General features: G+C 43.5%; 1 protein-coding gene across 1 annotated transcript; it reads right to left on the minus strand.

The window, feature by feature from the left end:
* Nucleotides 1-22,640: 22,640 nt before the first annotated feature.
* Nucleotides 22,641-45,135, minus strand: setd3 (SET domain containing 3, actin histidine methyltransferase). Its single transcript, XM_085257224.1, has 13 exons — nt 44,994-45,135; nt 41,816-41,939; nt 41,128-41,220; nt 40,852-41,000; nt 39,129-39,201; nt 37,907-38,163; nt 32,074-32,132; nt 30,489-30,603; nt 27,177-27,251; nt 25,754-25,920; nt 23,605-23,690; nt 23,325-23,485; nt 22,641-23,214 (listed from the first exon to the last, which is right to left on the minus strand). The coding sequence occupies exons 2-13, from the start codon at nt 41,916-41,918 to the stop codon at nt 22,750-22,752; spliced, it is 1,803 nt and encodes a 600-aa protein (XP_085113350.1). The 5' UTR covers nt 41,919-41,939; nt 44,994-45,135; the 3' UTR covers nt 22,641-22,749.
* Between the last annotated feature and the right edge of the window lie 12,001 nt (nt 45,136-57,136).

Genomic DNA, 57,136 nt, shown 5'->3' on the forward strand with positions numbered 1-57,136 from the left:
GTGATCATTCTTTGCCTTCATATGGACCAACCCTACTAATCTCTTAGCGTCTCTGTGTACTGTATCCTGCTGCTGAGCCTCTCTCAGGTCATTCGGCTGGTTTTTCAGTGTATTTTTCTCTTTATTACCTGTTTGCATTTTTTTCTTTGGTTTTGCATGAACCTCGTAAAATCAGAGTGTGGTAAAAAGAGGCCGAGGTGCACAGTGTGCAGAGGTCGACAGTTACTACAGACCTCCAAACTTCATGGCCTTCAGATGAGCTCAACAACAGTGTGCAGAGATAATAGAATGGGTTTCCATGGTCAGCAGCCAAGCGTTGGATGCAGTGGTGTAAAGTACGCCACACGGACTCTAGAGCCGTGGAGACCGGCTCTCTCACGCTTCTCTGTCTGGAAATCTGTCGTACGAGTCTGGGCTTGGAAGTTGCCCGGACAGCGGTGCTTGTCTGACTGCGCTGTGCAGTCAAGTGTAACATTTGACGAAGGGGGAATTATGGTGTGGGGTTGGTTTTCAGGAGTTGGACTCGGCCACATCAAGGTCCATAATGACATGGATGAGCGAATTTGATGTGGAAGAATCTGACTGGCCTGCACAGTGCTGACCTCTAGCCCACAGAGCACCTTACAGAGATTACAAGCCCAACCTTCTCATCAGTGTCTGAGCACACAAACGCTCTCCTGGAATGGTCAGAAATTCCCATAAACACTACAAATCTTTGTAGAAATTTTCCCGGAACAGTTGAATCCACCTCCAAAGGGAGGGTGACAGTATATTAAACCCTTTGGATTAACAAAGAGAAGTCAGTCGAGTTCAAATGCACGTGAAGACAGATGAGCAAATACTTTTACTTTTAGTTCATAAATATTGTACCTTTTTTAAAATTAATTATCATCAACACAATCTGCAGCATTAAAGCAATTTATACAATGATGAATCAATAATTATCGTACAATCACATCAGCTGTGATTCTACATAAGTACATTTTTATTTAATTTATGTATATTTTGATATAAAAATGCTTTGTTACATAGAAATAGACTCCTGTGTAAAGGGTCTATACATACACACATATAGATATATAGTATTAAGCATTGAAATAATTATATAATGATAGATACACTTACTTCGAGTCTTTCTGTGGCCCAGCTTGTGTGCCACTCGGCTAAATCGGTTTGTTTTTTCTGTAATTGTTGCAGATGTTTTATTAGGATTAAACTCTGACTAAATAGACAATATTGCCCACAGAGCTCTATTGTAACGGTGCATCTGTTAAAGCTTTGCTGAAAAAAGATGCCTGGTGAATATGATGTTTCTTTATGTCCTTGCCGGTCTCTCTGTTGGAGCTCGGCTTGGTTTGCTGTCCTCCACTGCCCTCTCCTGTTCTGTCCTCTCATTGGACGCGTGCCGTCTCCAGGCTCTTCAGCTCGTCTGCTTTTCAGCTTCTGTTTCTTAACCTTCAGGATAAAATGGTCAATTTTGTTTGTTTTGTTTTTTCACCAGTTGTTTGATAAACTCTGGATTAAATGTATGAATACTGAGTTCATTTACCTCCTTTTACTTTCTTGTCCTTACTTCTGTTTTCCTCCCTGTCCCATCCTTCTCTTCTCCTCTTCAGATACTTGGGCAGAAGAGCCCACAGTGCCAAAAACCATCATGTCACACCCCCTCCGTCCACCTGAGCAACCGAGGCCACAGCTGCAGTGATCATTGACGTGGTCAGAGGAAGCACGCATGCACACACACACACACACACACACACACACACACACACACACACACACACACACACACACACACACACAGGCAAAGGGAGCTGGAGTGGCAGGTCTGGAGGATTCTGGGTCAGACCTGGGAGGTCTGATGAAGATAAGGTGGGACACCAATACTGGGCCTCTTCACCGCTCACTGGTCAGCACACTGCTGTGCCTGGCCGTGTGTGCATGTGAGGGGATCAGGTCTGATCTGTGCTGATTTTGTCGACTCTCTGTCCCCTCAGCAGCATCTCCTGACAGGCCGTCACACCATAACCAGGACAAAGACCAGAGAGGGGGAAAGAGCAGAACAAAGGAAGAGAGAAATCACTGCGAGCACCTGTGTGGCCTGCTAATAAACTCATAGCAGAAATACTACATTTTCTTATGCATAGCATCATTTAAAATGTAGTCAGTTATAGTCAATGTAACATTTTCATTCATATTCTAAATTCTGCCTTTAAGGATGCCATTTATATCCTGAAGAAAACTCTATTTTTCCCATTAGTATTTTCTAGACAGTATAGACATATTGGAGTTCTAAACCCTTAATGTCAAAGCTTTGGGATAAAACTGGAGATGGCACGATACCACCTTTTTATGTCCAACAGCATAAATTTGGATATCTGCCAATACCGATATAAATCTGATAGAATCTATTTTTATAATCAATAAAGCTGTTTTTTTAACATCTTGCTGCTTTTTGTAAAAGTTCGTACTCAAATTAAAAAAGACAAAACACCAAAACTATTCTGTTACACTTGTATGCAAAAAATATACAGCACCCAAAATATGTCACAGTTCAGCAATACTGATGTTTTTATTGAAACTTTTAGCAGAACTTTAAATCCAAGTATTTAAAGTAATATTCAAAAGTAATTTAAAATGCAATTTTATGCAGATTTAATTGGTTCTGAAAAAGAAGTGCAATATCAGTGTTGGGGAGATAGCTTGTACTGGAAGGACTGTAAGGTGCTAGTTCAGGTTTGCAGCTACCACTCCCTGGAGTGTCAGCCAGAACACTGCTCAAGGCCCGGATGAATGTTCAGAAGGGAGACAATGAAGACACCGAGGATAGTGCAGACTCTTGTATTGACTTCACACAGTTGAAGGTAACAGGGATTGTCAGAGGAGCAGGTATTGCATACAGGTTTTGGTGCGTGGGCATGGGTGTGTGTGTGTGTGTGTGTGTGTGTGTGGTCTCTGAAAGGAACAGAAAGAAAATACTACATTACTAAAGTGTTCACAACAATATCTCCAGAGTACATCAACATAAACACAGGCGGGAAATAAACTAACATCCCCTTTAATACCATAGGCCATATATTACCCACGACTCACGCATAGACCCACTGAGAGAGCTAACCAGGTACACAGCCATACCCAACCACACGGCAGGAAAGTTAGCTTAGCTTAGCTTAGCTTAGCACCCGCTAGCGGCACAGACAGAAACATAGTCATTTCCCCCCTAACCTTGGTTACAGTCCCAAACACATCTTATTATCACATCCTCACACATCACCAACTTACGTTGCTCATTAACGCACACTTCTCAAGGAATAACCAATTCTCTGCCGGTAATCTGGAGCAGAAAAGCTCAGGTGCTTTGCCCACGTTTCTCCCTGGACATAGTCTCTCATACAAAGCGGTGGGGTGACCTCTACTGGCCACTCTAAAAACTACAGGTGAACTAACAACTGAACAGAATAAAACCATAACTACGGGGCCTTTTGTACAGCCGCCCCCAAATGTATGAAGTACATTTGCTCACAACAAAAGGCACGGTGATTGTCCTTTGTCTTCGTCCGGGAGGGCAGGCAGCACCACCAGCCTCGCCACAGGTCAGGTGAAGGTCCGGTCCTTCACCTTGATGTCAGCAGACCTGATGTGCCCGTCGGGACTGGGGTGGACTTTGGAGATGCAGCCCACGAGCCAGGAAGCACGAGGCAGCTGAGGATCTACGGTCATCACCACCAAACCTTCTGTGACATCTGCGGGGGATGACCGCCATTTCTGCTGAAGCTGCAGGCTTGGAAGGTACAGCCGGACGAATCGAGACCAGAAGTGGTCAGCCAGCACCTGGGAGTGCTTCCACCTCCGGCGACTCAGGAGCTCTTCTCTGGGATAAGCCACTTGAGGAAGTGCTCCGTCAGGCCGCCCCATCAGAAAGCAGTTGGGGGTCACTGGATCAGGATCACTGATGTCAGACAGGACATAACCTAGTGGTTTGGAGTTCAAGATGCCCTCCACCTCCACAAGGACCGTGTGGAGGACCTCTTCTTGAAGGGGTTGGGATCCTACTGTAGTGTAGAGTGCCGTCTTGACAGACCTAATCTCCCGCTCCCACACTCCCCCGAAATGAGGAGCCGCTGGTGGATTGAAGTGGAAGACGATCTTATGGGGAGCCAGGAGCTTCTGCAGGTCAGAGGTCATGGCTGCAAAAGCTGCTTGGAGTTCCCTTTCTCCCCCACGGAAGTTGGTCCCTTGGTCTGAGTACAGCTCAGCTGGAGTTCCTCTCCTGGCAATGAAACGTCGAAGTGCCATTAGGAAGGCATCTGTATCGATGGAGGTTAGGACATCAAGGTGGACCGCTCTGATAGTTAGGCACTTAAAGATGATGCCCCACCTCTTCTCCACACGGCGCCCGATTTTGACCACAAAGGGTCCAAAACAGTCCACGCCTGTCGAATAAAAGGCAGGTTTGTAAAGGCGGAGGCGCGCAACTGGCAGGTCCGCCATCTTGGGAACAGTTGGTCGGGCTCTCCATCTGCGGAACTCAAAACAGGTCCTTTGAAAACGCCTAACTGCTTCCCGGCCTCTCAGGATCCAATGAGTGCGCCGAATCTCCGCGAAGACCCTCTCTGGCCCTGGATGGCGCAGGCGACTGTCGACGTCCTGGATGAACAGGCGGGTGACTGGATGTGTCGGATCCAAAACTAAAGGATGGGAGCTGGTAAATACGAGATCTTCAGAGCGGCGAAGACGTCCACCTACACGGATGACCTCATTCTCGTGGTCGAACTCAGGGGATAGTGCGAGGAGACGACTGCTGCGACTGATGGATTTCCCCTGCTTAAGAAGTCGATACTCCTCAGGGAAGCTCTCCTGTTGAGCTTCTCTCAGGACGTTCATCTCTGCTCGAACATAGTCATAAGCCGATGAAGTTCCACCGCCTTTGGCCGCCCCATGCAACTGCGTAATAGCAGCTTCCAGCAGCTGTGTCCAGGTGTCATATTTGCTGAAGTTCGAGGTGGCGGGGTCGAAGGTGGTAGAAAATCCACAAAAGGTCTCTTTACGGAGCTCAGATGGGCCTGGAGGCTCAGCCAGGGTGCCACTTGGCTCTGGAGGCCACTGTTCTGGACCTAGGAGCAGGAAAGGAGGCCCTTGACTCCATCTATTGGGTCTGGTCAGCTCAGGAAGGGACTTCCCACAGGTTATATCATCTGCGGGGTTCTGGGCTGAATCCACATAGCGCCAGGTGTGCGAGTGAGTTAATTCCTGGATCTCAGCCACGCGGGTGCCGACGAAGACCTTGAAGTGGCATGACTGGGACCTCAACCAGGTGAGTACAGTTGTGGAGTCAGACCACAGCACTATCCTCTTTATGTCCAGAGTGAGCTCATTTCTAAGGAGACGGGAAAGATGAGCTCCGGAGAGGGCACCACACAGCTCAAGTCTAGGCATGGAGAGAATGCGTTTAGGGGCAACACGGGAGCGAGCCATCAGGAAGGCTAGATGTGAGCTGCCATCACCTGTCACTGTTCTCATGTAGGCCACTGCGCCATAAGCCTGCTCTGACGCATCACAGAATATGTGAATCTCTCTCTCACTAACTGACTCCGTGATGTGCTTTGGGAGATACGGGCGAGGAAGCAGGACTTGTGCAAGGAACGGCAATTCCTCTTCCCAGGTTTTCCACTGCTGGAGTAGTTCTGGCGGAAGCTGCGGGTCATCCCATCCCCTCTGTTGATCCCAAAGGCGCCTCACCAGCATCTTGGCTCGGGTGGTGTACGGTAGGATAAAGCCAAGTGGGTCGTATTGGCTTGCGAGAACCTTATAAATATTCCGCATAGTGGGGGCGCCATAACTGATTTTGCGGTGTCTGTAACCCAAGGTGTCCGTGGGGAAGTGCCAGCTAAGGCCCAGAGTTGGCTCAGAGGTGTCTGATTTGTCTTGAGTGAGCCAAAGTTCTGCACTTGTGGATCTGAGGTCTTCAGGTAGGTGGCCAATGGTGCTGGGTTCATTACTGGCCCACTGGCGAAGGACAAATCCAGCAGAAGACAGGAGGGCTCTTAGCCTGTCCACTAGGTCCCGGGCTTCTTCAGGGGTCGGCACGCTCTGGAGAAGGTTATCAACATAGAAGCACTGTCCCACAGAGTGACGTAGCGGATCATCTCCTTCTGTGTGGTCCCTGGCGTGGCGCTGCAGAGCAAAGGTTGCACAGCATGGGCTGCAGGTTGTACCGAAGGGGAGGACCTGCCATTCATAAATGGCCACCGGTTCCTCGGGGTGCAGATCCCGCCACACAAACCGCAGGAGGGAACGATCCTCGGGAAGAAGGCAAATCTGGTGGAACATACCTTTAATGTCACCACTAATGGCTACGGCATGCTCTCGAAAGCGAAGGAGGACACCAAGGAGCGATGCGCTCAGGGTAGGCCCAGGTAGAAGATGTTCGTTGAGGTCTTGGCCTTGGAACTGGAACGAACAGTTAAACACAAGGCGATCTTTGCCATTGTGGCTCACAAGGTGGTGAGGGATGTACCATGACTCATCTGCTTGAGCAACCTCAGAGGGGGACACCTTAACCACCGAACCGGCCTGGACCAACTTCTCTATCTCCGCCCGTTAGATCTTAGCTCGTTCTGGATCTTTCTGGAGCCTTCTCTCCACACTTCTCAAACTGGGAACGACAGCGTTAGGGCTAGCTTTAAGGTGTGGCATGTTCTCGCGGCGAAGGAGGGGGGTGGCATAGCGTTGGATGCCCTCGACATCTACACGAACTGTCTTCTGCTCTAGCAGGCTAACTGCATAGTTATCTTCTCTTGAACGGGTAACCACCTTGCCTTCTGGCACCGGGACAACATCTACCTGCCATAACTTCTCTACATGTTTGAGTAGCTCACTCACCTGGGGAGGAAGGGCGGTCGTGAAGAGGCACTTGTGTGGCAACGAAGAGGAACCTATAAGGCTGGAGGGACCCTGTAGTGTCCACCCTAACCTGGTGCGCATAGCAGCAGGACCACCCGGTGGACCAAGACGGACAGCTTCAGTTGGAGTGATGAGCTGTGGGTGGTCACTGCCAATAAGAAGGAGAGGTTTGACCTTCTTGAAGGACTGGAGAGGCAGGCCTCGGAGGTGTCTGTACTTCCGCTGCAAGGACTCCACTGGGTAGCTGTGCTCGGCTAGGTCAATACGGGTGGCGGTGAAGGCGTTGCGGACTTTGTACTTCAGCTTAGGTTTGCCACCAGGGGAGATCTCAAATGAGACACATGATCCATGCAGAGTTTGCACATCTTGCCTGATAGTGCGCAATGGAAGTGTCTCTGGGATGCCTTGAAGGTCAAGCTTCTGGGCAGCGGTGGGTAGCAGCATAGTCCTCTCTGACCCATCATCCAAAACTGCGTGAGTGCTCAAAGTCTTGCCATTATGGTGAAGGATGACTGGGACAACCTTTAACAGGACTTGGCCGCTCTCTGTAGGACGATCGAGGTACAGGACGCCCGTAGGATTCTCACCTTCTCGTGGGGGAGCAGACACTGGGCCATGTGGCTTCAAGGACTTCGAATTCACGTCGTGAAGGACCTGCAGATGACGACCCTGACACAGGCTGCAGGGTTTCTTGAGGGTACACTGTGCTGCCTGATGGGAGCGTGCGCAACGCCAGCACCTCTTGTTAGTCTTTATCCAGTCTGTGAGCTGTTCGCGACTCAGCTTGATGACCTCCTGACACTGATTCAGGTGATGGGCACGGTTATCGCAAAAGGCGCAGTAGGGTTGCTGCCTAGCTTTGTTTGGAGTGGTACCTAGTGACCTGGGTGAGCTCTCTGCACTGTGAAGAACCGCAACAGAGCGTCTGCTTGGTCTGACATCAGGCTTCTCTCTGGTGATCGCTGGAGTGGGCAAGCCGTCATAGTCCTGACACCAGGATTCGTACTTTAACCAGGTAGCCAGGTCATCCAGGGTGTAAGCCTGACCAGAATGGTTGTACATGCACCGACGGAAATCAGCTCTTTGCTCTGAAGGAAGGAGTCGAGCCACATGGGAGCCACACTGGAGTTCGACCTCCCCATCAGGGCCTAAAGTCTTCAGCATGCCCACGAGCGACTGGATGTGGAGAGAGAATCGCTCAAATGCGGCTGCATCTCCTCGGCGGATGTCAGGTGAGTCCATGACAGTAGCAATTCTTCTCAGGGCAAGCTGGTGGGGCTGCCCAAGCCTGTCGTTAAGAGCGTTCATAGTGTCACTGAAGGGCGTGGCAGAATGGAGGTAAGCGTCCGCTATCAACTTTGCTTCCTCCAGGTGTAGGTGATCTAACAAGACTTGGTACCTGAAGAGCTCTGAACTCTCCGGGGGCAATAAGTTCTCTAGCGCCATCTTTAGACGAGCAAATTCCCCAGGATCACAGCATGAGAGCTTGGGAATGCTTGGACGAGGCCCCCTGTAGGTCAAGAAAGGAGTAGATGAGGACGGGGGTGGAGCTGGCAGTGGTTGCAATGGAGGGGGGTGTGCTCTCGGAGGCGGCGCTGGAGGGTAGGTGATCCTTGGCTGAGGAGAAGTGAACCCTGGCCTAGATTCATGTGGGGGGATGATCTGACTCTCCTGTGCAACAATAGACTCCCTCTTCAGATCCTGGAGCTCTTTCATCATCGTATCGATGCGGTCCGCCACTGGACCCTGGCTGGAGACAGACTCCTCCTTGAACAGGAGGAGGTGGTGGAGGCCAGTCCTCTTCCTCTTCAGCAGGGGGTGGCTGGAGATGAACAGCAGGGGCTCTGGGCGGTGGACTGAGCTGCAGACTCTCTGCACAGTCCAGCAGCTGCAGCAAACTAGCATGAAGGGCCTGGAAATTAGCCAGCCCGGCTCTCATCTCGTCATGCGACTGCTGGAACAGGAACCTTTCACGCTGTATATCTTCTAACTCTGCTCTCAATGGTGTGACATGGCCATGTGAGCCGTCATCAGAGGGATCAGATGGAGGATGGTGGAAAGAACGGTTGTCGCCTCCTGTCTCACTTTCCTCCTGGTAACCTGCACCAAGCCCGGGGAAGTCAGTCTCATAAGCTTCATTGCGGAGGGGACGACGTACATTAAGCCGTGAGTGCGCACCAAGAGCTGAGAAGTTCTGAATATCATCCATCTTGTTAGGGTAGAAGCAGCTTACATCTGGCTCGAAGGACCATTAATGTTGGGGAGATAGCTTGTACTGGAAGGACTGTAAGGTGCTTGTTCAGGTTTGCAGCTACCACTCCCTGGAGTGTCGGCCAGAACACTGCTCAAGGCCCGGATGAATGTTCAGAAGGGAGACAATGAAGACACCGAGGATAGTGCAGACTCTTGTATTGACTTCCCACAGTTGAAGGTAACAGGGATTGTCAGAGGAGCAGGTATTGCATACAGGTTTTGGTGCGTGGGCATGGGTGTGTGTGTGTGTGTGTGTGTGTGTGTGTGTGTGTGTGTGTGTGTGTGTGTGTGTGTGTGGTCTGTTGCTCATCAACGCACACTTCTCACGGAATAACCAATTCTCTGCCGGTAATCTGGAGCAGAAAAGCTCAGGTGCTTTGCCCACGTTTCTCCCTGGACATAGTCTCTCATACAAAGCGGTGGGGTGACCTCTACTGGCCACTCTAAAAACTACAGATGAACTAACAACTGAACAGAATAAAACCATAACTACGGGGCCTTTTGTACACCAAGGCAAGCATGCTTTCAGTGACAATGGCCAATTGTGCTACAAGATGGCAGCATTGGATTTATGATGGTTGAAAACAAGCAAGAAGCTTAATGACACGGTGCCTTAAACGGAGAGAGATCACTTTGACTTTGTTGTTTTAATTGTCTATTTTTAGATTTTACTGGGCAAGCGCTGCTTGCCTTGCTTGTCCTGAAGGGAACAAAACTGTGACAGAGGTACTGTGAGACCACAATTTTAAGAGTTTTGATTTGAAAATGATCTGTTCAGGGTTTTTTAAATCAACAATTCACAGTAACAGTTGTCTCAATGTGCTTTATGTATTATAAGGTAAACAACACAGAGAGCATAAAAGATGGCTGTAACTTATGGGTCTTATGGGTGCCTTAAACTTGGATTCTTTGTAACAGCCATGACCAGGCAAACCTGGCAGCCGCAAAATGACTTTCGGTTGTATCAAAGTGTATGAAAAACTTCCCTTAGCTTCTTTTCGCTGTCACTTCTGCAAACACTTTATTGATAAGCTTATAGGTTCTGTTGTTACATTCAGGTGATATAGAATTTATTTTAAAAATTATAGTAATTCTACGTGGAATAAATTGGGATTATTAGCCAATGAATGTGCAGTTTCTCTTATCACAGATGGTTTCTTTATACTGTCTATGATTAAGATCTGACAATAGTAGAAAGAGGAACCAATCAGATGATCCCTCTGAGGAAGCACTTGGCTCTGATGGGAAGACTGAAGATGCTTGTGGTCAAAATGTAACCTAATGCTCACCCTACCTCTAAGGGGTGATATAGCATGGAGGTGGGTGTGTGGTGCTGTGAAATGTTTTGCTATTTTGGGGAAACTAATAATAGTAGAAGAAAACGATTTCTACTCGACCCAGAGGTAGAGCAAAGCGGAGAGAGTCTAAGGAGCTTGGAAAGAAAAGCGTCTGGATTTCTTTAGGTTGCTTGGAGACGTTTCACCTCTCATCCGAGAAGCTTCTTCAGTTCTAGGGTCAAATGGTGGAAAGTCCCAGATTCAAACCCAGTGGGAGTTTCCCCCCAAAGACCCCCTTGCGTGGGTTCCCTCCGGGTACTCTGGCTTCTTCCCACCGTCCAAAGACATGCAGCTTGTGGGGATAGGTTAATTGGATAATCCAAATTGTCACTAGGTGTGAATGTGCGAATGAATGTGAGTGCGAATGGTTGTCTGTCCCTGTGTGTTGGCCCTGCGACAGACTGGCGACCTGTCCAGGGTGTACCCTGCCTCTTGCCCTATGACAGCTGGGATGGGCTCCAGCGGCCCCCGCGACCCTGAAAAGGATAAGCGGAAGCGAATGGATGGATGGATGGACCCCCTGATGATCCTCCACCTAATCACATGAGCCAAGGTGTGGAAACGGGTGTAGGTCACAATCAGCCAGGGTTTCGGGTGAGCTCATTGTGAAATCCTGGCCCCACCCTATCATGTGATTTCCCGAGGTCAGATGGCCCAGGATGTGAGTGGGCATTAAGGCATCTGGGAAGGATCTCAAAACTGGATTATAGATGGCAGACAGACACTTACAGGAGCCAGTTAGTGTGGGCAGAGCACAGGGACAGTTCAGGGGTTGACCCAGAAGAGGAGGAGAAGCTGAGATGAGAAATCCTCCAGGCTCAGCATCAGCTGTTAAGTTAGGTGCTGGAGGTTGACATAGCTTGGGTACTTGGATGCTGAGTTGCTGGTTTGCAAACCAGATAATCACGATGAGATTTGACTGCTTGGTTGTAAGTTTGTGGACCAGGCAGCCATGACAAGGCTTGGTTACTGGTCCTTAGTGTAGCCTCATGAAGCATGGAATTATTACCCAATGGAGGACTCTGAAACACGCTGGTGTTAACACAAGATGCACCTTTTGCTAGGTTTACCGAAACACCATGAAATGCAAAACTCCACAAAGCAAGAGGAAAAACAGAATCCAGAGTTTAAGGTCGATGCTGAGACAAACACTGAGTGGAAGACTGTATGCATACAAGAGGGCAGTTATGAGAAGTGAAAGCACCTAGGAAACAAGAACAGCTGAAACCAATCAAGAATAGTGAGACAACGGATGGAAAACAAATACAAGGCGCAACAGACAACAGTGTATAAAAAGCAAAGAAACAAAAAGGCACTGCAGACGCTATATTAAACTGACACAATAGACTTGGGGTAGAAACAGAACCCAGATTACAAAAGTAATCAGAACGAAAGATTAAAAAGCCAATAAATAACCTAAAATACAAACATTACAAAAATGAGAACCTTGGGAACCATTTCCAGACACAGTGACAAAAATATTTACAATTTTTCATTAATGGTATTCTACTGAATGCTCGAGTAAATGCTGGCAGTTTCCATTATTTAAATATTTTTTGTGTATTACTGAATCAAATAGAGAATAAAAACAATTGATTGTAGTCTATGGATGTCACATGCATGTATGCTTCCTATTGCATACATACAGTCAGCATGTATGTTTATGTACACATACATGCAAACAGAGTACATGAAGCAGAGTGGAGTGCTCCTGGCTGTGATCATCAGCAGGACAGCAGATCTTTCGATCTCTCAATGTAAGCATTAACTACACAGACAAAACAATGTCTGGATGTCCTCCACTACAAACTTACCTTGTTAAAGCTATTGGGGGGTCAAGTAAGTGACCAATCTACACATCAGGTGACTAAGTAGAGCATCTATCCACACCTTAGGTCAGTTAAGACATCTTTATCCATGTGTGTGTTGGGGAAGCGGACAATGGCAGAGCTGAATAAGATATAAGAGAAGAACGACAACAGCAGGCAGGCCGTAGCCCACAGACAGACAAGGAGAAGAGCTGATGGTAACTGACAGAAATGTAAATTTTATACACACACACACACACACACACACACACACACACACACACACACACACACACACACACACACACACACACACACACAGTGACGGTGACTCCACTCCTGAATATACAGGGTGGGCCATTCATATGGATACACAGCAGTAAAGTCCTGTTTGTGGCACATTAGTATATGTGAGGGGGCAAACTCCTCAAGATGGGTGGTGACCATGGTGGCCATTTAGAAGTCGGCCATCTTGGATACAACTTTGGTTTTTTCAATAGGAAGAGGGCCATGTGGCACATCAAACTTATTGGTAATGTCACAAGAAAAACAATGGTGTGCTTGGTTTCAACGTAACTTTATTCTTTCATGAGTTATTTACAAGTTTCTGACCACTTATAAAATGTGTTTGTGCTGCCCATTGTGTTGGACTGTCAATGCAACCCTCTTCTCCCACTCTTCACACACTGATAGCAACACTGCAGGAGAAATGCCAGCACAGGCATCCAGTATCCGTAGTTTCAGGTGCTGCACATCTCGTATCTTCACACCATAGACAATTGCCTTCAGATGACCCCAAAGATAAAAGTCTAAGGGGGTCAGATCGGGAGACCTTGGGGGCCATTCAACTGGCCCACGACGACCAATCCACTTTCCAGGAAACTGATCATCTAGGAATGCTCGGACCTGCACCCATAATGTGGTGGTGCACCATCTTGCTGGAAAAACTCAGGGAACGTGCCAGCTTCAGTGCACAAAGAAGGAAACACATCATCATGTAGCAATTTCAAATATGCAGTGGCCTTGAGGTTTCCATTGATGAAGAATGGACCCACTATCGTTGTACCCCATATACCACACCAAACCATCACTTTTGTTGTTCCAACAGTCTTGGAGGGATCCATCCAATGTGGGTTAGTGTCAGACCAATAGTGGTGGTTTTGTTTGTTAACTTCACCGTTCATATAAAAGTTTGCCTCATCACTGAACAAAATCTTCTGCATGAACTGAGGGTCCTGTTCCAAGTTTTGTTTTGCCCATTCTGCAAATTCTGTGCGCCGATCTGGGTCATCCTCGTTGAGATGCTGCAGTAGCTGGAGTTTGTAAGGGTTCCATTTGTGAGTAGCTAATATCCGCCGAAGGGATGTTAACCTCTTCGACATGTCAATGGCTGTGAACAAGGAGAAACTTGTAAATAACTCACGAAAGAATAAAGTTACGTTGAAACCAAGCACACCATTGTTTTTCTTGTGACATTACCACTAAGTTTGATGTGTCACATGGCCCTCTTCCTATTGAAAAAACAAAAGTTGAGTCCAAGATGGCCGACTTCTAAATGGCCACCATGGTCACCACCAGAGATGGGCAGTAACGCGTTACTTGTAACGCGCTACTGTAATCTGATTACTTTTTTCGAGTAACGAGTAAAGTAAAGGATTACTATTGCAAAAACGGTAATTAGATTACCGTTACTTTCCCGTAGGAACGCTGCGTTACTGCGTTACTAAAACCGTGATTTTTTGCGAGAATGTCTCACGACAGTGACGTAAGCGAGTGCGACGTTAGTGACAACAGCTGTGTGCAGATCAACAATGGATCACATATCGATTGTGGGAGAGAGTATGAGCGTGCAGCGTTTAAAGCGTGGAAGTACTGACCTTACTTTGAGTTTGATTCTATAAAAAGTGACAAAAACATTAGCGTCCATCGTGCGTGGGAAGAAAACTTCTTTTTACAGCAAAAAACCCCTAAACTCCCAAGCAAACACCGAGTGCGCAACGACGTAATGGGAAACTCACAGAGACACTGCCATATCCTTCCACTGACCGCTGCACACCTGCACCAGGGTAAACCTCCGCCTACCGCAGTCCTGCTTTACAGGTGAAAATAGGGCAACAGGACCGCTGAGTCTTTGACTTTATTTATGTTCTGCTGTGTTTTACTTGCATCTATTTGAAAGACTGAGTGTAAACAAAAAAAAATATTTTATTTTATGTGCTGGAATGTGCAGAAAATAGGTTTAAATGTTAAACTAATTTCTTCCAGTCAGAGAATGTTGCATATAATTAAATTTTTACTTGATGCATAAAGTTAAAAGATTAAAACTAATAAAACAAGTTTTAAAAAGAGACTTTTCCATTTGATTACATTTTGTATGATGGATTATGTAGAAAAAGTAGAATTGGGCTGAAAGATATATCGCTTTATCACCTGTTCAGGTTGTAAATCGTGTTTTTAAAAAGTAACTAAGTAACTAAGTAATTAATTACTTTTGAAAATAAGTAATCAGCAAAGTAACGGGATTACTTTTTTGGGGAAATAATCAGTAATTAGTTACTGATTAGTTTTTTCAAGTAACTTGACCAACACTGGTCACCACCCATCTTGAGGAGTTTGCCCCCTCACATGCCACAAACAGGACTTTAATATCACCAACCATTCCCATGTTATTACGGTGTATCCATATAAATGGCCCACCCTGTACACTTTTAAGACATTCCTGCAGTTTAACTCATTGGTGTGTGTTATCTGGCTTCATGGACAGATAGAGCTGGGTGTCATCTGCATAGCAGTGTAAATGTATGCTATGTCTTCTAATGATGCTGCCTAAGGGAAGCATGTATAATGTAAACAGAATTGGTCCTAGCACTGAACCCTGTGGAACTCCATAATTAACCTCAGTGTGTGAAGAGGACTCTCCATTTACATGCACAAACTGGAGTCTATTAGATAGATATGATACAAACCACTGCAGCACAGTACCTGTAATACCTACAGCATGTTCTAATCGCTCTAATAGGATATTATGGTCGACAGTATCGAACGCTGCACTGAGGTCTAGCAGGACAAGCACAGAGATGAGTCCACTGTCAGAGGCCATAAGAAGATCATTTGTAACCTTCACTAAAGCTGTTTCTGTGCTCAACAGAGCTCTGACTGTTTGTCAGCCTGGCTACAGAGCTGAAGAGAAACCTGGGGTTGTTCTTATTTTCTTCAATCAGTGACGAATAGTAAGATGTTCTGGCTTTGCGGAGGGCTTTCTTATAAAGCAGCAAACTATTTCTCCAGGCTATTAAAAAAACAAAAATCAAGTCTTTCATTTTTGTAATCTTCGTGATATTGAACATATTTAAGTAACAGGGAAGTTCTTCTTCCTATTATTTTTGGTGTATATGAGGCCTGCAATGGGTTCATCCTAACTTTAACCCTTTCAACATAATCAACATAATTCATAGTCAACATCATTTGCTATGAAAGCAGAAGCAATCTAAAAGGGGGAATAATCCAAAGTCTTCTTGTTTATTGCTTAAAATTCTACATTTCAAAATGAACAGCAGTGTTGATGTTAAAACACATCTGTCATCATTTATGATTGACTGAGTTGAGCCCTGGTGCTGACCTCACTGCTGCACGAGGCTGTTGGTCAGCACAGTGATGTGATGATGCTACCACGCTAACTAGCCTGCACTGTGTTCCCCAGGGCAGCACGCTGTCTGGAAGCCTCCATCGCCCCTAACAAATGAGCCTCTCTGCTGGGCAGGTGGCTCGCCTCCCTCCTTCCACTGGTGAGAAATGATCCTGGAAGGGTTAACCCCCCTCAGCACCATCACCTCTCCTTCTCTTGCCCCTGACTTTATTCACTTCCATCCACCACCAAACACTCCTACCCCATCCATCCTCCATCTGCCCGCATCCATTTGCAAATTATCTAGCTTGTCTGCATATTGTCAGTTGCAGCCAGCTCAGCCATTCATCACCTGTCACTGACTCCCAGTGCCCTCCACACTTAATTGTTCCCTCTCTGACCTGAAGAATAGAGAATGATGTTCCCCTCTTCATGAGAGGAGAAATGGATAAAGCAAGAAAAACGAAAGCTAATCTTGGTTTGTGCAGTAATATTTTCTGTTTCTAGGTCACATGAGAGGAGGACAAAAGCAGAAAGGAAAAGGAGGCAAGGAGAGAAGAATAGGAAAGATAAGCAGTCCAGGCTGTAAATGCCTATCCACTGCAGTAAATGTATTTTAAAGGCCTGCTTACTTAAAACGACCACAAACACGAATCATGAGCCTTTACTACTGGTGTTGGCCAGAGGGGCCGATGGCGCGAAATGGCAGCCTCGCTTCTGTCAGTCTGCCCCAGTGCAGCTGTGGCTACAACTGTAGCTGCCTCCACCAGTGTGTGAATGTGAAAGTGAATGAATAGTGGAATTGGAAAGCGCTTTGGGTGCCTTGAAAAGCGCTATATAAATCCAATCCATTATTATTATTATTATTATTAAAAGAATTCCATCTCTACCCTTTTACCCTCCTTCAGTCTTCTTTTGTTTCCAGCCTCACGTCTGTTCACACATCCCTGCTTTGTCTCTGCATCATTTAGTCTCTCTTACTATCCTGCTTTAAGATGTGATCACGGTTCCTGAATGGCAGTATTTATTTAGGAGTACTTCTAAAACCAGTACTCCTCCTGGTTTTCAGGGTTTTTATCAGTTTTTATTGGTATTTTTTTTATCGTTTGGATCGTTTACTCGGTTTCCCTGGGTCTTTTCCTGTGTGTTATGAGTAAATCTTCTTTTTTTGGGTACCAGTACTGGTTTTATTTTGTTGTATTTATCCACGACACCTTAAAGGCCGTTCCGTTAAAATATTGTCGGACCGTAGTGGAAAAATGGTTGGGGACCTCTGCTTTAGAGTGCCTTCGATTTGGCCTGTGTACTGGCCTATACTGAACACGATCCAAACTACCCGAGCTGCAGGAGAGACACGTCCAGTCGTCATCTGGTAGCTCAGGTCTAGTAAGACTGCACTGCAGTGCTTACACTGTGCAGGCGGTTCTTTCATAAGCTGGTGCATTCAAATTTCATTAGGTCAACAGAGGGCTGCAAGTGTGAGTATGTTTTTATGAAAATTAAATATGATGTAAGTCTATATGTTACTGCATGTTGTGTACATGTTGTCTTTTTTATAGTGTAGTGTGGTCAGACTGAAGAAGGGCCACAAACACAGTGAATCCACTTCCTTCAACAGCAGACAGTTCACAGCCAGTGTTACACTGTAACTGATTGTAATCATGATCATTGTACCAGTTGCTATTCTTCCCTTTCCCAGGCTGCCATAAAAAACTATGTTATGTTTCTATGAATGGTCCAAAGAGACACACTGACAAAGACATGATGTATATGGAAATGTCCCTCTAAAGGTGTAGGGTTCAGTCGTTTGGTTTAAAAAGACAAGAAAAAGAAAGAAAACAGCCTCTTTTTCTTGTCTATATATTCTCTCCAGACCACCTCATCCAAATCCTGTGCTAGTTTAAACAAAGCCTTGCTCGCAGTCATTTTAAACTACCTGTCCTTGCAGTTAATCATTTCAGGCTAAGTTCCTTTTTCCTCTTCAGCGAGTGCCATTCGAATGTAACCAGCACCCACATGAGGAGTTTGTTCAGAAAGCTCACCTCATGTGCTTTTACTTTTCAAGCAGGACACAAACTTCCCCTCTCATCCACTCGCCTCATCATATGGAGACAAACAGACAGCCTATATACAGACAACCATTTAAACTCTTGTGATTGAGATTTCACAAAGTTCGTGAAAACATTAGACGAGTAAATTTGGACCTCTAAGAAAAGGCCCTGCCAACCGAAAGGCTTAATATGACCAAAACTCTCAGACACGGTGAGGAAAAACTCATTTAGAATAGTTATATTCAGCACTGGCCATCAACTAAGGTCTCAACCACAGAGTAAATATGAAGTTCATGCTCACATTTTCTATTTGCGGACAGCTGTTTCAAAGAGGCTCAGCGTACAACCACAAAATGTGAGCACATTGTAGTGTGTACAGTAGCGTGGCTACATTTAGGAGCACACTCGATGCCCTGGTCTTTCCAGGAGGTTGAGATAAGCTCGATGTACGAATATATTTGACTCACTTGTTACCACAACTGTCTTCCTGAGGGTTGAAAAGACAGAGCCTTGGTCAGTGGCTCAGCGAGTTAAATAGCCCACGAGGCTGAGAAAATTAAAATGCTGTTTATATCAGAGGGGTGCCTTTGCATGTTCAAATTGCACTTCTGACTTGTATTAAAGTGAACTTACAATCAAAAACCCACAGCCTATGGATTTCTGGTCATTTTGAGGGGTTTATTTCCAATATGTTTGCTTTTTTCCCTCATTAGTAGTGAAATAATCAGAAAGCAGTTTAAGCAGCAGCTCCCTGACAGCAGTTAATCCAACCACCACAAATCCACAGCAAACCACTTCTAATAACTTTACAGTTTCTGTACTTTGTGATCACAGGACGTGGACAGGCTCTGTCTGAAGGATAAAGGAAGTGAAGCAGTCAAAGAACTCGTAAACACTTGCACTGAGAATTAATAGGCACGGTATTACATAGTTTACAGGTCCAGATTAGTTGGGAGTGCTGTTCCCAGGTCAGCTCCCAGCATTTACACAGTACCAACCAAACCAGTGCCCATAATAATACTAAATCCAGTGATTAAAGCAGCGGTCTCCAACCTTTTTTGCGCCACGGACCGGTTTATGCCCGACAATATTTTCACGGACCGGCCTTTAAGGTGTCGCGGATAAATACAACAAAATAGAACTAGTACCGGTACCAAAAAAAGAAGATTTATTCATAACACACGTGAAAAGACCCAGGAAAACCGAGTAAACGATAAAAACGATAACAAAATAACGCTGAAAACCGATAAAACCCTGAAAGCCATACATTTCACACCTGAGCCTCAACTCTCACGGCCCGGTACCGGTCCGAGGCCCGGGGGTTGGGGACCGCTGCATTAAAGAGTTTTTATCTTAGACAGACATGAATTATGAAGGAAGCACATCAGAATGTAGTTGCCTTAAATTTAATGATTGAAGATAATGCTACTTTTATGAATTCCTGATATATCCAGGGGCAAGGAAAGAGAGACAACACAAGCAAACTGAGGAGTTGCTGACCGTGTGTCTGTGGATTGAAAACAACATACCCAGGCAGGAGACGAATAGTTGAGCCTATGGTTAAAGCCGGGACTGTGCTCTCCCACCTTCAATCAGCCACAACAGATCATTACAATGGCAGACAGTACATATTAATAGCTGTAAATATGATAAATAAATCTGCTTAAAAATAAAATCCCTCCCGTTCTGTTCATTTTATATATTAGCTAACAAATTCAGTCAAGCTCAAAAACCTCTGGTCCTCTGCTGACTCCACAAGCTTGTATCCTTATAGACTCCAGTGTTAAAACCACCCACCGTTACTGAAGACATGTGACAACCACTGGTCTCTGGACTCATTGTTAGCATTTTATAAGCTGTGCTTTCTGTAGCAAACCAAATTCATACGCTGTACAAGTGCAATGCATATACACACATAAATGCAATCAGTGCTAAAAAGCACACCAATAAAATACAAACTGCACCAATTGCAAAAGTGTCTTGGACACTCTGCACCTCACAGCAGTTGATATTATTGGTCAGTTCCATTAAATGTAGCTCAACACAACAGCTGACACACAGGTCCAGTAACGTGAGCGGAGTTTTTGGCATGAACACGTTGGCTTCATTTTTCATTCCAGTGTATTTATCCTGTTATTCATAAAAATCAATGTATTCACCAACCACACAGTTGCTTTGAAGAGGCAAACTCTCCACGGAGGCCAAAATCAGTTTTTGTACCATGAATATGATTTTTATTTTATTGCAAAGTTGGCCATTTAGACAGGATTAGGAACTGTTGTGGAAGCTCAATGTTGAAGGTTGGTGCTTGCATCAAATATTTAGCTACAGCGAAGAAAATGATGTGTTTATAGCCCGAAACAGCTGTTTTATAGCTAATTTCACTCTTCATAACTGTTACAGTTCATTAGATCAACTTCTGGACACTTGCAGCTGCTCCAAAGGTTAGTATTCAACAAGTTAGGAGCATGGTCAGTTTGACTGATAGAATCAGGCTGGCAGGTCACCTACTAATTGGAAGGTTGGTGGTTCGATCCCTGGCTGCTCCAGTCTGCATGCCAAATATCCTTGGGCGAAATCCCAACCCTAAGCTGCTCTATGATGCATCCATTGGAGCGTGAGGCAAGTTGTGTCCATTTACCAATTGCTTCACCTCGACTGATATCAGTCACTGAAGCCTCTCCACAGTGTTTCTGCTGATGGAGCAGTTTTTTTTAATCCAAAAGGTTTATTTCAGTTTCTGTTAAATTCTAGATTTTGATCTGTTTGGCACTGATTAGCAGACATTTGTGTCTTGCACCTGTACAATTAGTGACTGCAGGAGACTAAACAAACTAAAAACGATAACTCAGCACCCCACCCTACAAATGTAAAGCTAAAGAACTCCAAAGGCAGAGTTCCCCAACCAGTGGGCAACATCATGACGGCTACACCCGTCCTTTAAATCCAGACTTCTGTTGAGCTGACATGATTAGTGACTCAAAAAAAAAGCTGGAAATGCCCAATCAACACATTTCAAAGGGGTCTGGTGCTCATTTTTTCGCAGGCTCACAACATACCAACTGTAGTGCATGTACACAGTGGTATGTATGGAGAGGCTGTGGTCAGCAGGTTACATATATCCATCATGGGCGTGAGTGTCACGGTTATCTTTGAGCTGGTTTTGTTCAGGGCTGGAATGACCATATAAAGAACATCTTTAATGATTTTGAGGTTTGAATTTATTTAGGCTTTAATGGCACAAAGCCTCCCAGGATGACGGCGGCACACATCATCTGCTCCCTTAACTGTGTTTGCTTGCTAAATATAAACTTGGGTGGGATCCCCGAGCATATGAATGTATATTTTGCAGGGTTACTTTAGCTTTCAGAAAGAATGGTGCTTTTGCTTTTTGAAATTTGCCACTAACCAACCAGCTCATCGGTCTGTTTCTCCAGTGTCAGGCTGATCCTCTCTTTAGCTCTGCTGACTGTAACAGCAGAACCTGAGGCTGATCTGGATCAGGGAGGAGCCAATATTGTTCCAAAACTCTTTGCAGTAGCATGTATTTCTTTAACAAAGTGGGCGTGTCCTGTTGGTGTCTCCATCACAGGTATAACTTCAATCCAATTCTGTGGTAAACACTGACAAGCTATGTTTAGTCTGCAACTATAATAGCGCTGTTAACTCTAACAGCATTTTATCTGTTTCCACTTCCAAAGAAATGACTGAGAAAAACTGTATGTGCTTTCATTTTTAATAGGAACCAAGAAATGTACCGAGGAAGACATGTTGAAAATAAGATACAACTGCCAGAGCTTGATGCAAAGAAGTTGCTAGGTAACGTCCAACATCTTTGTGCAGCGTTTATCCAGAACGGATTCATCCAAACAGGTTCTGAGGCCTCGGTCTGCATCCCTGTAAGATCTACAGAGCTGCCACATTCAGTCAGCTTGAAATCACCAGTGGGGTAAGCCCCGACGTCCACAGTGTTACACTGCAGGCCTGTCAGACTTTCAGTCGTGACCAGCGCAGACACAGTTACTGAGGCCACTCCTTCAATCAATGGCGACCTAGAGAACGACACACTCTTCTTCGTTTCCACCTGTCACATGTCAGTGATTGGACGAGCACATTTTTAAGGCGGGTGAAGAAAAAGCTTCCAAAGGCGTTCCCTGCGTCTCACCGAGTCGCTGCTGCTGTACGCCTTCATCATGTAGTTCTCACTGCAGCCACAACTACTCCTAATCAGTGCAGCTTACACTACAGGTTACTTAGTTACTCCTTAAAATGCTAAATAATATTCCAATGCAAAACTTCCAGATCAGCGTGTCATTTTGAACACCTGACTCAGCTACAGAGCATTCTGCGTTCTGCCATTAACCAGACAGAGTGGTGCACACACACACCAACACATTCACATCACAGGCAGAGTTTGGCTTTGTAGAGATGTTCAGCTAAAACCTTTTCCTCCTTTTTCTAGAACCTGTTCAATTTTAAACGGTGCCAAATCAACAGTCGCCTCGAGGTGCTGTTGTCCCTTTGGTTTCTTCCCACATGCACTTTCAGTTTACACCTGTGTTTCAAAGGGAACTAAAACTCCAGTGTAATAAAAATATCTTCTGCATAGAAGCCTGGAAGGCAACCAAGCACTAACAAAAGCCACACTAGATGAACACACACAGAAGTTCCATGACTTTTAATTCAATTTCTTTTTTCAGCTATTTTTCTGAGTCCTTGGAGAGACACAAAAATAAATAAACAGCATGGAGTGTGGCAGTTACTGGAATTATTTAAACAGTGTTCTCTTTGGGTTCGTCTTCAGTTCGACTGGCACTTGGGTTAGCTTCCTCCCTTTGGCTCGAACCTCCCATCGAGGCCAAAGCAGAGTTAACATCTGTGCTGACGTTATCGTCCTGATCTCGTTCTCCATTAGCCTCTGCATTAGTCCCGTACACCACCTTCATCCCATTCAGGAGAGGGCTGTCCTCATCCACCTGGATCTCCTGGCCTTCCTCCACCTTACGCAGGATAACTGGAAGTTTTGCATCCGCTTCAGTATTCTCCAGCAAAGCGATATCGCTTTCCTCATAACAAGGCAGCGACGCCCCCTCCTCCAGATTTTTCTGGAAATACAGACGTTTGGCTCGGCCACAAGCCAGCGCCTTCTCTAGGATCTGCTTCTCAGCCAGGCGGAGTTGGATAGCCATGCGGGAATGAAGAGACAGATCAGGCTTCTCCAGCATGGAGCGGTCCTCCTGAAAAACAGGAGAGATAAAAGCACGTCTGCTATTCAGAAGGCTACACAGGAAATATTTTTGCCTTTGAAATACGGAGAAGCTTTAGCCTAAACCTCCGCCACACTGACCTCTGATGTGGTCTTGTATGTCTTGAGTAGAAGAGCAGCCCGAGTCTCGAGGAATGTCCACAACTTGATCTCGTTCTCCCAGCTCACAGGGAACTCGCTGTTGCCCAGGGTGAAGATCTTATTGATGGCACGCTCTCCGAGCAGGTAGTACTTCAGTTCATCTGAAATTACGCACATGTTAGTATATGCAGGGCCACAGAAGACAAGTAGTAAGAGGCAGGCTCCAAAGGTCAAAGGATGTCTGGGTTCATCTCACTTTGGGAATGTGTCGGCGCCTTACCCTCCGTCATGCAGAAGACTCTTAGGAAGGCGAGGAGCTGGGCTGAAATTGGGGGTTCATTGCAGTGAAGGGCAAAAACATAGGAGCTGAAAGACAGCAGAATAAAGAGTTATTAAACCATAGCAACACCACAGCTCTGCACACAAGTTCTTAAAGCAACAGTTGTACCATTTGCTTCCCAGAATACGGGACAGCTTCCACAGTACAAAATACCATTTCATGCAGTGGCAGGTGATGAAAAAACAAGAATCCTGATTCTTATTTTCCACAATTTAACCGGAAAATTAATTAAGAGTGTTTTTAATTATATGTTAAAAACCTCAACTACAAGAAGAGAGCACATGACCTGGATGGTGTAGTGAGAGAGGTACTGAGCTATACATCCTGTAACTTCACTGCAATGAGTAACTAGTAAAGATAACTATATCGATCTCATCCAAATCAATGTCATTAACAAGACAGTGAATGAAGCAGCATCGTGTTGGGCTGAAAAACATAAAACCAACACAGAAGTGCCAAAAGCTGTTCACCCAACAACACCGTGGGACGACAGAGCTACCCCTGAGCCTTCCAGCAGGTTCACCGCTGCTTTTAACATCCCTCTCACTCACAAGACATTCAGGAAACTTAGACACACTTATGGTATCAATTTGAAAACCATAAGTCGTGTGTTTCATGTTCACATATGATCAGAATTAACCTTGGCTAACCATTTCCTGATGCTTTGTATTTGACACTTCAGACAAATATCCATCTGAACATCTGAAGCTGTCCTAACAATAGTGCAAACCACAGAGCCAGCCTGTATAATGTGAGAAATATGTTCTGCATGCCTGTCCACGAACGCCTTGTTGAAAGTGAGTGCTCTGCAGACACAGCTGGTGAGGCAGCTTACGTAAAAATGACCAGCAGTGGCTCGTTCAGGCTCCGGAGTGCACAGCTAAAGACTAGAATCTCATCCCCAGCACTGATGCAGCCTGTAATTCATCCACTGTCTGTTAGCTCCCCTCCCTTTGAGAGAAATGTAAACCAAAGGTTTCCACCAACAGGTGGGCTGGGCTACCTGTTGTTGAGCACCTGAGGGGACCACATCAGGGATAAACTGAGTATTTACAGCACTCTGAACCTGAACTCTTGGTGGCTTCACACTGACCTCACTCTTTGAATCTGCAGCCATGTTTAACACAGACCACCGTTAGTTTGACAGAAAGGGAAAAGTAGAACAGGCTCCTTTAAAAACTAATGGATGTCCACATGTGAGCCTTCACAAAATCCCTGCAAGCCTGACATCTGCCTGCAGTTCACCTCGTACTCGCAGATCTGATTTTTCCATTGGCCTCTGAACAATAATGTTAATAACTGCAATTTCCAGTATTCCTGTGGATTGTGAAAGTCAGCAGGAGGCCAGAAAACACGGCTATATTAGACCTTAAGTGACAATATTTCCCTGCCTCAGCAAAGTGATCGATGTGGCGATCAGAGCAGCACAGGGTCAGCATTATTACAACCAACAAATGCATTACAGCTGCCTCCCTACTCTTCCTATTAAATTATCCCTTTGTCCAACGTTGCAGAAGCAGGAGTGCAGCCAGCTAAGGAAGCCTCAGTCTGCGCCCTGCAGCGTGTTTAAAGGTTGTTATTGCCACTTAAAATATCTGCTCAGACTGATCTTCATGTTGTAGGAAAAGAGTGATGACAGCAGCGACTCCACATGTCACCGAGGTCCGACACAAAGTCTGTGACTCGTCCCTTTGAAAACCATCTACGAGCATATCACCCCAGCAACAACGTGGATTGTTTCACTTAATTTCCACTTTTGAGATTTAGGCTGCCATCAATAAGAGATTAAAGGCGTCTGATTAAAAATGCTGCACTGAGAATGCTGCATAAAATTAAGAAGCTAATGATAAACTGATTAAGCTTCTTGGTGATGAAAGTGTTGGGGTGGATAGTAAATTGAAACTTGGTGGGGGGGGGGCTGCAACATTTACATTATGTGCTTTAATTATAGCAAAGAGGAGCCTAATTGGTGGAAATATCTACTGCTGGAAGACAGAAGTGCATCTACATGAGTTTATAGTGAGCCCGGAGCTCTTCTTGACCCATATTAAAGCGTGCAGAGATCTGCTGATCGAGCGGTTGAACCTACGCTGGGATGCCGGCTCTCGCCAGAACTTCAGCCTTCATGGCGTAAAGGCGTTCACTTTTACTAACACCAAGCTTGATCTTCACCCGGTCGTGGGCGTTGTCTTGGAAGAAGAAGCCATTGTGGATCACAAACTCGGCATTGGATCTCGTGCCATAAAAGATGTAGATCTGTGGAAAGAGCATGTGGTCAGATTCTACAAAGTCCTGCCCGTAGTGAGCAGGATCTATACATGCTAGCAGTATGAACGCAGTATATCCAACTTGGCATATATCTTAAGGAATTCAACAGTTAGAAATATGTTTGCTTTAGTCAGCTTATTTCTAAGCTACTTGTTTGCTTGTAATTCTTAAAATTTAAGTCAGTTTCACTTGTATTGCCCCAAATCACAACAGCAGCCGCGTCAAGATGCTTCATATGAATGCTACAATGAAAAAACAAACACTGATGCACCTGTGTTATGTCAAAATCCTCCGTGTATTCAGAAAACTGCCATTTTGAGTTCAAGGCCACCGAGATTCAAACTCGCCCGAGACTTTTGGTAGACGGCATGAATGTCAGATGACTATGTCACCTCGTTTTTGCATTCACACTATTGGGTGTCCACGCTGCCTGCCCGCCTCTTTGCTCGCCCCTCAGCCATAAAAATGGCAAAAACCATCCATCTTCTTATCCTCACCAGGGTCGCCGGGGCTGGAGCCCATTCCAGCTACCACAGGGCGAAAGGCCGAGCACACGGGTGTGTCGCAGGGCTAACACACAGACAGGCATTGGCTGAAGACTAAGACTGAAGCATGGCACTTGATCTGATCTTAAATATGATCAATCTCTGTTATTGAGTGACAGCTCAGTTATTCGGGCTGGTGGTAATTAAGCCATCACTTGACCTGTCTTAGCTAATTACAGGTTCATTTCCAACTTTCCTTTTAAGGATTCATGAAAGAGTAGCTGTAAAACTGCTAACTGCTCATGTGCAGAGCAGAGCGCGTGCTCCTATGGGCTCATCCATTTGTTGGAGTGTTCTCTGGTCATTAACTTACATTAGAACGAAGCAAGTGTTGTTGTCATTTGGTGCTGAACTGAATTTAATAACATAAAATATACTGTTAACATACTATTTTCAGAATACTGAAACAATGTGCACACAGGATTGTGGCTGCATCACTGACAATCATCATCAGACGCCTTCTTGGCGACAACTCTCAGTCACATGTTGTTAGCGTTCATTTCCAGACTTCAGGTGCTGTCACTACACAACAACAACTAAAATATTATACAAATTTCTGCTGATGGAAGATAAAATGGCAGCACAGCGATATAAAAAAGGCACATAGAGTTTGTACTGAGTCTAACTGAACTTCTATATCTGAGGATTTCTTGTGTACATAGACATGAGACACAAAGACCAAAGTGATGATCTCGTCACCTGTTCGTTCTCCTTATAGTCCTGCAGTGCCACACATTCACAGCGATCGTCCTCTAGGTTGTATCCGGTGGTGATCTGCAAGTTTAAAAGTAATGTCATCAACGCAGCCCTCACCAAATGGATTTGCAGCAGGACGTATCCAGTCAGAGCTTTTGCTGTGGCTCCAAATGTCAGCAAGCTGCAACATATTTGACTTAATAATCTCAGTTTAGAGAGAAAGTCTGACATGTGAGGGCCCACAGTCCACACTCTTCCCAAGCAGTAATGTTACACTGCCACCACACACTGTAATGCTAATCTATAGGTCATAGACAAATGCAGGAAAGGGGACTAAAACTGAAGTTTGCCAATTTGCATTTAAAGGTAAATATAAAGAAAAACCTTCAGTTTGATGTAAAAAAACTTCAGTAAAATATGATAACATCATGCTATTGGGTTGCTTCCCATGAGCTAGATGGATGTAACCAGAGGTCCTTCAAGGAAAAGCTCACTTAGAAATAAAAATTAAGAGACAATACCCCAATAAACTGCCATCCAAGACTGAATATGCAGTGAAATGAGAAAGTATTTTCCACAACAGTCGGGTGTGGGAGGAGTTCAGTGGAACTACGGAACAAGACTTCAGCTGGCCTCAAAGTGATTCTTCAGACAAGTCGAGAGGGGGAGGCGGTATTTTACACACCGTTTACAGTAGCAGTGGGACGCTCCACTGATGATATAGTCGGGCCGTGGAAGGAACACTTTGAGGATCTCCTCGAAGTCTGAGGAGTGGACTTGCCTGTCACAGAGCTGAAATCACTAACGTACTGAGCCACCCCGGGGGCCCTGCCACTGTGCAACTGTTTGAGATTCACCCCTGAAGCCTTTGGATGTTGCAGGCCTACCCTGGCTGGCACTGCTCTGCAACACTACATGTGTTTGTCCTTTAGGACTGGCAGACGGGGGTGGTGGTTACCCTACTTAAGAAGGGTGTGTGCTCCAACTGTAGGGGGGAAAAAGAAAAGAAAAACGCTTTCACACTTCTCAGCCAACCAGGGCAAGTCTATGCCAGAGTGCGTACTTATTCAGGTCCTGTACGAACAAAGCTTCATATTGTCGGCAGTAAGTCAGACTCATTTGCGGAGGGTGGTGGACGTTCTGTTCATAGTTTTTAATGGACAGAATATATAGGCGGGGCCAGGTGGTGCATCGTCTTTACTTTGGCGGTCTACTTGCGGACCTGGACGACTTGCTGTAATTGATGGAACCATGAATTCTGCTCAATACCAGATGATGCTGAAGGAGAACGGCTGGCCATCGGTTTGTGCCCTGCTGATGTCCAGTCAGACAAAGACTGAACAAATTTAAGGTTTTGGAGTGGTGGAGTAAAAGGCTTGTTTCAAATCACATTGAGATGCTTTGGCATGATCCGAAAAAGGTTATTCATCCTCAAAACCCTTCCACAGTTTGTCTGAATTTGAACGATTCTGCAAAGAAAAGTGGGTCAAAATTACTTCCCAGCGATGCGAGAGACCCGTTGCTCGTTTTCGCAAATACTTGTTTACAGTTTTTGCAGCCAAGGGCGGCACCAGCAATTACTATGTTTAAGGTGCAATTACTTTTTCATATAAAGCCAGGTAGGTCTAGATAACATTTCCTTCAATAAAATTATTTAAATCTCCAGTTTTTACTGTAAACTATTTATTTGGGTTATCTTTTGCAATATTACTCATCAAACAAATATTAGAAATATTTGTTTGATGACCTTAAATGTAAAAATAAAAGAAAAAAAAGAAAAAAAAAGAAATGCTTAAAACACTGCATCTCTAGTTTTTCATTTCAGCAGAATGTTTTCCAACTTGCTGAAAATGAAACCACATACTGCTTATAATTTTTATCACATGAGGGAAGAGCACAGAGTGTTTCGTGTCAGAATATTTACCCTGTGCTAAACAATCAGGTTACAACACAAGTGTGTTGATGTATCCTCAATCATCCAGGTAAGAAATCCCAGAAAGTTGATTCTGTTTATCTGGATGTGTTTTCAGTAACTCTTCAGTCTCAGCTGACTGCAGCTGTCCCCAACCTTATCCACGGTACATTTGCATGATGACAAAAATAGCACCACTGACTGAGGTCAACTTCATAATCATTAATATGCAGATTATTCAATTTGATTCCATGTATATAAAATCAAATTGCCGAGAGATGCTACATATTTTAAGGTAAAGACCCTTCAATCCGGTCATTCAGTCTGACGTCACTAGCCGTATCTGGGTCTAAACTCCGCTGCAGGTCCATATATCAAACGATCACTATGGCATTACTGAGAGTTGAAAAACTGTCTAAAGTCTTTCATCTTTAATAAAATGATCAGCGTTCTGCTCTACCAGGTGTAACAATTGAGTTTAACATCCAGGCATCCATGAAAACGGAATTTATGACATTTAACGGAGTTAGAAGTTAGCAGGGAGTTAGCTCGCTAGCTTCTATCTAAATACAATATAGCATGTCCTGACTGCGGGGTTTTGGAAACAAATTAAAACGTACAGCTCTGCTATCACTTCCAACATAAATGAAGACAGAAAACTAAACAGCAGTGACGTTTGTAGGGTTACTGAAGTTGGGCTAGCTGGTATATAATGACGTGCTACGTGACCGCTAGCGACACAGCTATGTTAGCATAATATAAACAAGCTAACTTTTTTTCCACTCGATAAAAGTTAACGTGAGTGTTCTCGGTGGTCAGGAACAAATGTAATCGCATGGCAGGATGCTGTAAAAGGACCAAACTTCAGCCAGGAGAACAACTGAGATAATCCATCCACAATACGAGGTTAGTCATTCATATACTGCTGCATGGGCTGGGCTGTAGTTACATCCTAAGGTTTTAAAAACTGAGCTTAAATAAATGATTAGTGGTAATAAAAGCCGAGGGAGGTCAACAGTGATCACTGACTGTTTTAGGAGCTGTGAGATTAAATAGAAGAAAATACAAAACATTAAACATGTTAACAACACAAAAGCCATATTAAACGCAGACTACTTTAGACCCGGAAGTAGGATTCGTCACGTCATCACTTAACGACCAGATAAAACTTAAATGCAGAGTGGTACTCGTAGCCACTGATCAATGGCTATGAGCACCATTCACACAGAATTGGGGAATAGCTGCACCTAAAGCATCGTACGATGGTGACAGACACTCTGCAATTCAGAGATGGCATCTCCCTTTTCACATGAATGGTAACATCCAATGGACAGAATCAATTTCCTGGAAAGTATACGTGTGTGCGTGTGTGTGTGTGTGTGTGTGTGTGCGCGCGCGCTCACCAGTCCATTTGTGTGGTTGCACATGTCCCAGAGAGGAATGAGGGCCAGGGTGACCCGGCTGCCATCCTCAGTAGGGATTTGATTCTGACGGGTCATCACAGAGGATACGGCCCACCTGTTAATCAAACAAACATGTTTCTCGTTCTAATACGGAGATCAGTCAGACTGTCAGTTACACAGTGCTTTACTACTCCACTAGAACAATTCAAGAGATTTACATACAACACGCCTCATCCCCCATTTATACAAACACGGTTTTCTACACCTAATCTAACATTCACATACATCCACACTCCAATTCAGGGTCTTTCCCAAGGAAACTTGAGCATGCAGGAGTAACCTGGGATCTAACCACCAACCTTCCAATTAGTAACTGGCCTGATCTACATCCTTAGTGACAGACGTCCTATTTGCCACAAAGTACTTTGATCATTGGCAGAAGAGAATCTTAAAACAAGTTATATGACATTAAATTAAGCCCAGGATGGATTTGATTTTGATTTTTAGTTTATTTATATGAAGCCAAGTCTCAACAACAGTCACCTCAAGGCGCTTTGTATTGTAAGGTAAAGACCCTACAACAATACAGAAAACCAAAGACTATGGTTAGAGTGGGAAGGAAAAACTCCCTTTTAACAGGAAGAAACCTTTGACAGAAGAAGAAACACCCAATGCATCATGGGAATCCCCGGCAGCCTACGTCTATTGCAGCATAACTAAGGGAGGATTCAGGGTCACCTGGTCCAGCCCTAACTATATGCTTTAGCAAAAAGGAAAGTTTGAAGCCTAATCTTGAAAGTAGAGATAGTGTCTGTCTCCTGAATCCAAACTGGAAGCTGGTTCCACAGAAGAGGGGCCTGAAAACTGAAGGCTCTGCCTTTTAAATATCCTAGGCTCCAGACGTAAGTCAGCATTCAGTGCTCTACTGGGCTGATATGGTACTATGAGCTCTTTACGACGGGGGCCTGACTATTCAAGAACCTGTATGTGAGGAGCAGGACTTTAAATTTGGATTTAACAGGGAGCCAATGAACACAGAAGCCAACAACAAGCTCTCTCTTTCTCCCTGTCAGTACTCTCACTGCAGCATTTTGAATCAACCTCATAATAATTCATTACAATTGTCCAGAAGTAGTGTTTAGGGTTACAAGTGGTTAGGACTGTGGCTTCACAGCAAGGAGATCACTGGTTCAAAATACAGTTGGCTGGGTCCTCTCTGTGTGACGTTTCCATCCCTTTGCATACATAGGTGCTCTCTGGGTGCTCTGCCTCCCTCCCATGGCCCAAAGAAATGCATACGAGGTTAATGATTGTAATAATAAATTTAATGTGAGCTAGGTCAAGCAATTCAAATGGTCAGTAAGATTATAAAAGCACTATATACAGCCCATTACTATAAACATGTCCACCTTGACTGTGAGTGTAGTTATGTTACAACCCTGCCTGTGGATCTCATAGTGATTCTCTACCACCAAAATGAAGGTTAGTACATAAAAGTCACAACAGAGCTGTAATAAAGCTTGCTATTCACAGGCTAGAGTCTGGAGAAGGTAAACAAACATGTAAACCGCTGCTACGCACTGACCTGTAGTCATCAAATGTGAAGCAGTCCTTCAAGGGCAGCTTGCTGGCAGTGGGATGAGTCTGGGGAAGGTGGACACGATGGGAATAAGAACAAAATAATCACAAAACTGTGTGTGTGTGTGTGTGTGTGTGTGTGTGTGTGTGTGTGTGTGTGTGTGTGTGTGTGGTTTCGCCTGAGAGGCCTGTCAAACAATACATGGCTACAACAGGGGTGTGTGTCAGTGTCTCTTAGTGGACACTTGACCCCACACATATATCTCTGTCGGCCTAATTTGGTGTGGCCAGCAGCCGTCGTAAGTCTGTCTCATCAATTTGGGTAATTTGAATCAGTGCCTGTCTAAGTGTCTGTGTCCATGGATGCCACAGATTCCTCCACCAAAGCCACAGGCACCACCTGCACAGCTGCAAACCGTTCAATTCAGTGGAGTTCGTGACGAAAATGAAGGAATACGAACGAAAGGCCAAAGAGTAAGAACAACTCGAAGACCAAACAGCTGCTCAGTGAGGGGTGGCTCTGCCGGTGTAACAGCTCTGATGTTTTACCAACAGTGTGGCTTACAGTCCAAAGAAACACAGCTTGAGGTTACAAAGTAACACATTCTCATCATTACCAGTTTACAGTGCTGCTGAAGAACGGACCAAGCACACGACTCAGCACCCTGCGGTCTGTTGTCCAACGTGATCAATAAAATATCCATTTGAATACTGAAAACACTACGTCGACACTTTCGGGGCATTTTTAACACCATTTTTTATTTATTATTTTAAAACAGGAAAGTGTGGTGGGACGGTGAGACAGTGAGACAGTGAGGGGAGACAGCAAAGGTCTCTGGGTCAAACTGAACCCAGGCCACGGCACTGAGGCCTTGTGACATACAGTCACCTGCTCCACCAGGAAGCTAAGTGACACCAACATACAGTATACTTTTTTGTAATATTAAACAACAGATAACATCAAACTAAAAGTGAGGCTGGCTCCAAAAACAGAGCCAGTTGCTACAGACTCACATGTTAAAAAGGTCCAAAGTAGCATTAAAAAGCATGTTCACGTCCTCTTTGATGATGACCTTTTCATAACGAGTTGGTGCATTTGGATCTTGTTAAAGTGGACATGAAACACTACAGGCATTAAGGCCATTGTAAAGCATGGAGCATGGCTTTAAAACTGTCATAGACTTCATGCTGTCTGAAGTCAAATAAAGGAAGTTTTTACAGGATGTGTACTGCAGTACAGACGGTACCACACCACAGTTCTCTGACCAGTAACAGAACCGATGACTTGGTGGAAAATTAGGACCTGAAGATCCGTCTAACAGGGATCACTTTGGAACGTCCCGGCCTGCAGCAATGACTTACAAGAAGAACAAACCCCAAAACACAGTATACTGTCCACTCTATTAAGCAGTCAGTAGTTTTGCTGTCGTTGGCTACCTGCACTGATACAGAAGAATCCACCGGTTAGGGTTAACGTTGTTTCTTGAAAATATTTTTACTTATTAAAACAGTTTAAATCCTGGACAATAATGAAGCTGCTGTGTATCTTTGTTCGTTTTCATTCCTGGTCACATAAATATTTGTTCCATTTCCGTTTTGAACCACATTCCCATTTTCCACGATGATCAACATTCACGTGAACTCAACATCAACCGTCATGAGTCCATCACTGCAGACAACATTACATCGTTTCACTCTTTTTCTGACAGCTACCCTCAATACTAGGCCCAGTTCTTTAAACCTCAGCCTAACTATAGTTTAATCCAAGGCCAGTTTTAATAATTAGGGCCTTAAATTTCTTTGGAAACAAAGTCCCTGCGATGTAGCGGTGCAAACAGATTAGCATCTCTGCAGCATAACTAAAAGAGCAACAGCTCTGGTTCCTTTTGGCTTGACGATTGAGCCAGGATGGCTCATGGAGGTGCGTCCTCTCATCTGATCCATCCTAGCACACCATGCACCACACACACACTCCCTCCTCCTCCTCAGATGACCGGGCTGGAAAATTAGCTTGTCACATCGGATTTGAACTGACCTGAATGTACCTTCCTCAATCCCAAACCCCCATCCCCCACAACACATACACCGCCCACATTCACCCCCACCGTCCCTCTGCCCCGCGTGTTGGATATATGCATGCGCATATGTACTAATGTCAGAGACGCTCTGCTAACATATCACCAAATACAGCATTGGGCCTTGTCGAGGGTATCCCTGAGCAGGCCTAGGACATGGGAAACATGGGAAATATCAGATACTGGTGTCACCCTCTTAGTAGATACACCTACACAGGCGATCGTGGCTCAAGAGTTGGAAGGTTGCTGGTTCGAGCCCCGGCTTGGACAGTCTCGGTCGTTGTGTCCTTGGGCAAGACACTTCACCCGTTGCCTACTGGTGGTGGTCAGAGGGCCCGGTGGCGCCAGTGTCCGGCAGCCTCGCCTCTGTCAGTGCGCCCCAGGGTGGCTGTGGCTACAATGTAGCTGCCATTTACATCTGGTATCAATTTCAAAATCCTATGTTGTTCTGCAGTTATTGCATTCATGAGATTTTCAGAAAACTTGACCTCTGACCTTGACCTCGAGGTCACTGAGATTCAAACTCGTCTGACATTTTCAGTAGATACACCTGTAGTATCAATTTAAAGCTTCTATGCCACTTTGTTGTCGAGTTATCACGAACCCAGGTGAGCACTGCAGGGTAATGACAACACTCCACGGCTGATATGAAAAGCAGTTTTCATTAGAGATGCGCTGGAATGATCCTAAAACTTGGAAAGTGTGTGTTTACTATTATACATACAGACACATATCCAAGCATGTATACACGCAGGCACACTAATGTAGAGTGTGCATGTGTGTGAGGACCAACAGCAAAGATGGTGATAGACATAAATTTCCCATTTAAAAAGATGATTTTGTTTGCAATCTTAATTTAACTCAACACTTACTTACAACTGTGATTCTACATATGTAGTACTTCCTTGCTGTGACCACTAAAAATAAAGGTGGTGATGCTTCAACACAACCACCAACAGCTGGGCAGCACTTCACAATGGCGGCTAAAGACTTGTTTGTAGAGGGACACTGGCTGTTTCAGGTGAACTCTACAGACAAACTGTGATACTAACAGCATTTATGAGCTCTACGCTCAGACTGATGTATATGCAAATGGATAACACTGGTCAATTCATCAAGCTGGCTGATTTATGAGGAGCGGCTGGGAAGAACTTTCTTTAACTTGACAAGTACGGCTCTGTGAATTCATCTGTAGGGATGAATCAGTGTCACTGCATGCAGGGTAAAACGGTGTGACCACACACACCATTTTACCCTGAGGCAGGCGTGCGTGCACAACCTCTCCTCCTGATAAAGTCAAGTTCAGAGTAGCTCCAGCATTTCCCCGCTTTTCTTTTTTAATACAGACCCTGCAGTTGTACACTGTTGCTCTGACCTTACAGTGCACAGAAAACCATACCATACATTTTCTTTCATTTAGCACCAAATCAACACAACTAAAAACCCTAAAACATAAGAGGAAGAACCCCAACAATTAGACCAGCCCCTGTGACCGAGCACCTGGTGACAGGAAAGCCTCCCTTTGCACAGGAAGAAACCAGGATCAGAGAGGGGCAGCCATCTGCCTGTGACTGTTGGGTATGAGGAGAGGAGAACGAGGGGGGACATCCTGCCCCTTTCATGATTTCTCAGTTTGTTGCATGTTTGTCACACGTTTTAGTCAAATAAAGAAACAATTAAGTAAATATGAAATGCTGTTTTCAAATGATGATTTCATTTATTAAATGGAAAAAGGCTGTCCAAGCCTACCTGGTCCCGTGTAAAGGACCTGCTGATCTTTTCCTGGCAAGTAAAAAGATCAGCAGGTCCTTACCAGAGTCTACAGTTAGGTAGATACAACCTCAGATCAACCACACATGACATTGGACCTCATAGTTTCATGCCATTATTTAACAGAAACCAAAGTAAAACACAGAAGCAGTGTGTGACAAACCAAGTTCACCCTAAACTCAACAACTTAAACGATAACCTTTAGTTCCTCTGAAGTTTCTTAATGACTTGAATCAGTCCCTCTCGTCAGTGTGGAGGAGTTTTCATCTCTCCATCACTGTGCTCAACAATAAAGATATACAGTCATTCTAACAGGGACACGCCATTATATGTGCATCTGAAACAAATGATTCAGCCACATATAGCTCTCATTCATACCTGCTGTCGTTATGCAAAATGAACTGTATTTCCTGTATGTCATCCAATTTAACACACACCTCAAAGAAACGTTTGAAAAAGCGGTCTTTTGTTGCCTTAAGAAGAAGAGGCCGACTTCAGAGAGAACCGTGGAAAGTCCTGATCAAAGCTGAGCTGGCATTTCACCATGATTGAGATTAATAATGGAACATTAGCATATTTTCAGATTAGCATCCCACTATCTGTTGTCTGAGGCTGTTAAGCAACATTTCATCATATAATCACTCTCTACATCTCACTCAATTTGTTGGCACATTAAACTGGACAGAAAAAGCCAGTGTGTGATCTTCACACGTTCACAAACCGAATCTTTCTCCTTACTGTAAAAAAAGATTGTGCTGGTTTTGATTTATAAAATAAAAAAATCCTCCTCCACCCATCACAGTCTGATTAGAAGCTCATAAGCCAATTGAATTCCAAAGAAGGGAAAATATCAGATCATAATCCGTAGTTCGTCTGTGACGACAGGAGCCCATCTGTGGTTCGGCCCCATCTGGAACTCCTTTGCTAATTTTAGATGTTTGGGTTTGTTCTCCATGTCAATCCTGACACAATGCCTCCCTCTCCTGGTCGCGGTGGGGACAGCAACATGACAAGCCTGCTACACTCAACTGGCACTTTGCTGGGACACCTTGGTCCAACTGGGCCCCCTCCCCAAACTGAGCAGGTGAACATTTCTTTTTGGCTCTTGCTAGAGGAGACGCCGCCCATCCCACTTTGGGTGGAGCGGCTCTCATTCCCAGCCAAATTCATTCAACCCTCTGAGAACATTTTGAGTTGAGAGGAAGCAGAGCTGCAGTCCTACGATTTGCAGCTCAAGCTTCTGTAAAGTTTGTGTTATTACAGTAGATGTCTCTTTGAAAGTGCTGTGCTCAAGTTCAAGGATGCAAATCTTTGACTCCATGTGTCATCACAATACGAGCAGCTACCCAAACTCTGCTCCCACAGAGTAACTCATAATAATGTTCCATCCTCCCTGTGACCCTGGATCCTGTGGCTCCTCTGAAAACATGCAGCCCATCTCACTATCTTCATTTAACCTGAGAAATCATTTGTTAAGTAAGCTCTCAGCAACATCGTACTGGCTGAACAACCTTCCTCCCATCACTGGAGCCAGGCCGGCAAAGAGTCGAAGCGCTACTGAGCCAAGCATCACCTTAACCTTAATCAGTAATTACTTCATTTTCACAATAACATTTTAACCATTAGACAAAACGAAAATAGTCATAATCATAGACACATTACGTACAGCTACTTGTAACACTACTGGCATCTAGTCTCACTCCAGCTGATTGAGAATTCCTTCTCCGTCTCCATTGGACCACACTCCTATATGATTGGTCAAAGTTGTCCTACTATTAATTCATCTTCAGTCTTTGTCTACTGATGGGCCTTCAAACTGGCAGTAATAAAGCCACCAGTTGACCCAGTAATCAACCTCCAACCTTCCTTTAAAAAATAGCAAACTGTACCATTTACCAGACGTCAGGCTTCAATATCAGGTTAAGATTCAATTATGTTCAGAGTGCCCACTGATACTTGCTGACAACCTGTGTCTTGTTTGGTGTATCTGCCCACCTGTACCAGTTTGTAGAAGTAAGCATACTGGCGTGCAGTGTTTTTATACTGGCTGAGGACATCCTGCACCGCCTGTGTGCCCAGTAGGAGCTGCACGTCCTCTTGCTGGTAGTACAGAGGTATGTCATATTCTTGAGGAAGACTGCGGATGTATGGTAGCCAGAAGGAAGCAGGGTTGGCTCGCTCGCATAGCAGGTGGAGGGCCAGCGTCACATTCCCCATGGCCTGCAGGATCCGATCCTGGCTATACAAAGGACCTGCCATAAAGAGGTCACAGGGTCATATGACCAGCAATCATATTTTTATGCATTTATTTATTCAGTTTTTTAAATTCCAACATTTTTAAAGGCTTATAATAATATAAGTAAACTACCGTGAGATTAACACGTTACACTGTGATTTTTTTCTCTTCCGTAACAACGATTTAAACATTGCTGCATCTTGACGGAAACTGTGGCTGAACTGGTGGCAACAACTCCAGTGAGCAGCACCCAGCAATGTGCTTTGGTGGGTTTGATGCCAGTGAATACAAGGAGCAAAAACTTCTTGTTCATGGTGCTTTAAGGTGTATTCAAACAATGAGCCAGTTTCAGAGTGCTTCAGTTCCACAGCCGTTTACCAGTAAGGACCAAAACAAAGAGAGAGAGGGGGAATGTGACGTCTCACTCTGCTGACAGCAGCGATGGCTGCAGTGACTCCACAGCACGGCACGAGCCTGTCACACGGACATGTGCCACGTGTCTGGAGGGGCACAGCGTATAACCTGTGTTTTCAATGCACCGCGAGCTTTGATGGCCTTTAGTTAAAAAAGGATACACCCTTCATATCACAGTGTTATTACAATGATTTCTACATATGTGCACTGATGTTAGAATAAGTAAAATAAAACATCAAAAAGATCTATGAACGTGGCAAAAATGAAACCTGACTAATAAAAACCTTTGTGTTGTTCTGTCGTCTGATTACAGATTGTAGAAAAGTATTTACTGCAGCAAATCAAACATGCATCGTGTCTGCGACATGTCTCCTCTCCACTGCTGGGCCTGTCCAACAACGTCTTTGTTTTCTCCTGTTGTACTGACCCAGCACGAGTCCTGCAGCAGCCCCACAGGCTGACTGCAGATTACTTTTCAGAGGAAGAGATCTGGCGTGCTGCGATGCCCTCTTAATGTGTACAACTGTATGGAATGAGCTACGAGTTGTAAATAACTTCATTTCTTACCCAGTATAGAGTTCTGTGCCGATTCCACTGTCATCAGCATCTTCCTGGGAATCCACAGGAATAGTTCCTCTGCCTGTAAACCACACAGTAAATAGTAGTGAGCACAACAGATCACATGGTCAGCCTCTTCCAAGAGGTCAGAGTATTTATCAACTTCTGATTTTAAAATGGATTTGACACTGATGTACTGAAAGCCTGTGGGGTGCAGACAGGTCGGCCTAACCTGCTACTTTCAGGGATATCTGTGTCTGCTGCACAGTTATCCAAGTAGCACCATCTCCCTGGCACTGACTGCTCCGATTTGGCAATACAAGTTTGCTAAACAAACCAAGTGTGGCATAAAGATGTGAAGCCATGATGCCATAAACACCTTTTGCATAAAAATGATGGATGCATAACCAACACTTGCCCCAGATAAAGGAAACAGTAAAGGCATGCTAAAACAAATACAGTCATTACCAGCAAACTGTCATAACCGACTCTACTGCTGTTACTTGCTCAGGTTCCTTCTCCACACTCTGGACAGCCAACACGCTCCCATCGTGGCTGTGGCTAAAGTTAGCACATGGAGATTGATGGATGAACATATAGGAGACTGTAGTTATTACATGGCTGATATTGAACCACATCACAGGGGGTTGACAAATGAGTGGAGAGCCACGAACCAGCAGCCAGCTCTCCACTCATTTGTCAACCCCCTGTGATGTGGTTCAATATCAGCCATGTAATAACTACAGTCTCCTATATGTTCATCCATCAATCTCCATGTGCTAACTTTAGCCATCCTGACCCCTGTCACATGACACATGTGATATGAAAGCTGCTGTGAGTAAATATGACATGTTACTGGGTAACCAGTATAGGGATGGGAAATGATATGAATTGAGCGATGCTGATTCGAGTGGGTATAGCTCTAAAGGTAGAGTGATGAGTACTAATCAGAACTGTTTGATGGTGTCATGGTTCGATCTCTGGCTGCTCATGCGCATCGTCTCATAATTAACACTTAATATAAACCTACAGCCTCACACACCAACACAAACCTCTATGCCAATGAGGACATAAACCATCTTTCTCTCAGTATTTAGGTATGAACACAAAGACGAAAACCAGCACAAACAGTAAATCGATTCTACTTTAGAAACATGAGGCTGCAGCCTGACTGCTCATCAGTTTGTCACCTGTTGAAGTTAACGGTCTGAGCCCTGGGCTGGAGTCGGCACTCACTCGCCTAACATCGCTCTGGCTTCTTCACCAGCTTAGCGTTAGCATGCCGTCTGTGCAGGGCTTTCAAAGAGCTCAAGTTGCACTTTACCACTGCGCTCTGTCCTTTGTGCAAGTCGAACAGATAACCAGGATTGATGGGCGGAATAACAATTCCAAGGAACTGAACTACTGGGAACCAGTTCTCTAGAAGAACTGGTTCCTTTAGAGAACCCTTGTTCTCTGAAGTTTTTGCAAAACCTACAGGTTTGCAACAGTTATTATTTTCTGTTATAATATTTTACATTGTAATTGCACACAACCCAAAATTATATGATACATTTGAGCAAAAGTGTTCAAAAAAGACACTGAAGTTTTACTTTTGAGTTCTGGGACTCAAAATGAGCTCTTTGGCAGTTCTAGGATAAAAAGCTATTCCTCTATCAAATATCCCATGTTTGCTCATGTGATGGTGAAGCAGGAGGTAACTTCAAAATTCTAAAAAAATCAAAGTAGAAACCTTGATGTCTCTGGTGGCCCTCAGGCCATAGCCTTCCTTCCCAAAGTTGGCCACAGTGAAGCACTCGCAGGAGGCCCCGTTTTCCTTAGCCCAAGACATCAGGTCAGGGAAGTGCTCCTCCCTGCTGCCCTCAAACACAATGGACATGCCTGAACACACACACACACACACACACACACACACACACACACACACACACACTATTATCATTTAGTCCAATGGGATGGGTATGTAAGTCTCAATCATGTGTTAACATAATACTATACATGTACTTACCCTTTTGCTTTTTGCGGATTCTTTCCACCAAGCCTCTTATCTGGAGGTACTCCTCCCACTCTTTACCAGCAGAGGCTGCTGCACTGCTGCATTCTGGGAAAACACATTGGCAACACTTCAACGATACAGCCACCTTATCCAAGAAACCAGAAGGAACAATAAATACTCAAGCACAGAGCAGAAATCAGCACGTGAAGGCTGCTGAACATCTGCAGAAAGTCACTGGTCTAATGCCTGCTGTTGATGCAGGATCAGGGCTACTTTCTGCATCTACCATTATGCATTGAGCTATCAGGACTTAGAGCAGCTGATCAAAACACACAACTAAGCTAGTATTAGCTAAACAGCTTGTCTGTATGCTAATGTATTTACTTTTGACAGCACCTCAAAAGTCCCAACATTGCAGTGTAGAATGATCCGATGATGCTTACGACTGTATCTCCATTTTTACTTTATCCTTTCCCACCAGGGCAAAATGAGCCTGTTAAAATTTAACACTTAATGCATAACATCAACTAGGGTCAGTCTCACTGACCTCTTCTCTACTTTTACTGGTGTGTAAATCAAAAATATTATAATTTACCTTATTATAGCCTGATTTATTGGTATATTTGTTGTACTCACAAAATAATGGAGCAGTGTACGTGCACACAATGGTTTTATTTGAGCACTTTGAATGGAAACATACTCTGCAACAGTTCAGCAATCAGGCTCATCATCTCCTTGGGGGAAACCACAGCCATGGCTCCTGAGCCTGACTTCTGAGTCTTCACCCGACTCTTCTTTCCCATGATGCTGGATGGACAACCAGGCTGAGACACAGAGAGAGCACACCATTAACCACTGTTACTCTGCTCCACAGTATCGAGACATCAACACATTACAAATCAGTTTTTTAAGCTAAGCTTGAACCTCAGTGAACCATTACTTTTCACAATACAAATGGATTCCAATAGAAGAGAGCTTTTATCAGTCTGATACCTTCACAGTCCAAAGACCTTCATGACCAGAAGGAGCCATCCTGCAACGGCCAATGCAACATACACGGGACAGCTTGGAGCTACGTGCTGCCAACAACCAACAACCGCGATATGCAAGTGATGGTGGTTATCAACTTGGTAGGTTAGTCTAGGTTTTTCAAATCTAAAGTCAGGTGACAAATGACAAGCAAAAGCCTAAACCTGCAGGGCGAGGACTCTATAGTGCTGTGGGGGGATTTAGCTTCCACGGTTCAGGTCTACTTTTCCCACTGAGTCACTGCTAATCAGTCCAGAATTGTTCTAAGTACTCAGTTTCATTCTGTGATGGGACATTTCTTTTCTCCGTCCTTAGGGCACTGACTGGTGTGGCAGGGATTAAAAGGATGTCAGTCCCACATTATGCAGTCAACAGATGCTAAACCAAGAGAAATATTTCAGACCAGTGTGTTAGAGTGGGTTTTCCACCACCATCATTCAGGGGATGTCTTTCATCCAGACTGTTTTTTTATTTTTAAATACTCTTTATTTAAATAGTCTGTATGTGTCCCAAAATGGCTCTATCTCGCTGTTATTATGTCATGTTGCTTTTTGTTTAAACCCTGGGGGCTGAGCGGGCTTAATGTGATGCTTTTTATTCACACGCTGCTCCTAGATACCTTTCTATTGCAGCTCTATTTGTAGTCGCAGTGCAATACTCACACTCACAATGGGTTCACAACAGAGCACTACAGAGCTGTGCATTAAATGAAGCATTGAAGCAAAAAAATTAATCAGTAAAATATTGTCTCGATCAGTGTATTTATCCACCAATAGAGCACCAGTTAGAGTCGGAGAACAGGAATTTATCAGAAAGACGAGTTGACAAAAAAAGCAGTGAACGCGAGTACAACAAATCTGTTACCAAAGCTGCTGATAAAGGGCGTGCTGCTGTCACCATGAAGAAATGGGATTATAAAAACCTCAAGTGCATTTCAACCAGCGACGTTCCTGCTGACTAGTCTGGCACTAAGAAACACTCAGATATCAAGTTAACTTTGAGATTTGCTTCATGTGAAAAACTCTAAACAGAGGCACCATCAGTCACATTCTTCAAGAATGAATCACGCTGGACCAACATTTCTGACAATCATAATTAAAACGATAAATCATCCACGCGTTTCCTTCCACTCATCTGAAGTCAGGTCGCGCAGACAGCAGCCTAAGCAGGGAAGCCCAGACCTCCCTGTCACCGGCCACATCTGAAATGAAATTATCTAAATTTGTAAAATGAATCAAATCTCTAAACTTGATCTTAAATTCTTATTTGTTAAATTTTACTTATAAGTGGGAAAATTAACTCTGACTGCTTCGCCATTACTTCCATTGTTGCAGCATGGAGCAGTCAAAATCTTCCCAGTGGTATTGAAAACGTTTGTATTGTAACGATAGTATTGTGACAACGCTAATGATTCTATTTATTCTACATTTTGACTCTAATGAGGATAAAAAATATTTATAAATTAAACTTGTTGTGATAAATATGAAGCTATAAATAAAGTTGTCAAGAAACGAGGTCTTTCATAGCCATCTTTAATATACAGTCTATACTCTTAAACAATAGAGAATGCATTATGTATGGCCTCTCAGCCAAATTGTACTTTTCCAACTGTAAGTCATATAATCAATAATCATCACGTCAGACAGTGAAAGTCTCTGTCCAGCAGATAACTTTATGTGCACTTTATAGACATCTGTACTTAAACGCTGCTGGTGTAATAGAAATACTGAAGTCTTTGAAAGAAAACCAGTGATGTGACAAAAAGTGATTGACAGTATTTGCATGTTTTAATGAATAATATCAAACCATTTGAAGATAGACAGAACATTGTAGCTTCTACCTCTTGACAGCAATCTGTTTTGGCAAAGCAACTTTTATATATCCATTATTTATGAATTTAAAAATCTCACTGAAATTAAAAATGCCATTTTCAACACAGAAATTGTAACAAATATACCATAAAGATATTTTAAGTGCCAAAACAGTACTGGATTGACTGTAATGTAGAACACTTAAAGATACAGAGGATTTCTTTATTTTTAATATAACCGACATCTGAAGTCCTGTTGCCTGCAGAATATGTATCAGAACCAAAGACTTTAGACATAAACACAAAGAAGCACCGGAAATCACTTTTTGGCACAACACCGGAACTAAACAGACCTGTAAAAACGGTTAGTGAACGCAGTTGTTTCAAATGAATTATCTGTCGCTAAATCAAAACTGCGCTTCCTCGCTGAGGACACTTTCTGAGGGAGCTGCAGGAAACACCCACGAATTATTTGGTTTTCAGCTGTGAAAAAAGGTGAAGCTTCTGTAAGCTAACGGCTGTGACAGCGGTTGAGGCTCGCCGTGAATAGTATGCCGTACAGCGACATATCACACACTTTCCCTGCTAGAAATAGAAAATAAGTTTAGGGGCTTCGTTTAAAACGAGACACAAGTAGAGTACTAGCTAAGCGTTAACCCTCCCACCAAATAACTGGCTCACACGACTAGCTGGGTCTCGGGTTGTTTCGCCTGTGTCACCAGGCCAGCAGCTAGCTTATGGCCATAAATTAAGCACGCCAAGACGAACAGAGAGGTAACTGGAGCGGGGCAGCAAAATAGCTCATTCATTCCCCACTAGCTGCTCTGTCTGAAGGCTAGCGAGCAAGTTGTGAGCTGCTTAGCTGGCAACTAATGAAGGGTCATGTTGGAGTTATAGCGTGGGCTAACTTGCAGTGCTGGCTAATTTTAGCCTTGGCTGTTATAAACACAACGACTTCCGCGCCACACACGCGCGTTTATAGAAAAGATCCACTGAATCAAACCAAACTACATTCGCACTTTGTCTCAGGCACTCATACCTTCTGAAGTGACAGCAGCTGTTCCCTCTGACCCTGCACTGAAACCAACCCTGACTTTGTGGCGCATGCGTTTGAGCAGTCGCGAAGTACGCCTCACGCCCGGTCCACGCCCACAATCACAATGCGTGTTTCTGCCGTTCTAATTGGTTGATGGAGACCATGATCCAGGAAGTTGAACGCTTTATAAAGTAAATTTAAGAAGAACCTCTCCTGTCTCGCACTGCAATTGGACGCCTACTTTTAGAAAGATTAAATCGACCATAAATGGTAATGTTGAAACTCTAATGATTGGCTGAAAGTTGTGCCTGTCTAATTGTGCCAACGTTTTGATATTAGAGTGGATTTGTTAGGGGTAAATGATGAAGTCCATCTACAGTGAGGCATCATGGAGCAGATTACATACATTACATACAGCAACATCACACTAAAACCATGCAATCAAATCAATGAAAATAAGCTAAGGCTAAAGCTAAGGATGTGAATGGCCCTGGTTCAATCATGCAACATTTCCACCCTTGTCATTTACTATTTGCTGTTTTGATCCTGGCTGCTTTAGTCTCCGTGCCAAATCCTTGGGCGATGCACTCAACCTTGAGTTGATGTGTTCATCAGAGTGTGACTGTTATGTAGAAAGTACTTAGGCATAGGGAAATAAACTGCTTGTATGAATGGGTGAATGACACATGCTTTGAATTCTCACATAGAAAAGTGCTGCATATTTACCATACAGAACTAACGAGGAACAAGCTGTCTTTGGTAACTAAATGATACAGCCTATTTTCTTTTTAAAATAGAAGCAGTTCTAGGTAAGTTTTAGTTCACTAGTTTCATGGAGGACATTATCAGATCACTAGGCACACTTAAAGATTTATTTTTTAAAGCAAGAAAAAAAACATAGGTTATTAGCTTCCCAAAGAGGTTTGGTTCTTGGCAGTGTTTGTGTGCATATGTGGCATGTTTTCTGTAAACATGATATCTTTGAATGAATTCTAATAAAACGTTGTAGGTGTGCAGAGCAGAGTCATGGTGGCTTATATACACCAAAGTCTTCAAAGTCAGCTTCTGTACTGTTCTGTACAATGGTGAGCATCATCCAGCTCTTTAATTATATTCATGTGCCTAATTGAATTCTTAAAGAGACATCTGTGTAACTGTAGGTAGTTATAATATATATATATATATATATATATATATATATATATATACACAACGATATTCGTATCGATATTGAACCGTTCGATACAGTGCTTTCGGTTCGGTACGCATATGTATCGAACAATACAACATTTGTAATTTATTTTATCAATTTTCCTTCTGACGATGCTGTCTGTGTTGAGCGCTCAGTGAATCTGCGTTCGACTACTCCGCCTAGGCTGCACTGTCCAGCGCAGATCCACTGAGCGCTCAACACAGACAGCATAGTCAGGAGGAAGAGCGCAGGGCACCTCCCCCACCCTCATTCAGATCTGGCGTTTGGAATTATTTTGGTTTTCATGTGACGTATGACCCTGAAGGTAAGCGAGTCATGGACTAAAGTAAAACAGTATGTTGGATGTGCCATGCAATGCTTAATTACATTGGTGTGAACTAGTGTGTTAGCGCAGTTAGCTCGTTAACGTGTTGGCCGTCTAGCCCCATGCACGGAGCAATCGGCGGTAGCTCGTTAACGGAGATTTGCCGTGTTGTGGCGTTAAGGTCATTTCAACAGATTAACCTGAAAGCACTAGTGGGAACACAACGAATATGACTGCACATTTACGCCGACATCATCCTAGTGCAAAGACAAAAACAATCAAGCATGCTACTAACTTTAGCCGAGTCATTTAGACAGCTGTTAGCACATGATTCTCCTTATGCTGCTGAGAATATAGCCCAGAAGAAGCGGATAGTATAGCTTTTATTTTGGAAAGAGACATTTCTCTGTAATAAACTCTCTTTTCCAAAGATGAGTGATTCCTCAATCAGATACAGGGCTCGCAATATCGCTAGCCCGACGTCCTGGAGCTAGCGATTTTTTTCAGTCGGGCTACCAAAATCTCTCTTCCCTGCCCGTCGGGCTATTGTAGGAAGGAAAAATATATGTCAATGCTTTTGCATTCTTTCAGAAATGTAGCTGGGTAATTATGTCATTGGCATCGGTGAGCCACTGTCAATATGTGACATATTGAAGTCGCGTTTGAATTTGCGCTTGTTTCTTTGCTTTCACTTTGCAATCGCGTGAACTGTGTATAGAGAGCGACAGCACTGATCTGTGAGTGATGATAATTTGTGCACCAATTCCTCTGACATCGTCTTATTAATTGTTAGCTTACTATGCAAACATGACAAGTGAAATCTCCCGCAGCTTACACATGTGAGAGGTTGATCGCGCAGAGAATCGCTGAGCTTATGTGAGTGCCTGTGTAAAAGCATTTCAGTTCTGCTGAGCCAAATAAGACAGGTCAGGGTGAAGAAGTGACAGCCAAAGAAAAGCTTACCACAAAACGGAGAAGTTATGACAAATGAGACTATAAGGCAAAAAGAAAGTGCAGCTTCATGGTTTCATGGACAAAAGAATTTCTGTGGCTGCAATATGATGAGCTAAATAACCAGGGCTGCACATAAGTGGTCCGCAGGTGCGCATTCGCTGTCAAAATAAAAAACACGCACAAGGGTTAGGGTTAAATTTAAAAACTGTACTTTTGAGTTAAAATATATATTTATAATTTTAATAAATGACAAATTAAAAAGGCATGAACATTTTTTTTGTATCGAAAAAATATCGAACCGTGACACCAAAGTATCGAACCGAACCGTGAATGTTGTGTATCGTTGCACCCCTAATACATATATATATACATATGCTTTGACTGATCTGTGTATGACCTCAGTTTGGTGAGTACAACTCAAAAGACTTCTTCATGCAGCTGTGGAGAAACTGATGTTTGTACAAAACACCTGAAACTGCGTCGAAATGATTTATTTACAAAAACTTACATTAAATGTAATATTATTGTAAAAAAGTCTCTGACATCTTATATTTCCTGTTAATCTTAGACCATTTAGTGAAGCTGTATTTGATTAGCATGAGTAAGATACGTACCTGCATGTTCACATTCCTGTGTGAAATGACAGAAATAAAAACAAGCTGGCTAGGGCGCACCAAACATTTGTGCCCATGGACCATGAGCATGGAAATCACACATGCTTGTACTGAATATATGGAAAGTTGTTGTATTTTTTTCTGCTTTCTAATTTTTCTGTTCTTGTGTCATCTGATGTGAAATATGTTTTTGTGTAATTTATGGGTGTTGGATTAATTATATGTGGAATAGAAACGTGTCCGCTTCAAATGAGAAAGTCCTGTGATGTCTGTTATTGTCTTAGGGGGACTTTTGTCCTTTCTTTCTGTCACTCCAGGTTAAATAATGAGGCACATCAGGCTCATGATATTTAAGGATTACATGGCTCTGCTCTTTCTGACAGATTGTTGGTAATACAGCCTCTTTGAAGCTGCTGGCTCTTGTGCACTTTGTTCTCTAACTTTGTTTGTCTATTTCCCAGCTGCCTGTCAAAAACCTGCTTGACAATTATTCTCTCTTGGTTTTTCAAGCACCGCTAGCTACTCCTGAGTATTCAACTGACTGCTACTCAGTTTATTTATTGACCTCTCGCTTAGAGATAGGATGAGGAGTTCAGTCATCCGAGAGGATTTCAGAGTAGAGCCACTACTTCTCCATGTCGAAAGGAGCCAGTTGAGGTGGTTCAGGTATCTGATTCGGATGCCTCCTGCGTGAGGTGTAACAAACTGCAGCTAAACCAGGTCCTGGAAGGTTTAATCCTACCTTGCATTTAGTCCTGGAATAGCCCTAATCTTTCTCTGGGAAATGAGTTCATATAATCCAGTTGTAGGCCAAGTGTGGGGCCGTTTCAAACCATGACTGAGAAAGCTGGTTTAATACTTGTCGAGGGAACCATTCATGAATTGAAACCATTACAACTCCATTTTGTTCGAAGGTCCATCGTTCGGTCTCTAGATGGCAGCATTACTCTTTCAGTTATTAAACATCCATTCATTTATTCTCTTCCACTCGTCCAATTTTAGGGTCACAGTGGGGCTGGAGCCTGTTCCAGCTGTCATGGAGAGAGGCGGGCCTGACGGGTCTAACACAGACGGACAGACGACACAGCATCAGTGCATTTGAATATTGTTATTGTAGTCTTTAACCTGTATTATACAGCGCCCTGAGGCAACTGCTGTTGTAATTTGGTGCTATCATAATAAAATACAATTAAATGAAATAACCAGTGTAATATAACCAGTGTAATATAACCAGTGTAATATAACCAGTGTAATATAACCAGTGTAATATAACCAGTGTAATATAACCAGTGTAATAACAACGTGCTCAGTGCTTCTGAATGTGTATTAGAATTTCACACATGATAATGTTGAAGCACCATGAACTCTCCACTTGTCTGATTAATGACTGATATCTGAGAATGTTTTAAACAGCTGTGATGCAGCAGTTTACTCTGCTTCATTCAGAAACACTTTGACTATTTATACATGGTCATCATCTGACTCATAACAAATAAATAGAAGTAGTTGCAGCATGGTGGTGCGGTGTTCCCTCACACCCCTCCTGAGTTTGAGTCCCCGATCTGCCTCCGATATTTCAACATTATTGCATTTTGTTAAAAAATCCAGGTCTGACTTGGTAAAAGAAAAAGAAAAGCTTGGGTTATTTTATGATTGGACACCATGAAGGCGTAGTTTTATTCAGATACATTATTGTGCAGTCCCACTTGTAGCACAGGTACTGAGCTGCTGTCTTTATTTGGGAGCACTCTGAACCGTCGTGGTCTGTGTCCTCGCTGGCTTCATCTGCCGTTTCCGGTTGTTTTCCCATCACCCCGAGCTCTCTGTCTCTCCCCTCTTCTGTGTGTGCATGCCTGTGTTTTTGTCTTTGTGCAGCATCGGGCCTTGGGGTGGTTCCCGCTCTGGAGCCACTCACACCTGCTGATAGTCACACTCGCCTGATGATCCCATCACAGGGCACTATTTAACAGAGCGGCTGAGCTTGAGTCGATGCTGGATCACTGAATGGCAATAGTCAGCGTGACCGTGGCTCATGCAGAAGGGGAACTTATCATGTCTCGTCTCTGTTCCTTTTCTGCCCAGGAACCACGGAGAGCTTTGGAAGGACCTTTTCTAAAGAATTCTGAGGAAACTGTTTGGGAGACGGATCCCTGCACTGGGACCTCGGGTGATCACTAAAGGAATGCTGTTTTGTTGGAATTGTTTGCACCCTGTTTCTACACTAAACTCACTGTTACCGTTCAGGAAGTCCTGCGATTGGGTCCGGTTTTTGGCCACTTCCTTTGGCCACAGATTTAACAAGAACCTGATACTCAAAGTATAAACATTTGCTCCTTTTGATGCAGTATTAACGTAATAATCTACTGGGGGTGTCACCCTTCACTAGTGTACTCTGCCTGAAAGCATGGATGGATTGATCCAGATCCAAATAAGAGCAAATTATATTGCTTTTCAAAGAATTCAGTTTGAGTTTTCTAGATAAAAGCCACCACTTCCACTTAAAATCGGTGCCTGTCCCATATTTACTGTAGGGTTAAACCAAAGCAAAGACACTTGCATCCATATTGCCTATAGATCAGTTTGTATTTAACAGAAGGGCATGCACCAGTCATGTAACAGAAATCTAAAGAATACTCCGTTATCGTCCTCTTTCAATTCAGTTTCGTTTATATATCACAACAACGGTTCCCTGAAGGCGCTGTGTACTCTAAGGTAAAAGCTCCACAATAGTACAGAGAGAACTCGGAGCAGGTACTTGGTGACAGTGGGAAGGAAAAACCAGTCACTGCAGATGAAGCTTTCTCATCTTATCTTTTAAGTACAAACACCATTTATTCAGAAGAAAAGAAATAATTAATTATCTTAAGCACAAAACATTTGTATCTACGCCGTGATTTACCCACATCGTGTGCAGGAAGTGGCAGCAGGAAGAAAATAACCCTTCAGGAACATATTTATGGAAACGTGAGTCTTTCGGCACGGACAAAAAACCAAAAACCAAATGATGTCAATAATAATAACAGTTTTGCTCTAGATAAATAACCTTTTGTACAAATAAATATTGCCGTTATTGAACTGCAGCTGCGATACAGTCCTGTGCAAGACTTGAGACACTCATTTCATGTTATTTTGCTTTAAAGGACCTAGACCTGTCCACTCATGGTAATCTGGAGGCTTTTAATTATTAATTTAACCATTTTTTAAATCCAGGGTGATATGGTTTTACAACATACACCTTTAATGACTTTAAAACACAAGAACTGGGAGCATAAGATTAAATATGTTTTGGATTTTATTTAATCCACACAGAGTCAAAATTGGACTTGCAGGGTCAAACATATACATACACTTCCACTAATATTTGCTTCACGTAGCATCAACCAGCTTTGGGTATAGTTATGGCTCAATCTTTATTTTTGGTTTGTAATTGGTTGATTTCCTGGTATGAACGTCACTTTTAAGCATAGTCCACATATTCGGTTAAGATGAATGCTGGGGCTTTGTTGTTGTGATTATGGGCTATATAAATAAAACTGAATTTAATTGAATTCCTAATCATTTAATTAGTTTTATTCCCAGTAATTCTAACTCCCAGTTAAATAACAGAGTTGTTCCTCGCCAGCAGATGGAGTCTCCAAGAAGTCTCCATCAGTCAATCTGAACTGTCGTCCCATGAGAAGCTATAAACCCGGGGAACAGCTTCCCCTACCTGTGACAGAGGAGAAGGAAAGCTCCTGGCTCCTGACAATTGGGGTGTGGGCTGTGGGGTGGCTGTAGCCAGGAGGTAGCGCAGGTCACCTACTGATTGAAAGGTTGGTGGTTTGATCCCTGGCTCAACCAATCTGCATGCCAAGTATTCTTGGGGAACATAATAAGCCAAAGTTGCTCTCCAATGCAAACATTATGTGTGAATGTAGTTAAGAAGCACGAAGTACAGCGAATGTGGCATGTTGTATAGAGTGCTTTGAGTAGAAAAGTGCTATATAAGAATCAGTCCATTTACCTCTCAGGTGGAGTGGGAGCCTAAGTTGGTGCTGGACGTTGAGAGATACTGACTAGTCTTAGCCAACACATGGCTCAGGCTCTGGAACCAGGGGTTGGACTCTGTTTGAGTCTGGAGTTGAGAAACTAGAAAAATCAAATTCCTCAAGTTATTTGAGATGAGTTCTGCCAGTCCACAGCAAACCATTGCAAAAGACAACCTTGGAGGGGCATGCTGACCAGACGTACGATCAAATAAATCTCATTCACATAGAATAAATAACCAGATCAGTCCTACTGATTTTCCGTTTGTTTTTCAGTTGCCTCTGTTTATTTGGATGTTTGCTGTCTGTCTGTCCTTTCAGACAGATCAATACTTCTTTCATACTGCCTGCCAGTCACTTAGCCAAACAAAGGAACACATGATATGTGTCAGTTCCTTTTACTATGGGCCAGATTTCTTTCTTTGAAGTAAAATGCCAGCTTTGATGGGTAATGAACAGTGAGTTTCCAATGAGTTGTAGGGAGGTACCAGTGCATCTACCACATTAAGGTTGATTTCTGCAATCCTTTTATAAGCTTACAGTAAAATCATAGCATCAAACTAGAGAGAAAAAGTCTGTGCTGGTATGCATTGTACAATCACATTTTGACAAACGTCTGACATGACAAACACTCTTATCTACTTCGCTGTTATGTTACTGATCAAGTTTCACTCTTTGAAGACTCCTTCAGTCACTCGGATGAGTGACGAAACGTTTCTCCCACTGAGAGCATCCACATGATCAGAATCAAATCCTTTGGGACTGACTGACCTGGATGATTGAGCAGGCATCAAGACATAAAATCAGCCTTTATTGTTGGGCCCAAACTCCAGGGTTCACGACTAGAGCTGGGCGATATGAGATTTTTTCATATCACGATATGTTTTTTTCATTTCAGGCGATAACGATATCTATCACGATATAAGCCAAATAACTATATTTGTAAGATTTAAATGTGCCGTTGCTCACAAGTAAAATGTGAAATAATCAGCAGCTTGTTTTGATTTAAATATTTATTTCCTATAATAAGTTCAACAGGGTAGATGTACTTAAGGAACATGAGACTTTTTCAGATAAATAAAGGCAAATATTGCAAACTACACAAAAGTGTTTAAGTTTCAAAATAGAACAAACGAAACAGACTAAATTGTCAATTCCACTTAGAAACAAAATATTAATTCTAAAAATAAATCTTAGTTTGTTTTACAGAAGAACAGACAAAACTGACTAACTTTTGTCAATATCAAATAAACTGAGAACTAAAAGGAAATTCTCAATCTCTCCTTGTTGTATAGCTTAGCTTTTCAAACAGTTTTAACAGTTACTTTAGTCTGACAAAAGCCGAATGATGAATTAGCGCTTCCAGTCAGAGACTGAGGCTACGTCCACACGTACACGGGTATTTTTGAAAACGGAGATTTTCCGTTTTCGTTTTAAAAAATAATCCCGTCCACACATAAAGGTAGAAATGAAGGAAAACGCTGCTATGAACATGCCAAAGCAGCAGGTGGAGCTAGATTCCTAACCGTGCAGAAATGTTGGCCAATCAGAAGTCTAGAAGCCTCGGTGGGAAAAAGTAAACAAAGCTGGGGCATAGAAGCAGAACAGAGTCGTATGTGTGGACGGACAGTAACTGTGTGTATATGTAAGCATTTAAACACTGCAGAGAGTAGAATTAACAGTATTGTAGAAATTCATTTCACCGAAACAATAACGTGGCGCACAGTGTGACGCATGCACCAGTTTATTGTATTTAAGACTTGCTTTCAGCACAATTTACAGTGCACGCTACTCTGTTTTTTGTCAGACTTGAAATAGCAGAAATACCTTCACACTATGGAACTTCTATGGCTCTTCCGTTCGACAATCTCTCCGGCGTTGGAACCATCATCTGTTTTCTCTTCGGTCACGCTCGGTTGATTTTTCTAGTCGGCACACTCATTTCCTCCATTACCCGCTGGCTGCTTCCCAAACAAACACACGTGCGGCTTGGCATTTGTGCTGTACGTAACAAGTCACGCGACGTGACGCTGCGGCTGTGATTGGTTCGGCTCTGCGCTACTTAATTTGGATTGGCTGACCTTTTTTTTTTTTTTTTTTTAAGAGGACAAGAGCAGCGAGGTCTATCACGATAGCTTAATTTCTCTATCGAGTAAAAGTTATATCGCGATACATATCGTTATCGTTTTATCGCCCAGCTCTATTCACGACACATTACATAGAAAACTGAAAATGATTATTCTGCAGAAGAACGTCCACCACCAGTGTTATATGATTAGTATTACTGTGGAAGATGTTTGGGGCTCAGCTCAAACATTTCGTGTTGTTTGATCAACATTATATTCTATAAAAGCATAAACTGTAATGCTATTAATAACAACATTTAAGAAAAACAAGCCTCCATGACCACCAGGAGGTTGAACTTTCCACATTTGGTCAACCAGATGCTTTTTCTGAGATGCTAAGCTGAAAATGCTAGCTGACCCGTTTTATTCATCTGGATTTTACATCTCCTCTCCATCATCAAGGCTGTCTTTGTTCACATACTAAAGCAGTCATTTAAAAAAGGAGAAAAAAAACAGAGAGTGTAGTTGGCTCTCGAATTGAAAATGAAGCCACAGATAAAACAGATGGAAAGTTCAGGAAAGAAAAGGACAGAATCTGATAGTGATGTGGAATAGGGCTGGGCGATATATCGAGTTTTTAAAAAATATCGATATATTTTCATACGAGATATAAGATGTGACAATATCGTTTATATCGATATAGTCTATGTTACGTTATAATTATACTTGTGGAGCCGCAGGTTTGCCTCTCTTTCGTCCACTTTTGTCTCTACGCAACGTTACTCGGCCTCGCCTCTCCTGCACTGAACACAACTCCCCCATAGCTTCACCTGCAGGCAATGACAAGATGAAAGCGGAAAATCTCCGTTAGCAAGTTACCGTGCGTGGGGCTGGATGGCGTCAACGTGTTAGCGAGCTAACCGCGCTAACGACATGCAGCCCAGAGGGGCTGCACGGCCTAAAATCCTTTCCTTTTCTCAAAAATCGTCAGTGCGCCTTATGTATGAATTCTGGTTGTGCTTACTGACCGCGAACCGATTTTATGTGGTACACAGCGCTCAGCAATCTGTCAAAAAATGTTTTAATATGACTTTGCTAAGCTACGGAGCTGCACCGCTTGATGGATTGTCGGAGAATTACGGCTACAGAGGAGGAGCCTCGCGGAGTGATACGTACTGTGTGTGTATAAGGATGGCACCTGTTCAGAGACGTGGTGCAGCTGTGAAATCTGTCTCTTTGTTACTATGCTCAGCGTCTATTAGTTTACATTTTGACTGCACAATTGTGAGCTTTTTGTTATGCACAAAAACAACATTGTTTTCTTTTATTTATGGACCATGATTATTTAATATATGCTGATAATTTATTTTTGAGTAATATCTACGCTGTATGTAAATAAAAGTGCCCGTGTGACATCTGGGACACAGTGTGACTAAGAACTCTCTTTTTGTTCTTAACTTATGGCTTAAAAAAAAAAAAATCGAGATATATATCTTATATCGCCATCCAGCTAAAAAATATCGAGATATGAATTTTGGGTCATATCGCCCAGCCCTAATGTGGAAGAAGAGGATGAAGGACTGAAGCTAGTCGGACCAGTTCAACCTGTAAATCTTCTGTTAAACATCTTCTGAAGGTCACAAAGAAGATGTTTAAAAATAAAAATGTGAAAGTAGAGGATTATTTTCCACATAAGAAACTGTTTCTGTTGTGTGTGAGACCTCAGCTGAGCAATAAAGGAAAGGGAGCTTATACTGACAAAGAAGTCTGCAGACTGAGAAAAATAGTTGCAAAACTTAAGCAGGAATTTAATAGTGATGAAAAGTATGAAGGTTTCTAATGTTTTGTGTTTCCTGTTGTTTTTATCCTTGCATCTCTGGGCAACTTCAGAGTATCTACTTTAAATCTGAACTGAGCCATAGATGTGTGGAAAAGCATATACGTCTACATGTGTTAATGGTGCAAGAAACACACAGTGACTGTTTAAATGAGACTGGAGGAGAGAATGGGTGGGAGATGTGATTTTGAGTATTTAAACAGAGCTTGTGGTGGACTGGCGCTCCTTTTTTCAAAAGGCTTTCCTGCGAATTTCAGGAGGTGATGAAGGGTCAATTAATGGTGGTGAAGGCAACATATGAGTGTTTTGGTGATTGTGTATGCTCCGAATACACAAGCTTGAAGATGTGTTAAGCAAGTGCAACCCAGAAGTGTTTCTTTTTTTGGCTGGAGATTTTAGCTGTACAGGAAATAATGAGTTAGACAGGAATCCTTCAGAACGTCATGTGTCCTCACAAAAAGCACAATCACGAAGGACAATATAAATGGGCCAGGAGCAGAGATAATGTTTTGTCTGCAGCTAGATTACACAGAATATATTGTTTCAGACATAATTTTGGAATTTTTAAAGAGTGTAACATACATCCTCGTGCTCTTGCTTCTACTTACTGACATTTTAACACTGCTTTGTTATTATATACACATTTTAAGACAGATTTCGGTTTTTCTGGAGCGTGTATAAATCTAGGAAAGATGATTTCATGTCTTTAAGGCAGTGGTGGGATTGTGGCAAAAGTAAAATCAAAGAGTTTTGTCAGCAGTACACTGTCTTTGTCTCATTGGTCTTAGCCAAATTTATGAGAGATCTGGAGAAAGAAATAGGCTCCCTACTGGCTAACGCTGCCCTGCTGGCCCACCCATCCCAGTCAGCACAGATCGCGTTGACCACTGATGCCTCGCTGACCACTGATGCCTTGGTGGGCGCCATGCTGGGACATGGGGACATGCTCTGGTGTCTGCCAACCGCTGGCCTTTTTCAGCCATACATTGCGGGACAACAAGCATAAATACAGTGTTTTTGACAGGGAGTTACTGGCTCTCCACCAGGCAACACGGCATTTTCATTTCTTTCTTGAAGGTCGGCAATTTACTACATATGTTGACCACAAACCTTTGACGTTTGCCCTGTCCAAA

Source organism: Mchenga conophoros, linkage group LG19 (genome assembly GCF_057382185.1).
Source record: "Mchenga conophoros isolate Kocher_MC1m ecotype Shallow Benthic linkage group LG19, M_conophoros_male_GT1.1, whole genome shotgun sequence".
Classification (NCBI taxonomy): domain Eukaryota; kingdom Metazoa; phylum Chordata; class Actinopteri; order Cichliformes; family Cichlidae; genus Mchenga; species Mchenga conophoros.

Excerpts from the sequence above, each read along its gene's own strand:
- setd3 (XM_085257224.1), bottom strand. The coding sequence starts at position 41,918 with ATGGGAAAGAAGAGTCGGGTGAAGACTCAGAAGTCAGGCTCAGGAGCC. Across the intron at positions 32,133-37,906 it reads ACTTCTACAAACTGGTACAG|ACTCATCCCACTGCCAGCAA; the intron begins GTGGGCAGATAC and ends CACCTTCCCCAG. Across the intron at positions 27,252-30,488 it reads GCAACCACACAAATGGACTG|ATCACCACCGGATACAACCT; the intron begins GTGAGCGCGCGC and ends TTAAACTTGCAG.